Consider the following 71104-nt stretch of genomic DNA (forward strand, 5'->3'; position numbering starts at 1 on the left):
TTCTATTATAGTATTGTTGTTATATGAGAGATTAATGAAGAGATTTTTCTTTTCGTGAACATAATGCCTGTTTCATTAATTACACAGTTAGATTTTTTGTTGTCCTTGTTGATTGATAACTTTTTTCTATTAAAGCGAGTTAAACTCTTTCCAACGAATGCATCTTTTTTATTTAATTTAGTTAACACTTGTTTTATATTTCGGTATGAGTGGATATTTCTTTGTACAAACGCTTGAATAACTATTTTGTTCGACCTCTATATGTGTTTGCACTGCTTTTTAATTTTTATGAAGTAGTTCATTATATATTAATAATCATGAGTTGATAAAGGTTTTTTTGTGTGTGTTTGATTGAAGGTCAACGAAGATACGAAAGTGATTGTACTGGAAAATGATGAGTAGGAATTGAGTCATGAGGTTTGAATTCTACTTTATTGTTTTTGTTACCACTAGATAATGAGCGATTGTAGGCTATTTTTAATTGTTGGTGCTATTGAATCTTTGGTTTTTTCAATTGTTTAAAGTTGACAGATCATAGTGGGATTAGCGAAGAGGAAATCTCAAGTATAGGAATGCGTTTTGATTCGTTGCCTTTGGCACATAAATTTTATACAAATTATGCAAAGAAAGTTGGGTTCGTAACTAAAGTCAGGAACATGAATTTTGATAAGACGAGGAAGGAATCAAAGATACCATTAATCAATTAATTCATTGCAACCGAGAAGGTTATCGGGAGTCTCGAGTGAAGGCAATAACTCGGGCAAACAGAATAACAGCTATGAGATGCAGAGCAAGGATGTATGGCATGTTGGACAGGGAGAAGGAAAGTTGGATGGTGTCGATATTAGAATTGAGGTATCCCACCCCTGTTCTGCTAAGAAATCGGTCCACTATCATGAGTACAGAGAGTTGATTATGCATACTAAGTGCGTGATTATGGATAACGACAAGGCTGGCATAAGATCCAATAAGATGTATCTTACACTGGCTAACGAGGTTGGTAGGTCGTCGAACTTGAGTTTTTCAGAAAAAGATGTCAGGAATTACATCACAAGCAAACTCTGCTGTGCCGACGAGAATGCGAACTTTAAGGAGATGATGAATCATTTCGTGCGAATGAAAGAGATTAACCCAAACTTCTTTTATGCGATAGATGTTGACGATGCTAATATGTTTAGGGGTGCACTCAAGGTTGATGCAAGGTGTAGGGTTTTATATGAATATTATAGAGATGTGGTGTCGTTTGACACCAAGTACAAAAGAAACAGGTATGTGTACGTATGGGTTAATTGTGAAAGCCTTTATGTTTTGAATTTGTTTTACGTTCGTAATTATGGTTGGTGTTTTTGCAGGCATGGACTATTGTTTGCATCCTTGTCGGTATTAACCACCTTGAAAAGTATACTCTTCTTGGTTATGCTGTATTGGAAAACGAGTAGAACCCTATTTTTGAATGGATGTTCACGCAACAGGTGAAAAGCGTTGGAACTATGCCACGGGAGATTATCACGGACCAGTGCAAAGCCATGTATGGTGTTATTAGGAAGGTCCTACCAAATACTCGCCATCAATGGTGCATCTGGCACATACTGAAGAAGACACTTGTAAAGCTCGAGGGTTACGCTCGGTACAGAGAATTAACTGCTAAGATGAGTAACATTGTGTGAAATTCTCCTTTTGTGGACTAATTCCATGTTGATTGGGCTGAATTTATCAAAGATTTTGACCTAAGTCACAATAGATGGTTATCAGGTTCGTTACTATTAACTTACTTCAAGTTTATCTGTTGCTTATAGTTTATTGAGTTCTTGCATGTTTATTTATTTAGTTATGGAATATTTTCTTTTATATCTTAGTTGTTGTTTTGTTTTAGGAGTGTAGTCTATGCTTCTTTTTATCTTGTTAGTGGATGTTCTTTTAAAAAAGAAATGAATATTTCTGTCATTAGTAAACTGGATGTTTTTCTTATTTTTTTTCTCATATCTTGTTTTATTCTAGGATATTTGGATGTGGTTATTCTGTTGTGTCTAAATGAAACTCTTTTGTTGGATTATTTCTATGTAGACCTTTATGACAATCAATGAAAGTGGGTTCCAATATTCATCAACGGAGAATTTTGGGCTGGTATAAGGAGTACGGAAAGGAGTAAAAGTATGCACACATTTTACGGAAAATTTCTATATTGCAAGAGTGGTTTGGTTCAATTCGTCCATAAATACAACAATGTGCTTGGGAACAAGGAGCAGAAGGAGCTGAAAGATGATGCTGCAGACTCGAAAGGAGTCATCCCATGTGTATCGAGCACTACCATCGAGAGACAATTTCAACGGGAATACACTAGTAATATGTTCAAGGATATTCAACTGGAGTTAAGAAAAAAAAAACTGATTGTGTTGTTCGGTCAAATATATACCAGGGTGATTCTATTTTTGTGAAAGTGGACATGCAGAAGATAGTTTCTGAGAAGACTGTGTACCGTATATACGGAATTGATTTTGACCCTTTGACTCATGAGGTTTGGTGCAAGTGCAACATGTTTGAATCCATCAATATATTGTGTTACCACACCCTTGTTGTGTTTTCATACTATAGAGTTGACAGAGTACCGAGCTGCAATGTTCTTCTTCGATGAAATAAGAACGTACTACGCAAGAACACCTACATTAAGAGTAGCCATGATGTGGCTATGTCCGATGAAAGCCACAATTTGTTCAGGGGTCTGTGTGCAGAGTTCTATAACGTTTCTCAGGAATTCGTTACTTATGATGAGGAAGCAACCATATTGCAATTGGCTTTTTGGGACGCAAAGTCTAAGCTGACTAATTACCGCGCCATCATGCGTTCCAATAATGTTGCTGCGACTCAGAATAGCATGCCCACACCGAGCGCAGGTGGTGTTGGTGTACATGACATGCAGGGCCCTTCAAGAGTTGCAACTAAAGATCGACCGAAAAGTAAGATGCTTATAGCAGTTCTAGACAAGTCAATTAAGAAATCTATGTGAGAGAGGAAGAGAAATTCACATCCAATTTGTGCTATATTGAGGTATATTTGATCATTTGTTGAGATAGTATTGTTGATTCGTATATGTTGTTTTTGTTTTTTTGCGTTTCTTTTTTCATGTTGTTGACCTTCGGATAGATAATGATTACGATGCATCTGGAAAGAAAGGATTTGATGGTGCTACCGGTTGGAATGCATCGGATAGTGGTGGATTCATGTCGCTATTGAACTCTTTTGGGCATAGGTAATATTTCTTTCGTTGGGTTGTACATGTTTTTTGTATGGGTGGTTTTCCTTCTCTAGTTGGATACCATTTTTTTTTACTAACATGCGTTTGATGTGCCTTATGTTGTTGGTTTTGTTGTTTCACTTACGTGGGATAGCTGTTTGCTTTGTCACTTACATGGATTTCATTAAGAAACATTCATTTAGTATGAGAATGAAATATACTGGTGCCTAATAGAAGAAACATCCACGTATGTCTTGGCAAAAATAATCAAGTAACCACACAAATAAACCTGCCAAGTAGGATTTATGTTAAAAAATCATATAATTCTTAAAGAAATAGAGACATCAACAACTGTTTAACACAAAAAAAAACTAAGAAAATATATAAAGAAACTCCCATTTAGTATGAAGACAAAACATGCTGCTGCTTAACAGAACGAAAATCCACTTATATCTTGACAAAAACAATCAAGTACATACTCCAAGAAACCTGCCGAGGAATATTTAAGAAAAGAAAATCCATTCACTTCTTAAAGAAATAGAGACATCCATAACTACTTAACACAGAAAATCTCAGAAAATATATACAGAAACATCCATTTAGTATAAAAAAGAAACATGCTGATACCTAACAGAAGCAACATCCGTGTAGATATAGGCATAAACAAATCAATACCTACACAAAGAAACCTGTCGGGTAGGAAATACATAAAAGGCCATGCAATGCTCAAAGAAATAGAGACATCCACAACTGTTTAACACAAGAAAACTAGGAAAATATTTAAAGAAATTTCCATTTAGTATGAAGACAAAACAACTATTACCAACCCCAGCATCAAAATCAAATTATCTGGAGAAAACCTTTCTCAAATGTCAGTTATATTAACATCCATTCATAAGATGCATATGGCAAAACATGTTAAATATCGGAATCATGTTATTGATATTGACAGAGAGTTTCACAATTCAACATAAAGAAACACTCGCATAAGTGAGTACCTCAGAAAGGATATATGTCGCATTCTTTTCTAGTTTTTTGGCAGTCCATGCAGCGATCCATGGCTACGGCTCATGACAGTTATCCAACGCACCGTGTTTCAGCCGCTAAAAGTACAGTACCTAGACAGAAGATGGAGGCAAATTATGCTCTACAACGTAAATGATATGCTCAATTTACTAATACTCATTTAATGCAACCTACCAGCCTGACGAACATGCAGCTATCACAGGTTTTGTTCGTTTTAAGCTTATATTTCTCGACTGCCATGTCCAACCACTTTAAAGTATGTGACGGCCAATTGAATTTTCTTGGATCAGAAACATCAAAGACGAGGTAAATGTGTCATGGCGAAATTACCTGTTGTGTTGTTGGACACAAGAACAATTTTAGGACCACTAGTATGAAATGTCTTCTATACTCCATCTTGTCTGATTCCGTTTCCATAGCGTAGTTGTAAACAAAATCGTAGATTTCAGTGGTTGTTCGTCTCTGAAACTGCCTTTTGATGGCCACATGTGCTGGATTCCTATCGTCCAGAGATGGAAATCCATCACCTACAACATGCCCGTGTGTCAGTTGAGAAAAAATTGGATATAAACAACAATGTTTGAACGAATAGGCCCATGGCATGCTAATTAATATATAAGGAGGAACTCACCGGAAGAAGGAATGTCGAAAACTCACCCAATTAACTCAGCGTTGAGGCGGATGTTGCTAAGATATACTATCAAGGTTCTTGTTCTAAAATTGTAGGATTGAGCTAGATGAACTATAATGTCTTACTTCACCGCCCAATATGGAATATGTTTCAAGAATCCAAAGCCAATTGCCTTTATCTCCGCCAGCTTCGCATCTGCGTGGTTTTTGGTAAGATGACTCATCATATCATGAAAGTATCTAGGCGAGCATCGTGCCTCTAATAATTTCTGTCAATAACAAAAAGTAGTTGTAAGTAGCAAATAGGATCATGTGGAAGTAGACGTCGATAATGGTAAACAGCATATTACCTTTTTTCCTATCTCGCTTGGCTTTTCAGCAACACAAATGAGGTGATTTTATAAGCTGTAAATATCCATTTTCGGGTAATTATTCACACAAGAGAAACTTACGATGTAATTACATTGAATTTAGAGAACATCCAACAATTCACCAAAATTTAAACCCCTAGGCTGCGTTTGTTTTCAAGGACGGGACACTGAGACAGGGACACGAAGACACAAAATTGTATTTAACAGATGAAACATGGACAGAGATATTGTGTCCAGGGACACTGAATTAGTGTATTTTGTGTTCATCCTGAGAGGAAGGACACAGAGACACTAACAAGGGACACAACTTATTTTTTATTTTTTTCTTTCGTTATTCTTGTTAATTTTTTATAATTATATTTTTTATTATTATATTTTTCTTCTCAAATTTTTTGAATGAAAAAAAAAATTAGATTTTCATAATTTGTTCTAGTTTATCACCAAACTGGATACAAGAATACAAAATTTTGTGTCTCTGTTTTTTATATATTGTCCTTTTCTCAGAAACAAACACAACCCTATAGAACACACCTAGCTGAACATGTACATGCACAAAATCAGTAAAAGAACCATCGACATACATACTAAAACGAACATCTATTTAATACGATTAGAAAAATGTAAACAAAAAATTAGAAAAAAAAAGGCCTCGTTTCACCATGTTTAGATAACTGAATTTATTGTGATTTTGTAGTTAAATTTCAAACCATGCATATAGAATACAACCCATTTGATCATATACATGTAGAGTAAACTAAATAGCAACTATTCGCAAAAAATTTGAACACCGTCGGCATACATGTTAAAATGTACATCCATATTAGTTGATACATAAAATTCAACAATGCTTAAAATAAATTGCCTCTTGGACCATGATTAAAATGAAACTTAAATTCAATCAAAATTAAACTATATTTAATCTAATTTCAGCATCGAACTCCCAAACCACCTTTAAAAAAACAAAAAACTTGAGCAGCAGGTGCACGCAGAATCCACCAATTCAAGGGACAAACAATAATATAAAAAAAACAAATAGCATCTACTTTTTTTAAGCAGGTGCACGCAGAATCCAAACTTTCATTGCTATTAACAACAGAGTGGTTAATGGTTGGGTTGCATACATAGGAACTACAACGTCGTGGTATTCTTCGTGCAATATATGACCTGAAAGCTTCACTGGTAATTGAAGAAGGATCTCTGACACAAGGTCCATGTTTTCAGCAACAACGTCAAGGGAGTTATGCATGATGAAACTTAGCACAGGAAGAACTGTATCAAGAGCTACACTGAAGTCTGAAACATGAAGAACTCTGGTTATATCAATCTATACCCAAAAAAAAAAAAAAAAAAAAAAACTCTGGTTATATCAATTATTAAAGTTGACTAGACAAAAACCATCCAATGAAATTAAAACAAGTCAAAGAGGATAGAATAATAGACAACTTTCTATTTATTAGAGAATTAAATTTGTGAAAATTAGATTAATTATTGAACTAACAAAACTAAAAATTAAAAAATTTAAATGTTTATTGAAATTTAATTGTGGTTAAATTAGATATAATAAAATGATATATTTGTAACAAAATATATATTTTTCAAAAAATAATTTTTATGAAAATTAAATTTTTAACTGGTTTCTCAATAAAAAAATTGGACCAATTCAATTAGTTTACTAATATTTTCTTACCAATTTTTTTACCGATATTTTATAATTTATTTTCTTATGGACCAAAGAATTTTAATTGATCCAATTGGCTAGATACCAGCTTTATTTTCCCATGCGATGCCACCTTCCACAGCCTCAAGTCATTTGCAATTAGGCCCAAGATATAACTGGGACACTATCCCACTCACGGTACACAATGTCACAACAAACACATGGCTGGGCTTAGTGGTGGCCATGTAGGTCTCTGATGATGGCACCAGAGGCCCAGGGTAAGGTGACCCGTAACATGGGTTAGCGGTTTGTTTCACTGAGTTGAAGCGCCCGCGTTGATTCCTAAAACGATGCAAAGCACTGCAATATGCCAGTGATCTAGTGAGGAACAGAGAGGGAAGAAGCAAAAAATCACCAAAATCCCCCTGAATTGAGCTTCGTGTTGTTTAATTATTTTCTTCTATGCACTGAGAGTTGGGATCCTTGGAACGATTTAGTGAGAGGAATGGACCCTCTGGAAGCCCTTGTTGCCCAAATCCAAGGGTTGTCGAGCACCCCTGGAGACATCGCACGCCTCCACATCATTCTCAAGCAAGCTGATGACTCGCTCCGTGCTGAGTCGACTCGGTTGTCCCCCGTTCTCGGCCAACTCGCTCCCTCCGAGCACTCCCTTGGTTTTCTCTATGTCCTGTAATTACTCTCTCTCACAAGTTGTTCTTTCCGCTTTTGTTCGTTTTTCGCTCTGTAAAACCCTCAAATCACTTGATCAAATTCTTTAGGGTTTCTGAAATAATTGGGGGAGTAAAAAGGTTGCAACTTATTTGAATAGGAAACTATCGATGTTAAGTTGAAAGCCCTATTTATGGGAACCAAGGATATTGTTGCATTACATGACTTACTTATGTCTACTTAATTTTAGTGCGTATGTAAGTGAAATATGGTTCTTTTCTTTTTCTGATTTGGGTTACGCTTATGATATAATGTCAGAGATGCGTTCACATCTGGTCAGATTTCAAAGCAGCAAGCTGAGACATCAGTTCCTATCATTACTGGGTTTATTAATGCTTGCAATGCAGAGCAAATTCGGTTGGCGCCGGAAAAGTGTATTAACCTTTGTTACCCCAGTTTGAATTTGCATTTGAGCAATGCTGATGTTGTTTATTTATATATAATTGCTTGGTTTGGTAAAATGTTGTGTTGAAAATTTTGCAGTCGTATTGGTATGCAAGAGACTGAAAGACCAAGTAATGATGCTTGAAGCTCCCATTCGTGGCGCTGGTCCCTTGTTAACCGCTGCTAGAAAACTTCAGTTGTCCACCGAACACTTGACTCCTTTGCACTCGGACTTTCTTATGCTTTGTGTGTTGGCAAAATGCTATAAAACTGGCCTATCAATATTGGAGGATGACATTTTTGAAGTTGATCAGCCGAGAGACCTTTTCCTCTACTGTTACTATGGGTGTGTTCCTCTCGTCCCTTTGCTTTTTGAAAGGGGAAAACAAAAGGATTGTGAGGATTTGTCCATAACTATTTTAATTTACTTTATGGAATATATGCTTAAATGCCATTGACTTTGATAATATTTTATTGAAGTTGTTCTCATCTCAATTTACATCTGGGTAGTGTTTGAACTTTGAACATCTTCCTTATGCATAGTTCTTTTGCTTTTAATCTGAAAAGCATGGGGATGAGTAGTTAGCTTCAGTCCTCTCAACCCTGTCATTCACTAATATAAACAGTGTGAGAGAAATTAAATCCTTCTGTCCAATCTTTTCCACAACTTTTTGTAAGTTTCTCACTCATTATCTTTTTTTCTTAATAAACACACCTTCAAGGTGAACAACAGAAAGACTGTACCCTGTACTCAGCAATCAGCATCTGCATTGACAAATTGACATTAAGTATATGCTCAATTTGGTCCCTCAAAGTAACTAGCATGAATCACTTTGGTTCTTACCCCCTTTTCCATCTTGTCATTGGTTGTCCCATCCTGAATCATGTTGGTTAATTTTCTGTTTTCTCTTTTACTTGCATCTTCTCGAAGTTTGTATTGTGCTATAAATTCCCTACTATACAATTGCATGCTGGCACCTGGAAATTATGTTCTTATATGATGTTGATCATGTTTAAATTGAACTTCACATAGGTAATTTAAAATGATTTTTTGCAGCCTTGTTAGATTATGCTTCTTGTCATGAGTTTATAACATGAGGAATTTGTATACTGTGTCTAACACTTGACCTTTGGACAGAGGCATGATATGCATTGGACTGAAACGATTTCAAAAGGCATTGGACCTTCTGCATAATGTAAGTAATCTTTTATCTTTTATCACTGCAGCTTATATCTGTGATGGTTTGTTCTTTTAACAACCTTCCCAATTTTTTATAAAATAATAACAACAACAACAACAACAACCACCACCACCTTCCCAGTTTGTCTACTTGTAGTAATTTGTGTGTTATATTTCCAGGTAGTAACTGCTCCAATGTCTACATTGAATGCTATAGCTGTTGAAGCTTATAAAAAATATATATTGGTTTCTCTCATTCATCATGGACAGGTAAGCATTTATATTCTTGTTTTTATCGGTGACATCGCATAATGAAGGCATGAAATTACATTATAGCAGCACAAAAAAAATAAAGAAGGAAAAATCAAAGAAGTGCTCAGTTAGATCTTTCACATTTTTAAGAGATCACACTTGTAGTGTCAAGCTTTATCAGTTTTGTGATCAGGATAGTAACATTGCGAATAGGCTTTCCATTCTTATCAGTTTAGTCTTTATTAAGTGAGGTCTTATCATTGTAACTAATCACCTGAACTATCATTATGTGTAGTGGCAGCTATCTACAAGCCTTCCTAAATATGCCTCGTCAGTTGCTCAGAGAAGCCTAAAGAACTTCTGTCAGGTATAACTTAGTGAGGTCAGGAAGGATGCAAATCAGTTGACAAACTTTTGTCCTAATGTTATGTGAATGACTACTTGATTATATTTTAAGCATGTTTGTTGGAGAATACTGTTTATTCTACTAAGTTTTGTTTCCTCCTTTGAATACGGTGTTAGTGCATTGCTTGCTTTTAAAATATTTGGTTACCCCCCCCCCCCCCCCAAAAAAACCAACAAAAAAAAAAACCTAAGAATAGAGACATAACACAGAAGATAAAAATGGACAGCTTACATATTTGATGTTTGCTAAGAGTATTACATATTTTATATTTATATCTGTTTAACTAGATTTTTTTTATAATTTAAACTTTTCTGAAGGATAAGAGAATTTCCTTGTCTGGGTTTATTTATGTGATTTTCCATTATAATCATTGAAGAATTTTAGATACTCATTTCTGTGTGGCAAAATAGATTTGCTATTATATATCATAGTTACCCAAAATGCAATACATTTTGGTACGGGAACATGTACGTGGTGCGCCATAGGTAATATATGTTATGTGGGAAGTATACCCATCGCATCCAAGTACGCAAACAAATTGTGAATGGGTATGCGCATACTGGTATGCGGTACATCACCTAATGTTGAGTTCATGTAATTATGTTATATACTTCACGTTGCTGGATATATGTACATGCTTTTGAAGAATGTTGAGACGTATTTTTTGAATAATAATAATAATAACTTAATTTTTTCTTTTTTTTTGAGCAGCCTTATATCGAATTGGCAAGTAGTTATGGCACAGAGAAAATTGCAGAATTAGAGGCTTATGTCCAGACAAATACAGAGAAGTTTGAAAATGTGAGTGCTTTCACAATCGTATCCTTTACTTGAAGCATTTGCATTGAAACAGCAAGTCCTACACCATGTCGAACTAATAATTTTCATTTTTGGGTAGCTTTCTCCTTAACTGTCTCTGTGAACACTGATTATATCACGTCGTATTGGTTTCAGGACAACAATCTTGGGTTGGTTAAGCAGGTTGTATTGTCCATGTATAAGCGAAATATTCAAAGACTGACCCAGACATACTTGACCCTTTCTCTCCAAGATATTGCCAACACAGTTCAGTTAAATAGTCCCAAGGAAGCAGAGATGCACGTACTACAAATGGTGGTGCTCCTAAACTCTTCAGTTTTCGCCCATCTTGTAGCATTAAATTTCTGTTATTTATTATTCACACTCGTGAATTGCAGATTCAAGATGGTGAAATATATGCAACAATTAACCAGAGGGATGGAATGGTTAGATTCTTAGAGGATCCTGAACAGTATAAAACTTGTGAGATGATTGAGAATATTGATTCATCAATCCAGAGGTAAGCCCTTTTTTATGTAAAGTCAATAAAAAGTTCCTGTATATTTTTCATAAGATTAACTTGCCATTTGGATAGTAGAATTGGAATTGCAATAGAGTTTCAATTTCTATTCCAATTCATTGGAATTAGAATTGTTTAAATTTTTTATGTCATTGAAAATCTAGATGACTTGTAATTCTATGTTTAATGTTAGTTTTACTAGTATATCTTCAGATTCAAAATGAAATGAAGATTTTAAATTTTTATGTCATAATATGTTTTGACAAATAGGATAGATAGCATATAATATTCCAAAAAAAAACAAAGGGAGAATCATATACAAAGTAATGAGAAAAGAGACATTTAATGATTTAATGAGTCTTGGAATTGATATTAATCATATGGGTATAGATTAGGAATTATAAAGAGCTTGTTTCATTTACTTTTCAATGTCATATAATTATGTGTAACTAATTTTAATTCCATATTTTATTTCAAACATGAAAATTGAAATTGAGATGCTCATCTCAAATTCCAGTTCTCTATTCCGTGTTTCTATATTATATTTTAAATCTTTGCTTGAAGACTTAAAGTGAAAATATGCTACCCAAGCAGTATATTGTTATTGTTGATTTGATGGTGATCTGTCTCATTTGCCGTTCCTCATGTAATCAATTTTCTTAATTGCCCCACAGGATAATGGCATTATCAAGGAAACTAAGTGCAATGGATGAACAAATTTCATGCGACCAGTTATACTTATCTAAGGTTTGTGTGTTAATTAATTATTCTCATACTGTCATCAGAAATTATATGTAAGAATAGATAACAAAAAGCAGCTTCATCCACAGGTGGGAAGGGAGCGGCAGAGATACGACTTTGATGACTTTGATGTTCCAACAAAATTCAACATTTAAGGCTTTAAAGATGAAGACTATATATGGTGGGAATGATGCTAGTAGATTTGTTCAGTTGATCATTCTCCCTTTGGTGTTAATGGGGTTTTTGTTTATTTTGCCTCCAATTGGAAGAACAAAGTAGTTCATCTTTGAATTATCTTGGGGAATGTTAAATTGTACTTGCTGATGAACTTGTTGACTGTTATCTCTAGATTCTTTCCATTTTTGTGATATTTCCTTAGTGATATCATATTTACATAGTAAAATTCAATTTACGGGGCATATATTTTGCGGATTTCTCCAGTACTATTTGTCGCTAAAAATAAGTTTCCATTGTTATTTTTTAAATAATTAAATCTTGAACTAAATCGGGACTGATGAATATACAATGTTCCAATGTCTATTAAAACGAGTATGGATTCTGTATTGTGGAAAAAACGGGAGCTATTATATTAACCGTTAGGTCATCTGAACACTATATGCACAGAAAAACTGCTAAATGAAGAGGTGCTTGGGAGTGACTATGTGAAAACATTCTGACGGTTTTTCTTTGATGGTTCTGGAAGTATTGGCTAGATGGTTTCTAAGGGGTGCTAAGGAAAGGCTTTGGGACTGGTACGGGATGATGGCAATTGAGACAAGAAAATTTCTTTCAAAGTTTTGGGACCCTTGGAAGCTACCACTTGGGTGTAACTTGGTACGATTGAATCATAGAAGGTTGCAAATGGAATTTATGTCTTCTCTTTGTTTTTTTTTTTTTTCAATAATGAGACTAAAGACTCCACCATCCAAATCAAGGGAGAGAAGATTTTGGCTTAAAATCCTACAAAAACAACAGGTGAGACACATCATAAACTATGCAACATATAATCCACAACCCCTCACAAAAACACCAATCAAATAAAGCTAATAACACCCACAAATAAAGACTTTCCTTTGCAAAAGCTCAGCTCTTCACTTTTTATGTAAATGAAGGCCTTAGTTGTTGTCTCCTACTTACCTTTGGCTAGTCCTTCTCCCTCTCGATCTTGTTCTGATGGATATCTTATCCATCTTGTCAGTTTCGGCAAGCTCCTCCTTCTGAGATTTGTTATTGTTGCTTCATCATCACTACAAGTCATCTAACTCAACCTTTCAATTGAACTTGGGAAGCCAATTTAAATTTTAGTAATTGTTGATGTACATGCTAAGGAATATAGGATTCAGAGATCATTATGGAAGAAATATGAACCAAATGTAGCCAGAAAAGTCAGGCGTTACTATCTCAACATAATATCAAAAACTCAATGTGAAGGAGTAATATTTTTATTGAGGCCCTTATTCGAAAGCACAAAGTTTTAGATCATTATTCACTCTAATCCTGGCCTTCACTTGACACAGGCCGGATTGGCATACCACGTAGGAAATCTTATTGACAAATATGATAGTTATACCACAATAATATAGATTTCCAACATGAATGAATCTGAAATTCTGAATACAAAATCATTTTAACATGTGAATACATTTAAATAAAAGAAAAATACACTACTAACATTTCTACATTTTCTCAAAGCAAACAATAGCCGGTACATATACAAAGCACTTTCCTCAAGATGTGGTGGAAAAGATAACAAAGGAATACAGTCAACAATTTCTCGAGCAAACTTTTACTTCTACCTGATTGGTGCATCTAAAATGGAATCAGGGAACACGGAATATACTCATTCATTTCTCGGGCAACCCAGAGGAAGAAGAAAAAGAAACAAAAAACGCAAAAAATAATGTAACATAAAAATGTTAGTTAACTTCAGTGGTTCTATCCTTGCATAGCATATGCCACTCCTGTAGCACTGCTGCCTGAAGAGCATGATGCTCAGCTTCCTCAGCAGTTAACTTTGACAGCGTTGAAGGTCCCTTCTTTTTGTCATCATCCTCGCCATCTTTCTTTTCTTTCCTGTCATCATCTTCGCTCTCCTCATCATCAGATTTTGCAGTCTTTCGCGGTTGGGCCGCCTTCAACAATGCTAACCTTTCCATTGATATCCTAAGCCTCTCAGCAGCAGCAGCTTTCACTTCATCTTCAGGCAAATACTCCACGCCCCCATCTGTAAGATCATCCAACCAGCCCTGAAGATCTGATCCAATCTCCTTGGTGATAGATGAATCCGATGCTCGCACAACAAACTTGCACAGCATTGTTGTTGTCTCGTCACCCAAGTCGACATTTCTACTCACTTCACTGGCACCAAAAATCATCATGCCCAAGAAGCCACCGTGCCATGTTTTAGCAAAATAACACAACTATGCCAGCAAAAGAGAAACAGGATAAAAGTTGTCAGTAAAATTATACAATGAATGATGCAATGTCTAACAACTCAATGTACATAATCCCAATTGCACCCTTGCTTCATCCTATTTGTTGTTCTGTTACTTTGGGTATATATTTACGGTACCCATCGAAGTAGAAACACACTAGTAATACATGATACTAAGAGGACTATGTGATACTGAGGGATATTCAGGGAAGGCAAATAATGAACATGCTTTGAATATTCCAAATAGATGATGATGACAATGAGTGATGACAAATAAAAAATTCACACCTCAAACCCTGCTACTGTGCGGATAATATGAGAACAAACTTTGTGGAATGGCTTGGAAGATAAGGATTTCAGTCCACTTAAGAAGGGAGAAGTGCCATACTGCTGGGCAGCAGTTGCCTTAAAGCCACTTCCTTCGTATGTATATGTACCGGTGTATTCTACGATAGCTGGCAAACTGGGCCACAGTCGGAAAAACTCAACAGGCGATATTTGATGGGGCAAAAGCATCTCAGTCAATGGAATTTTATAAGGAAGACATCTCAAAATCACAGGTTCGCCTAATTCAGGTCTCAAACTTCTCTTTTGTCTCATGATTTGAGGATCCTCTTCGGCATAGTCACCTTCATAGTCACCAACAGCACCACTACCATAGAAAGGGTAATACAAAACTTGAACCCACAGGGCACATCTTTCAAAATGGGAAACACCAACTGTGACACTGCACAGTACTGGATCCTGAATTGGGAACAATAAAATGAGGACCACAGATTAAGAAACTATAGCAAATAGAATATTAAAGAAATAAAGAAAACAAAGCTTGTAAAATTCAATTGTTAGATGCATTTATGTAGATGAACATCAAACTTGATCTATAGCAAAATTTACATAATGTCCTTCAAACTTTCTATCCCCAAATAAATGGGCAATACAGCAATAGTTTTTTGTTCATGATCAACATGCGCTTCTATATATAAAACTATGAATTGTGAGAAAGGATAGAAGGAAAGAACAACTGAAGCAAATATAATAAATCATTTTTAAAGAGAGAAATGCTAAACAATTACTTCTAGGACAGTAGCATTTCAAATGTTTATTATATGTTTATTCTTCACATTATTTTTTAAAATTTTCAGGATTATTCCATTTTTCACTTTTTGTAGAACCCAAGAAATGACACTTTGCTTTTATCAATTAAAAAAAAGAATCCTCCTAGCTTTTGCAAAAAGAAACCAGTAAATAAAACAAAACTTCATTTCAGGTTTTGGTTTCTACAACAATTAATCAAATTATTTAAAAAATAAAGTTGCATATAATATAATATTTAACAGAAAAGAACTTAAAGGAAAGCTCAAACATTTGGTCCAATATAGGTGCTTGGCATCTCAATGATTAGACTACAAAACTCAAACTGCTTGAATTGTGCTAAGAAAACCTATCATACGACCAGATAGTAGCATCATTGTCACCCTTTTCCTTGTTCAGTGTCCTTCTTTAAGGGTTTTGCTAACCAATGCCATTAGCCATTGGGACACTATGTATGGTTTCTAATTATGGAGAAAGTGTTGAAGCTTTCAATGCATTAGAAACAAATTGTTTCTTGGGTTTGTTCTTCGTTAAAAATTTTCTACCATATTTACCATGGAAACCTTAAATAAACTGGTTAGCAAAACCTATTATTTGAATGTCATGCATGCCTCTGTACTGTACTCGATCACATAATTTTGTCCAATACATCCTTCCATGCTGTATTATCCAATCAATTTTATAACATACATCTTAATGTCTTTATGTGTCCTTTTTATTAATCATGACAGTCAGCTGCACTGCAGGTAACAATTTATCACCTGAAGTTTTTTAGACCAACATTTTTTTTTCTGGGCAAATCCAACTAAAGCCAGCGCCTCAAGTTTGGAAAACAATTGTGGCCGGCCATGTTCTCATAAGTCCAAAAATTCAGGCAATTCAGAAGTGTGGTTGGACTAGCACAAAGGTCGAAGGATGTAAATCCTTTTAACAATAAAAATAGTTCAATCTCATCTAGCCTTGCCATTTGACACTTCAGCCTAAATCCAATACAAGCATGAGATACTCAAAGTAGAGATGTACCTATCTAAGCTTGCCAGACATGTAACAAAAGATGGAAAAGCAGCCAAGATGCAAATGCAAACTAGAAAAATATCAAACTGGAGTGAATATGCAATTTAGAGGAGAAGCAACCTGTGAAACAAGATTACGCAACTGCCGCACTGCTTGAGAAGAACCATCCATATAATATAATGCACCTGACAATCCCACACGTACATCCACCCGATTTAATTCAAGCTCAGTTAAGTTTAAGACCTGAAGCATTTCCATTGAGATGACAATGAGAAACACTTGGGGATTAGATCTTTTAAGGAAAAAATGAGAGCCAAAACCAAAAAACATTATTCTTCAATATAATTTAGAGGTGAAAGAAATAAGCATTTCTAACATGAAATAACGAGGAAGTATAGTTTAATTTTTCAGGTACTGGATAATGGTAGGCATAATTAACATCAGTATTTCTACCACGAAACCATTAATCCAAATTTAGGAACCTAATGAGATGTGATACTTAACATATTTATTAAAAAAAATTTGTATTGTACTGTTCACCAGAATAGTATCCACACTGAAGTAACTTTCTCACCAATATATCAAAAGATTAGCATTCACAAAATAACACCAAAGATAAACTCCGAAACTTTGCTTATATCATAGTGATACAAAACAGTATGTAAAATCAAATGTGCCGTGTAAAGTGAATCTTCGTTAAATATATTTAATTAATATACTAGCTTCAGATCAATTGATAACAACTGTCAAACCACTAATCCTTTTTCACAGGGAAACAATATGACCACTACTATGTACTCTATGCAAGTACATCTTATGATATACAGAGTATCTAACATTATACCTTAGAATATTAAGGAGTATTAGAGTTGATCTTTAGGATTCGGTTTTGGGAAAATTATTCTAAAGGACCGTTAGGAAGATTTAATTATTAAAAAGGACTTTTAGTACTAAAATTATCAAGAAGGACCAAATCTGTTTATAATATTTAAGAAGACGAATCAAATTTTTTTATAAGGAGATAAATATATCTTTAATTATTTTTTTATTTATTTTTTATAATCTTTATGTTCATAAATTTTATTTCTCTTAAAATTTTAGTAATTTTTATTAGAGACCTACTACACATACAAGTCTTTTTGACATACAAGTTTATACAAGTTAATCCTAATTGAATAAAATTCACTTTTATAATGCAAGGAAGGAGAGGAAGAGTTTTGAATTATATAGAACTTATTAATACACATACATAAAAAATTCTTAAACAATACAATATAAATAACTTGTATGGACTTGTATGTGTAAATGACTTGTATGTAGAGAATAATCCTTTTTATTAATTATTTATTTATTTTTTATTTCTGTGATTTTTACCTAACGAGAAAAAAAGACAAAAGATCATAAAAGTAAAAAATAAATAAATAAATAAATAATAAAAATTACTAAAATTTTAGAAAAAATAAAAATTGTTAATATAAAAATTATAAAAAATAAATAAATAAATAGTTAAGAATCAATATTTTAATAATTAAATCTCCCTAACGATCTTTTAAAGTAATTTTTTTTAAATTAATTAACTAATTAATCCCAAGTGAATATTCATACATATTATATAATGTTGAGAATCAAACAGCATATATTAAAGATTATAAAAAATAAATAAATAAATAGTTAAAAACATATTTATCTCCTTACAAAAAGATTTAGTTTTTCTTTTTAAATATTATAAAAAAATGTGATCCTTCTTAATAATTTTGGTATTAAAAGTCCTTTTTAATAATTAAATCTTTCTAACGGTCCTTTAGAATAATTTTCCCATTGGTTGGTTTTCATATTTCCTTGTATTTCATGGTTTTTACATTTGCATAGAATTAGAATTCTAGTGCTATTAGAAATAGAGTTTAGTGTTTTCTATTCTGTCTCAATACAATGCATCAAAACAATTATATCATGTGAAGCGATTATTTTTTGCTTTTCTTAATTGAGAAAGAAAGAAATAGATTGAAGCCTTATTAACCTAAAGAAATAAAATGAGGCTTTATTAACCTTTAAATGCAGAGTAATCCTCCCATCACTTGAATCTGTTAAATGATAACCTTCAACATAGCAGGGATCACTGCTTCCAGTCAAAGTAATTGCAGTTGGAGGAACCTTCAGTAAAGTAGAATCAAACCCTTTCGTGAGGAAAAGGGTTAATTCACTGGGGTCAGGTCTCCACACCTCTAAAATAGCCTTGTGAACCAATCCTTCCAACTTTCTATCTTGAGCAGCAGATGCTTCATAAAACTGAACAGTCAACTTGTGGTGGCTAAATGGGTAGTCACCTCTAGCAGCTGTAACACCTGCCCACCTGGAAAAACAACAAGACAATCAAACTAAGTCATCACAGCCGCACAATGAATTAAAATTTATTATTTAACAAAGAACATAAAAAATCAAAATGGTCATTAAATTCCAATATATTCTGAAATAGGAAGAAACTGGCAAGAATCTTTTCTAAAACCAATACCAATTACAATTAGAAAATTCCATGATTTTAAAAAGTTGGACTGATGGATTACTCAAACACTACAGTAACAATGACTGCAGATACAAAGGTAAACTTGAACAAAAATTCACACCTAGAATCTGGATGACTTGAAGCATATTTGATTTTTTGCAATATAAAACGGCATTGATGCTTGCTGACAGAATCAGCTGAAGCATGGCTCCTATACTCTTCAAGTTCTTTGGTAAGTAACTGCCCAGCCCTAGGATGGCGTGATCCCAACCGCTGAGCAGATATTAGAACTGCTTGTACATCTTGAATTCTATTGGTTGCTTCAGCAGTTGAATCAACATTGAATAGAACTTTGTGAATATTTGATATAATGACATTAAGAGGATCATCTGGATCATCTGCTAGGAGTGGATCCAGTCCCTCTATATCTATGTGCTCTGTAATAGCCCAAATAAGACGGGCCAATATTCTTGGGGTAGTCACCTGTTACATTCAAAACGTTAACCATCCAACTGTGGAAACCAGATTTATGCATGACTATAAAAGAGATCATGAAATTTCACGTGTTTCAAGGGGCTCAAGTCAGGTATAGTTGAAAAAGGTGTGTATTTTCTCAGTATTACCAGTTCCGCTAGGGAACCAATTTTTTCTTTTTCCTGCCAACAATCAACCAACATTTCTTTCCCTCTTCAAAATTTTGTTTTTCTCTCTACAAGAAAAAATGTGGTCTCAGCTTGGATTATTTCTGCTCAAGAAAAATAACTGAAGCATCATATCATACTAAACAATCCTATTAGTCGATACAAAAAAACAAAAACATTCACAACATCGTGTAACAGCAAAGCATATTATTAAATAAAGCCACAGAGATTCATTATTAGTTACTTACTGAATTATATTTCACCTACAAGAGAGTTCATGCTCTGATGCAAAAATTACATTATGGAAGACATTTTAAACCAAACATTTTTTCTGATGAAATTCATGAGAAAACAGAGTAAGAACTTATTATCATCAACTAGCAAATTCAGCATCAAGTTCAGGGGTAAAAGGACAGATATAAAAGAGAGGGATGAAAAGCTTTAGGGGAATTACACAGAGGAAAAATGGTGATTTGTTATTATCATCAGTCTTCTGTAAAATATTCTAATACCTGTAATAATCATCATTTGGATGGTATAAGCTACATGCATGCAATTGTCAAAATAAGGAATCTTTATAGATTCCGGTGCTGCTGAAGTTAAGGTATAAAATTTTAAGTACCTCGCGCAAGTCCTTCACAAGTTCACGTTGCAAGTTTTGCAATCTAGTCTCATTCAAAATTTGGTCTTGAGAAGCTCCATCTTTGACTCTTTTTACACCACCCCTTGTGTCATAAATGCAACATAACCTAACAAGCAACTTCAAGTAGCAGTCAATGGCATAGGTTCGGCCATCACAATCCCATTTAACACAAGGCCGACAAACTTCCACCACTTCTAAAGCAGGTTCCGTCCAATTTAATGCACCATAGCCAGTTCCATATGCCAAAGCTCCAATAACCCTGTTCTCCATTCCCGTGTTATTTTGTTCAGGCAAAGGCAGGGACAGCTGAAAGCAACTTTCCACTAGTGATGCAACTAACTCCTCCCTAAATATGCTTTTACTTGTAATACTGTTAAGATCGTCACTGACTCTGGCATCCTCAAAAAGAGAAGCAATATCAGTTCCAGCCAGAGGTTTCTGCCCTCTTCGGACACTTTCCTTGGCAAATAGGTCAACACAAAGAGCTGTTCTACATATACATGCCAAAGCATGCATCCGATCTGATTCTGCCCTCAAGTTTCTCACCATCAAAAGTAGCCTCTTGAACAATGACACCTACCAGCAGCCATTTATAGGTAATAAGCATTGCTATGTGAAGCACAACAAACTGTGACATCAAACATAGCTATATTTATATTATATAGTATAATGCAAGACAATATCCAAAACAAAGCACATTTTAAACACTAAAAATCATAAGATTAATATCAGGAACCATAAGCCTAGTATAGCCACGACAATACTTATATCAATTGTGACCAATATCACATTAACTAGTAAAATCATGAGGCTATTCACAATTCATAGGTAAAAATCCGTTAAGCCAAATCACATTAGATAATTAAAAGGGGCATCACCTGCATGTGAAGATCAAGGAGATGAAGATTGGTAACAACTGCCCTAACAATACTCTCTCTAGCAGAGGCAAACTCCTGCCTGTCCCACAGCGTTAGGATTGCGATAATAGACTGCGAGGCCCATTCTGTCTTCCCTCCAGGTACGTCAGCCAGATACAGCATATTGATCCCAACCTCGTAAATCAAAGCAGGCTCCAATGACGAAACCAAGAATGGTGCCAAGTGTGTAACGACATCCGAAACACCCACCAATTTCTCAGCATTGGAATCAATCTGATCGCTGCTGCCACCACTAGCCCCTCTGGAGGCCTTTGACAGCTTCCGAATAACCTCGACGCTGCCAGAAGCCACAGCCTTAACCGAATACACAATGGGGAGCACTGTGGACCTGAAATTCTCCACCGGAAGGATCAAGGACCTCGCCATGAGCGCCCTTCGTTTCTTCCAGACAAAATCAACCATGGAGGACACCCAAGTAGACCTGATCGCGAGGGAATTCTCGCTGTCAACAAGCTTGTCGCCAGCGAGGCGACTCATCCGCTTGGAGCTGAATTCGGAGAAGAGGCGGCCGACAGAGTCAAAGGCGACCTTGGAAACGACGTCAGCCCGGTCGAGCATGTTGGCGCCGATCCGGGTCCACCAGGCGGACACCCTGTCGAGGAGTCCAACGTTGTTTTCGCAGAGGATAACGAGGTCGTCGCGGGCGAGGACGCAGCCGAGGGTCTCTGTGACGGAGAATCGGAGATTGTCGCTTGGGGAATCGAAGCATTCGGAGATCTCCTTATTGCAATCGGCGATGAGGCGAGCGAGGCGGTAGGAAGGGATGGCGGCGAGGATAGAGACGGCGGCGGCGGTGACGTCAGGATCAGGGAAGCGGAAGTCGGCACGGATGCCGGAGCAGACGGTTTCCCAGAGGTCGGGAGTGAGGCGAGTGGAGCGGATGAGGTCGAAGGCGAGCTTCTTGCAGACGGCGGAGGCAGGGGCGGCAACGATCTCCTCGACTGCGGTCTTTGCTATGACGGCGATGTCACGGCCGGCGGCGGACTGCTGGAGAGCCTGGAGGAGGGCTCCGGACTGGCGGAGGGCGTCGTTGGAGCGGAGGTCCGCCTGGATCTGCGCGAACAGGATGTCCATGGCCGCTGGACGGTTGAGAAATTGAGGGGCTCAGATCCAAAGATGAAATTGGGCAGTGTTGGAGTTTAGGGTTAGGGAGTGAAATGGAATATCATTTTCTCTGTGAGAATCGGGAGTAAGAAGGTTGTGAGATTCTCTGGAAGTAGAAGGTGAAAGGAGTTATGTAAAGGTTTGGTTGAGTTGGTAATAATAGTAATTGGTTAGTGTTGGAGTGTGAAGAGGCTCAAAAGAATTTGTTGAAGCTTGAATTCACCGTGTCGGACTGGAATTTGAACACAGAATCGGAGATGATCTCTGGGAAAGGGAGTGACCCGGGGTGGTGGACGTTGCAAACTGTATAGTTAAAGCTTGAAAGTGTGCTCACTGCTCAAAACTAACCATTTCTGTGTCCATTATTACTATTTTTTTTAGTTGGAGGGATAAATGTTTTTATAACAAATATTTAAAAAATATAGTCACCAAAAAAATATTTAAAAAACAAAAATGTTCTATGTTGAAGTGATTTCACTAACTAAATTTAATTAAGTGATTTATAGTCATGCGTCATTTATAACAGATTTTTAACGTTAATCTTTCTATTCGTTTCTCTTCAACGTAAATGTTTTTTTTTTCTTTGATTTCTCCATGTTTTCGTCTGATTATTATCTCTTTCTCTTTAAATTTTCATTTTCTTCTTTAATGTTTTTGTGTTTTTCTCGAATTTTATTCTCTTTCTCTTCAATTTTTTATCTGCATTTTTTTAAATCAAACCGTATAATTAAAATCGTTTTTGGTTTTACATGTTCTAAAATAATAAATAATTCAAATTTAAATCGGTTGAATAAGGGCGATTTGGATTGTTATTAATTTTATCTAGTTTTATTTTTCAACAATTTGAATTAAATGGAATGAAATGCAATCTAATGCAATTCAATAAAGTGATAATGAATAATTTCATTCTTCTTTGCTAAAATCAGTATTGTTTATAAATTTAAATTTGGATAAAATGCATGACTTTCTGAATTTATAGAATGCACAATTTTCGATTCATTTGTTATTATATAATGGTGTTGTTATAATCATATTTTGATTTATTTGCAGTACATGTGTCTTGTCGATGAACAATTTATTCCAAAGATTGGGATGACTTCCAAGACAAATTGAATAGAATTGAATGGAATCTAATACAATTAAATAAAGTGATCATGAATAATTTCGTTCTTCTTTACTAAAATCTGTGTTGTTTATGAATTTAAATTTGGATAGAATGCAAGAGTTTCTGGATTTATGTGATGCACAATTTTCAATTCACTTGTTATTATAGAGTGGTGTTGTTATAATCATATTTCATTTCATTTGAAGTCCAGGTGTGTTGTCGATGAATAATTTATCCCAAAAATTGGGATGACTTTTCAAGACACCTGATGAAAATGAGGGTTAATTCCTGATTTGTATTATGTTTTATTGAATAGTCATTTTTTAGTTTTTTAATTCAGTTTTTGCAATTGTATTGTGGTAGTTTAGTTGTTTATTAGAATAAATTTCGATTCATTTATATTTTTGCTATTGTTAAGGTTTAATAAATACATTCAATTTATTGAGTGTGAATCTAGATTCATTCAAATTAATGTGATCTTAATATAGTCTAGACATTTTCAATAAATAAATTAAAAAGAACTTTTTTAAAAAATTCGAATATATATATATATATATATATATATATATATATATCATAGTAAGAAAACTGTTCTTTCAAAGGTTGAGTGTTATAGAGATCTGATGGTTGCAATAATGTGAATTTATTATTAGTAGTAATTAAAGAGTTCTTAGAAGGTAATGATGATGATGATGCTTTTACAACCTGTGACATAGTCATAGGTCTTAATGATAATGGTTTTGCTGGTACAGGAGTAATAGGTAATTTTGTTTCTTTTATTTGGTAAAAGGTTGATCATAATCTTCACTGGAGGCTGGTTTTTGATCCATTCTTTCCCTGAAAAAATTCTCTAGTAAGAAAGTCAGGAAGTGAATTTAGTTCTCCTTTTATATGTTCAATAGTGAAATCGAAACATGATAGAATAGCTTGCCATCTTGCAAATATTTGTTTTGAAACCAGATTTTTGACATCATTTTCTAAAACATTTGGGGCTACTTTACAATCAGTTTTTATTAAAAATGTTTTGTTAAATAAATCTTCTTGAAATTTTGAAACACATAATACTATGGCAAGTATTTTTTTTTTTACTGTTGGGTAATTCTTTTGAGTTTGGTTCCAAATTCCTGAATGATATTTTACTATTTGTTCTTTTGAGCTATTAGGAGGTATTTGTTTAAGAATTCCTCCATGTCCTAATTCTGATGCATCCGTTTCTATAATTAATTTAGCCGATGGATCTAGTATACTTTTACAAGGTATTTCTTTTATTGCATTTTTTATCTTTATTATTATAGAAGTCATTTCTTTTGTCCATGGAGGTGGATTTTTCCTTAATCTCTTATAAAGAGGCTCGCATGTGACTCTTATTCCAGGTAGAAATTCTGCTACATAATTTAAACATCCCAAAAATCTTTGGAGTTATTTTTTGTTAGTTATTTCATTTGGAAATTTATTTGCAAATTCAATAGCTCTTTTAATAGGTACTATAGTTCCTTGATAAATTTCATATCCTAAAAACCTTACTCTAGTTGTGAAATTTTTCATTTTCTTTTCTGATAAAACTAATCCTTATTCTTTTATAATATCCATAAATTTTTCTAGATGATATATATGCTGCTTTATTCCTTTTGAGTATACTAATATGTCATCAAGATATACTATGGTAAATTCTATATGCAGGTAAAATATATTATTCATTATTTCTTGGAATTCGCTTGGAGCATTTTTTAATCCTTGAGGCATTACATTCTATTCATAATGTCTAAAGGGTACTATAAAAGCTGTTTTATATCTATCTTCCTCTTTTACTGCAATCTGATAATATCCTGATTTTAAATCAAATTTTGAAAAGATATTTGCTTTATTTAATCTTTTAATTAAATCACTTTTATTTAGTAAGGGATACCTAATCCATTTTAATACCTTGTTTAGAGGTTTATAATTGATAACTAACCTTAGAGCACCTCTTTCTATTTCAGATGCTTTCATCACATAGAAGCCTGTACAGCTCCAGGGTGATTTTGAAAGTCTTATTAGTCCCTTATCTAAATATTCTTGTATTTCTTTTTTACAATATTATAGATATTTTTTGTTCATATGTATTGATTTTGCCTTGGTTGGTATATTTTTTTCATTAAACCCATCTTCATATGGTAAAGATATTTCATGTAATTTTCTATGCTGAAAAGCTGTGGGGTTTAGACTACATAATTCTTTCTTAATTTTTTCTTCAATTGCTTTTATTTTATCTTGTATTTTTGGAGTTTGTAATTGTTCTTATATTCTTTTATGTGTAACTTCCTGATTTAAATAGTTAATTTGTCTTATCTTTCTTTCTATAATATTAATTTGGAGTGATAGGTCTTGTAAAATTTTCTCTTGACTCAAACAATTAATTTATTTTGCTTCTGCTTCCATACCACTAACTTGTATAGATAGGTGTTGTAACATATTGAGCTCATGTTGTTTTGGTCTAGTGAGAAATTCAAAATGAACAAGATGATTGGGGATTCGTGTACAAATTATTCCATCAATGTCAACATTAAAGGGTTATAATAATAAAGTAAAAGGATTTCCTAATATAACTTGATGATATATGTCTTGCCAAAAAGAATGTAGTAGCAAAGCATACTCTATTTTTACAAATTTTTGCTTTAGATAACTTATAGTCTATAGTCATTTTATCATTTTCTGCCATTAGGACTCTTTCTATAATTTTTTCATAATATTTTGTAGGTATTAATCCTTCTTGTATACAATTGACATCAGCTCCTGAATCTACCATAGCTATAAAATCAAATTTTTCTTTTCCCACTATTAAGGTTATCATAGTGAACCATTTTTGGCTTACTAATAAAGTTAGTATATTTATGTAATTTTCTGTACCCAGGTTAATATAATTCTCAGGAATTGTTATGTTACTAATCTCCTCTGTTTTTCTAACATTATTTTTCAAAGTTTGTTCTTGGATTTTTATTATATTTTTTCCTTCTATTTTTAGTAATCTATAGTCCATATTGATATTTTGTTGCTTTAATTCTAAAATTTCTCTTTTTAACTTTTTTATCTCCTCTTTGAGAGAATTAAGAGAAACTTCTTCTTGTGGGTTTTTAAAACGATTATAAATTTCTTTTATTTCTATCGGTCTTATTTCTTACTTACTTTCTTCTTCTTTTTTAACTAATTCAGCTAATTGCCTTATGAACTCATCTCTTAATAGAGTGTCTTCTAACTTGTCTATTATTTTGACCAGTGTAGAGGTTTGTTCTCTAATTAAAACATTTACAATTTTTTCACAATTTCTACAGTTACATAATCATATTCCTAAAAAATTATTCTGTTCCTCTTTTCCACTATTTCCTTATGAGCTTTCTTCTTCTGACATAAGGTCTAATTGTTGTATAAAATAATCTCCAGTTTCAGAAGAATCCTCATAAATTAATTCTTCTTCTGATTCTGAATTGATTAATATTGCTGTTAAAGCATGTTTAATCTCTTTATTTTCTATTTTATTTATCTTCTGTTCTGTCGTACACTTATTAGCATAATGTCCTTATTTTTTACATTTCCAACATGTTACTTGTTTTTTCTTATTAGAAGATTTAGGGTTTTCTTTAGGAGTTTTATGGAATTTTTTATAATATTTCTGTTCATAATAAAGGAGTTTGTCTATATTATATTTAGGTTTTTTATAAAATTTTTTTTTTTAATTTTATGCTGTTCACTAGGTGCTTTTTCAAGAGTTATTCCATATTGATAACAGAAAGTGCCAAGCTCTCTTTTTTCCGTGATACTTTCTTGTTTTATTTTCTACTGTATCTTGGTATCTGTGCATACTTCTATACCTGTTTACACTATTATATTATGCAATTGTCCAAAGGTTAATGAGTTATAGGGAATCTGGGTCCCAAACTGTGTTTGTAGTTTTTGTAATACTTTTTCAGAGAATAACTTTGGTAAAGCTGCTACGAATCTTTCTTTCCAGAAAGATGTATGTACATCATCTCTTATCATAACTTTTGACATAAAGACATCTTTATACCATCTATAATCAGACATGGTTGGACATCTTAAATTCATTAATTGAGTTCCTATCCTATCTTTAAAAGTACTTGGATCTCCTACAAAGTTCTTAATAATGGTATATATTAATGTGGATGTAGCATCTGGTGACTGATCTTCTTGTTTAATACTATTAATAATTAATTCTTTTTCTTGGATGTTGAGAAAATTATCCCACCAACTTTTTAATTGTCCTGTAAATCCTTGAGTTATCATAATTGCTGTTTCTTTATCGGAGGCTTTTTTCATTTTATAGGCAGTTGCAGCCATAGTCATATTACACATTTAATCTAAGATGGTTTGTTTACTTAATCCATCTATGTTCCATTCTACTAAGTCTGATCCTATGAAGCTATGTTGCACTAATTGTGTTCGCTCTTCAAGGCCTACATCTACTGGTGATGGTCTAGAATAATAATTTATTGTTTTAGGATAATCTCTTTTATGTGATATTTTATTTAGTTCTAATTCTTCTTCCTTTTGCAATGTATTAATTGTCAATTTTTCTAAACTAATACTTCTAAGTTTTTCTTTTAGTTCTTCAACTTTTGCTTCTACTTTAGATTTTAAACTAATATTATCTAAACTTTGTAACTTATATATAGGTTTTTCTATGGATTTTTCTACCTTAATGACTTTTTTCCATATTTTTCATTCTTCCTAATTGATTTTTCATTATATCTAACATGGTATTAGTAAAGTTTAATTGTTGATGTAATTTCTTAATATCTCTTTTTTCTATATTTTCTTCTGCATTGCTATCTTTATAGGATGTTGCTTCAACTTCTAGGTCTTTTTCAATTGGTATTTTGATAGTTTCTTTAGGAGGATATTCAGATTCTATTACTGATCCTGAGCTTGTTTTCCAAACAACAGTTGATTTTGTTAAAGGACATATTTTCTTATCGGGTTTAGAGTAATAATTAACATACCAATCAAAAAAGTATAAACTAATTCTATTTTCTTTCATAAAATCATAGAATAGTTCTCTTAGTCTAATAACTTCATTTTCTGAATGGTTGGTAAAATACCAATCTCTTAATAGTTTATTATAATCAGCATTAAAATCTTGTCTTATCCATTCTTTATCAATCTCAAATGGTTCTTCTTTAATAATTACTGATAAAACTTGTGATTCTATTGGATCAAATTCTGAAGGTAATTTGTATACAACAGTGGCTATATGTGGCCTTCTGTTGTCAATTCCTAAAATATTATTCATATTTCCTATTGATGAGTTATCTATAAAATTTCTATAACTAATAGTTTCAACATTATCAGAAATTCTTAATGATTGGGATCTATTTATCCTAATTCTAATATCTGGTCCTTCTCTTATTATTTCTCTTATTCTAGTATTTTGTATTTGTGGTTCTTCAATACCATCAGGTATTACCCATTCTTCAGACATTCTACTTTTTAATTCTTCATGTCTTAACCTTCTAAGGGTTTGTATATTAGATCTTTTTAGATTTGCATGCATAATTATTGTTTCTTCTTTTGAGGATTGTCTTAATACTTTAAAGTCATAATTAACCTTAGTAATTTTATAATATATTCTATAGATTATTTCGAATGGATCATATTTCTCATTTATAATTGTCTCATCAGATCTTACTTGCAGTTTTAAGGCTTGCCATGTGTATTCATTTTTTAAATTCATAGCATAATTTGGGTAACAATTAAATAAAACTGGTCCATCATGACAGTTACTTTCTAATATTCCTATTAATGAATCACTGAAATTTTAGAATCTGGTATCTCTTAAGGTTAATAATGTAGGCAAATTAATTCCTATTCTAAAATTAGGTTTTATGGCTACTTGTATTAATCCTATATGGATGAAGTTATATCCTTTACTGCTATGTTCTTTCAACTTATCCTCTTCTAAGATGGTAATAATCTTATTACTACTTGTACCTGGTTTGCAATATTCTAACTTATGAATTTCATAATTCATTCCTTCCCAGAAGTTTCTCTTTTTATATACTTTATCTTTATCTATTATAGGTATATTCCAATTATGAAAATTTTCTTCTAACTTAGCTATTTCTAATTCATTTTTAGTTCCAGAGGTGGATGCTTCATCATTATCTGTTCTTATTACTAAAGAATTATTTTTTCCTAGATTTAAACTACTCATCGTTCTCAACAAACTAGCTATTTTATGGTTAGAACTTTGTGAGTTACGGAACCACCCTCGTTAACCAACGGATTCACTGTCTAAGTTAGGACTTACAACTGGGACTACGATCTGGGCTGACCAACGTATTAACATTTCTCACTGCTACTTCAAAGTTTTGACTATAAAACTTTAGTTTACAGAATAAATTTGTAGTAAAATAAAAAAAAAATAATACTTTACTTTATAAATGTTATCAGATACCTTCAAAAAAAAAAAAAAATATATATATATATATATGTTAACACTTAAAAAGAGTCAAAGAAGTGTTTGCCTTTTTATAATTCTTTACAAAATACTATTTAAGAATGTCAACAAAAATTTATTACAATTTAAAAGATTGAACCTATTTATTTTTAATATCCCCAAATAATAATTTAAAGAAAAGACTTGAGAGAACACTAGATGGCTTTGAGATTTTTATGCTTTCAGATCCTTTAATAATTTTTTCTCTCAATCTATTTATCTAGTCCAAGAGAATAATTGAACCATATTCATGCCTAAAAGCATCAATTTATTCCTACAATTAAAAAAAATTTATTAATATGTATTAATTTAGAAGTAGAAGATCAACTATGTTTAATGATACTTACCTATAAAAAATAAAAAATTTAGTCAATAATTAATAGCAGTATCAAGTGAATCTCAATTAATTCATAAATGAATCAAAATTAGTTCAGATTTAAACAAGTAGTAGAAAAGACTCAATAATCAACAAAAACACATTGAATTTATTTTTGGATCAAAATGAACCTCAAATAAACTAATAAATGAAATGAAATTATTTAATGATGGCACCAGAGAAATTTAAGAAATAAAAAGTTTGGTTAATACTTAACAGCAGCATCAAGTGAATCTCAGTTAATTCACAAATGAACCGAAATTAGTTCAGATTTGAACAAGTAGTAAAAAAGACTCAATCATCAACAAAAACACATTGAATTCATTTCTGGATCCAAATTAGAGATGTCAATGGGGCAGGGCGAGGGCGAGCGATGCCTCCCTGCTCCTCATCCCCGCCCTCAGATTTGCTCCCTATCCCCGCCCCATTCTCCGCCGTGGGAGAATATTGCTCCCCATCTACATAATAGTTCTAACTAATTATTAATTTCCATATGAATAGAGCTGCAAGTATCTATCTTATACAAAAACTGCAAGATTTTATACAAATAGTCTAAATGACACGATGATGACTTCTTTCGAAATAACGCAATGGGGGGACGCAACGACGAGCCAAAGAAAAAAGCAATGGACGAGGTAGGAGACACGGCAACAGAGAAGATAATGGAGACGACGGTAGAGTTACGAAAAGAAACGCCGCAAATAGAAATTACGACGCGGTAAGGGTGATGGCATGGTGAGGTGTGACGGTGCGGTGAGAAGGGTGACGAGGGGATGGCTGCAGAGAGGTTGGATGGAGTATGGATAGCCTTAGGGATCTCTGAATTGAAGAAGGGTTATGCAAATAAAGATTAGGAGTTTTGGATTTCTATTTATATGTGTGTGTGAGAAATGGCTAAAAAACATATATGAGAAATAAACTATTAAGGATAATTCAAGGAATTAATAAATTTCGGGGAATAGCAAAGACGGGGCGGGGATCCCCGCTAGGGTCCCCGCACCTGCTTCCGGAAAATTTTGTCCCCCATCCCCATCCCCGCGGAGAAAATTTTCCACAATCAGATCCCCATTCGGGGCAGTCCCCGCAGGGATCCCCGCGTCTCGGAAAATTTTGCCATCCCTAATCCAAATGAACATCAAATAATCTAAGAAATGAACTGAAATTATTTAATAGTGGCACCAGAGAAAAATAAGGAATAAAATTTAGTTAATACTTAAATAGCATCAAGTGAACCTTAGTTAATTCAGAAATGAACCGAAAAGTTCAGATTTGAACAAGTAGTCAAAAAGACTCGATAATCAACAAAAATTTATTGAATCCACTTCTGCATCCAAATGAACTTCAAATAAACTAAGAAATGAACCAAAATTATTTAATGATGGCACCAGAAAAAATTAAGGAATAAAAAATTTGGTCAATACTTAACAGTAGCATCCAGTGAACCTCAGTTAATTCACAAATGAACCGAAATTAGTTCAGATTAGAACAAATAGTCAAAAAGACTCAATCATCAACAAAACACACATTGAATTCATTTCTGGATCCAAATAAACCTCAAATAAACTAAAAAATAAACCAAAATTATTTAATGATGGCACTAGAAAAAATTAAGAAATAAAATTTGGTCAATACTTAATAATAGCATCGAGTAAATATCAGTTAATTCACAAATGAATCGAAATTATTTCAGATTTGAACAAGTAGTAAAAAAGGCTCAATCATCAAACATTTTTGCATCCAATTGAACCTTAAATAAACTAAGAAATGAACCGAAATTCTTTACGATGCCCTAGTTACAGAGAAAAACAAGAAAAAATTGAATAAGAGAAACTCGATCTACTAAATGAACGAACTCGATCTACTAAACCCTAAATCGAACTAGTAGAAATGCAAGAAATACAAAGGAGAAAACTGAACATAATGAACAAGTAATTTTGTCAGTACCTTGAGAAATCTTTGTTGTTCTTTTTCTGTGTTTTTTGTTGATGATCTCAAACGCAGAACCAAATTTTTCTGTAGTTTTCACAGAGAATTTGAAAATTTTTTGAGAGATTTTGAGAGAGATTTTAAATTTCTTTGTTGTAATTTTGAGTAGGAGATGTGAACGATTTTTTATATTCGAGCGCGAAACGAGAGATAACGTTTGTTTGGGATTTTTGGGCATGTGTTACACACTCTTTTAATGAGTGTTTTTTGTTGGTGTTGAGCCTACTTGATTGAACTTGGATGGCAATAAAACTTGAATGTGTAGCAAATTTATTTTAAAAAATATAAATTTTTAAATAAATTATAAAAATTTGTAGAATAAAATATAAAATTTTTGACTTATTTATCTTTTGTTTTTTTATAATAAATATAGAAATTTTGGAAGAAAGTATAACAAAAATAACCCATAAAAAATTTTGAGTTTTTATGTTTATTGAAATATACTTTTATATTTTTAATAAAATTTCTCTATTTAGATATATAACAAAAAATTGCAATTGAGAATTTTTATGTTTTCTATAATGAAATATTTGTATTATTCATTATTGAAATTTTTATGTTTTTAATATTTTTTTATTCTAAAGATAACATTTACAACAAAAGTTTAAAATAATACAGAAATTTTTTTAAAAAGCATATTTAGATGAAGTTATAGAATTTTTGTGTTTTCAAACTTTGATAAATTTTAAAGGTAAATTTTTTCTAACAAATGCCGTAAAAAAGTATAAATTTTTAAGAGAAACATTATAATTATAGATGAAAATACAAAAAATTTGTATTTTTTGTTTTATTATTTTTTTTCTCTTTCTTTTGTCCTATTTTTATTTTTTTATTTTTTTCATAAGAGATATGAAGAAGGAGAAAAGAGAAAAAAGAAAAAAGAAATTACAGAAAAAGAACAAGAATTAGAAGGGGAAGAAAAGCGTAACAAGAATTAAGAATGTAATGTATACAAAGTTACAAACAACTATACATACATATAGGGTATTCTTGGTTTGGATCGGTTTTGAGTCAAAAATTTATCTTATTCGAACACTAATTTTGTTTGCGGTGCAGTTTGGATTAGATGACCTTTAAAAAAAATTCGATCTGATCCGATACAATTTTAAGCGATTTGGTTTGGATTGGATTGGATTTGCGGTTTTGTAAATTAAAAAAATTAAATACATATAATAAGTATTAACATCAAATTTTAAATAATGAACAATAACATAACAAGTCTCAACAATATTTTTAAAAACCAACATAACATAACAATAAAAATAAAAGTATAGGTTAGTTAAAATAAATAAATAAATAACATTTTGAAAATAAAATATTTATTAAATAATAATAATAATGAATAATATAAAAATGTATAACAAATTGAACATATTATAAGAATAATTATAAATATAATAATAAAATATTAATATTATAGTACATTATGCAGTTTGGATTGGATTGGATCGGTTATGAAAAGTAAATTCGATCTGATCCAACGGTTTGTAAAAAATAAAATCCAATCAAATCCAAATTAGTGCCGTTTTAATCGATTTTCGGTTTGGATTGGATTGAATAAACGATTTAATTTAGATCAGTTTGAATTTGAACACCTCTACATAAATACATACATACATACAGAGAAAGTGAAACCCTAACAGGTAACACACTTTCCCTTATTGAATTACACATGCTTTGACGCACTCATTCTCCCCCAACTGCGCGCACACTGCTGCCTCAGTCCACAGCGGACACTGCCTCGCCCCTCATTTCCTCCCTCCCTCCGACCACCGTCACTCCGTTTCTCGGCGTCAGCCTCTTTCTCCCACCGTCTCCTCGTCAGTGCGTCTCGATCCCTGTTTTAGAGTCGCTTTAGTTGTTCAACACATGTCGTGAATTAGCTTTGCGGATTTTAAATTGTTTACTGTTTTCTCGTTTCAATGAGATTAACTTGTTTACACTTCTGAATCTGCAATCACTTGTGTTGCTCTCTTTAATGATTTGGTTATTATATGAAGTGACATTGTGGTTCTGATGGTGAATCTTTCGCAATTGTTGTGTCCTCAATTAATTATGGTTTTATTGGTTTTGGGTGAACAATTGAACTATTATTAGTTTTACTTCTATAGTAATGCTGAGAAAGATTTTCATGGATAGACAGAGAGCTGAATTTCATGGTGTTGCTTGTACTTTTGTGTTTACCTGTCTTATTTATTTTGTATTTGGGTATTAGGGCAAGTTTTCAATCATGGCATCATCGATAACCCGTGAGTGGGTGGGACTGAAAACATTTGCGCCGGCAACTCAGACAAAATTGGTTGAACTGTTGGGAAGACTAGAGGAGAAGGTTCAACTTTTTGCTTTCTGATGTCCAATTCACATATGCAAAGCATATGCAAGCATCATATTTATTTATTATTTGGTATATGAATGCCTTGTTTTGAAATTAGTTTCTTGTTTTACTCTATATGTTGGCATAGAATGTGGACAAGTTAACAATACTTGTTATGGGGAAAAGTGGTGTTGGAAAATCATCGACCGTGAATTCAATTATAGGAGAAAGAGCTGTTACTATTAATCCCTTTCAGGTACATGTTTCTTTCCTCCTAAGGATAGATGAGTTAATTTTTAATTGCTGACATCAAATGGGGTGCTCTTTTCTTGGTTTGGAAGTCGGAAGGACTAAGACCTGCAATGGTGTCACGCACAAGGACAGGATTTACAATAAACATCATTGACACTCCTGGTCTCATAGAAGGGGGATATATCAATGATCAGGCCTTGGAGATTATCAAACAGTATGTTATTGTTTGAAGCATGTTTCTGGATCATATTTCTTATCCCTTCTTTTCCTTGGATTGATCTTTGGTGTTTGGACTTATGATGCTTGCTTGTGTAGTTTCCTTCTGAACAAGACCATAGACATTCTGCTTTATGTGGACCGTTTGGATACCTATAGAGTGGATAGCCTTGATAAGCTGGTTGTCAGAGCTATTACTGATAGTTTTGGCAAAGAAATATGGAAGAGGGCTTTGATAGTTCTTACACATGCTCAGCTTTCACCCCCCGATGGAATACCTTATGATGAATTCGTTTCAAAAAGATCGGAGGCACTTCTAAAAGTTGTTCGCCAGGGTGCTCGATTGAGGAAAGATGACCCAGTGGTAAATGTTGCACATTTTCAACCTTAAAATGCACCAATTGTTTGCTTTCCCATTGGAATTTGTGTAAAAAATGAGCCCATAATGGTTATGGCTGTTACCTTTGGGTAAGGATGGGCCCAAGGTCATGTTCTGACATACTAGGGCCATCCTTTCTCTCGATATAAATTGTGTTCTGAAAATTGGCTCGTTGGGTAAAGACTGTATGCTTAGGATCCATTGGAACTCTTTGAAAATCTATTTTGTAAGCTATTCAATGTGGGCCCAAGTCTATGTTCCATTTGGTCTATCTTGTATTATAGTGTGGAACTCCATCATGTCATCATGTGAATCTTTTTCCGTTTTTCAATTGATTGACTATGTTGCCTTTCTCTTATCCCCCCCCCCCCCCCAAATCCATGCTTAACCATTTGCTATAGTTTTAATTATATTGCATGCAGAATCTTTATATATCTGGATGTTTAACATATGAGTTTCTTGTCTCCTCTCATAGGTTTCTAGCATTCACGTTGTTTTGGTTGAGAACAGTGGGAGATGTAACAAGAATGAAAGCGATGAGAAGGTTGGCACTTGTCATGTTCCCTTTAATTAATTGATCATTGTACCTTTCCCCTGTTTTTGGCTGAGTAGCTGACCTGTGGTATTTTTTTATGATAGATTCTTCCAAATGGGACAGCTTGGATTCCTAATCTGGTCGAAAAAATCACAGAAGTTACAACAAGGAGCAACAAGTCTATTTTTGTTGACAAGAAGTTGATTGAAGGGCCAAACCCTAATCAGAGGGGAAAGATCTTTATTCCCATCTTATTTGCACTTCAGGTAAGCCTTAAACATTGAAAGATATTTATTGTAGCTTGTCTGCTCTAGATTTTTCTTTCAGTGCAAACCATATGCTTCCGATGGCCATATACAAGAAGGGAAAAGTTTCCGTTCCTTTTGTTGAATATCTATTTATTTCAAGAGTTTTATAAACCCAAACAGATCCTTACTTGTATATTTGTTCACCTGTACACAGTATTTCTTTGTGATTAAACCTATTGAACGCGCAATCAAGAATGACGTTGCAAATGAGGCCAAGCCGTTGTGGGCAATTAGGGAAGCTAAACGCAGGTTCTAATTGGCAATTTTCATGGGATGGCACGTTCTAACTTTGTAGAGCATAGCTGGTATCAGTTGTTCTATATATATTATCTAGCTGAAGTAGGCACCCTTGTAATGCTGTGAGGCTCAGAATATTTTGTACACTCAAGATTTTGTATTTTGGTTTGCATTTTACACCTACCCGTTTTTACTCTATTCATTCCAATTTATAATAGTATGAGTAGCATGATACCTTAAAGGCTTAAAAAAGATTATGGTTGTAGCATGATGACAGAGATAACACAACACGTCCACACAATTTTGAACAAAATGATTTTGGAATAAGGGAAGAGATTGGAATATACTGCAATATCTTTCAGTAACACACATCAATATCACTCTGCAGCTAAGAACTTTTATATTTTCCTTAGTTGTGTTGTGGCAGAGGAATGAATTCCTTTAGCCCTCCTTCATGGCACAATTCAGAGGAGGGGTGGAAATAGAATAGAAAGATTAAAAGATTCCTCAGGACAGTGGGTTCAAGATAGAAATGAAATCATGAGGCTAGTTGAGGATCATTTTTCTGAGTTATTCTTATTCACAAAATCAGAAAAAAGGGAACATTGAGAAATGTATTAAGAATATTATCTTTTTGGAAGGCAGAAGCCCCAGCTGCGTCTTTTGGGGAGAACAAAGTAAGAAGACATGTAATAGTAGCTGTTCTTTGTCTTGTTAGATAGTGTTGTCATTAGTTCTAGGCCTTCTAGTTTCTGAGTTTTTGATATATATGTTTGCTGAATTTCATCCATGTTTGCATTGTTTTACAGCAATAATCGAAAAAAGATCTTATAAACTACCCCACCAGTTTAACAAATGTCAAAAATAAAAGTATTTGATTCACTAACAATATAAAACTCTTTCACACATAAGTAAATAGTGAATAAAAATTAGTGCACAAGCAACCACTACTATTTTAGTGATACTACATCAAACAACTTCAACTACACGAGGGACTTGCTCACTATCAATGACTATTTCCGCTGAATTTCTTGCTTCTATGGCAACATTAACCCCTCTCATGCTCCTTGACTGTACTTTAGAATAGATCCCAACACAATGTGTTGTTATCCATCTCCTTATTCTCCATAACTGAGTCAATGCACCTCTCATGTATTTTACCAAGTTCTCAACATTCTTTAAAGTTAAACAAAGCATGATATACAATAGTGCCAAAATAGCAATACTGCCACAAATGCAAAATAGGCCAAGGAAAGGCTGATAACCTAATGGTGAACTTTCTTTTGCTTTTTTATCTGAAAGAGAGCAATGTGAATTGGACAGCATATCCTTTTCAAGTTGCTCTGTTTCTCCATTTTCTATAACACTTAGCAATGCCTCGGATATATCCCTAGCCAAAGAGGAGCCCCTTTGAAACACCTGATGTATCAACAACAAAATTGTATAAAACTTCGTCAGACCATTGTTTTTCGTCCCCCCTAGATATCTAGTACGTGTTGTTACTTGAACATAAAGTTTGGTAGAAATGAAAATAAAATGAGTGAATAATGTCTCAAATATAAACCATTCTATTTTGGTAATGACTTGATATGCAATTAAATCCCAAAGTGATTTCTGAGATCAACAGCATATGTACTAAGACAGTCTATGAGTTACACTAATTATATCTTTGAGATTGACAAAAGTGTACCATGTTAAGACCCTAACGGCGTGATGAGTCACTTGATGAAAATGGACGACTAACATGATACATTTTTGGACCTAACTAGTATAATTAGGGTCTAGGAGACTATTTTAATGCAGGTAGATAATCTCATAAAGCACTTTGGGGTTTAACTACTTGATATACTAATAGTAGAAATTTATGCATAATATTGAATTTTTTTTAGAGGGAAACATTTATGTTAGTTCCGTTTACTTATTCATTTTCACCTCTACCAAAACATTGTTGCTATGGAATATGAGATTAGGAACCCACAAAACCAAAGCCACCAAGCCTAAAGGTGCTCCCTGCTTGGACGAAGCCTTCACATGAGTACTTTGCGAGAAAGACTTTGGCATGAGGGGCGACAAAGAAAGCTGCTTCAATCTCATTATTCTTAAATGCTGCAGGGTAACCATTAATGGAATTTATTCTTCTAATGTTCTCAGGTTTGAATTTTAGTATGTCAATCAAATACCTCACAATAAATGAATTCTCATCACAACCAACTGGAGCATTTCTCTTCTGAAGGGTCTGAATATCAACCACTGATGGTTCGAGTTGCGATACAGTCATCATCGATGTTAGACTCGCTGTGAAGCTACTGGTTACAATTAGGATAACAAATAACCATGGTGCCAACACGGTTCGAGCCAATGGTCTTCTTATTGGTTCTCCTGCTTATCAGAAAATAAGCTACGATTAGTGTCAAATTCTTGTTTAGGAAATATTAATCTCTCTTCTAGTTTAGGTGAACACTACACATGAAGCCATGGATATTTCTACAAACATTCTAACAAATATGAATTGCTATATTAAATATTTTGCTTCACCAATTTTGAGGCTTTATGAAAAAATTTCTATGGTAAAATATCCAAAAGACTTCCATATTAGTTTTTTTTATTACTCACAATAAGGACAAGAAATAATCTATGGCGGATTTAAATTTTGTTTAAAGATTTGTGTCTAACTAATGGGTTGCTAACTAGATGCATATATAAGATGAGATTCAAATTCCTAACACTTGTTTAAGCGAACGAGTAAGCTAACCATTCAACCAACCCAGGTTGGTTAATACTATGGTATTAATGGACTAACTAAAACATATTACTATTAATACAAACCATATTTATAACAAAATTTCATGAAAATGGGTGTGACATTATCAATTTTGGAGTGATGTGATCCAAATGAACTTTCATGAGAGAGAACTTACTATGTGCAAGGAATATTACGGTGACTAAAAACCAAAGCATCGCCCCCAGACCTTGTAGTTCTTCATTTTCTTCGCGTTCAATCAACCAAATGACAAATCCAACCAAAACGTGCACTGCTGCCATCATCAACCACATCTCTTTTGTGAATGCATCCATAAACATCCATGTTTGTTTTGATTTATTTGGCTTCTCAACGACCACCATGTTAAGTCCAGAGTCAACATATGGTTGTGAGAACTCAACTAAATGATATCTATATGCCAATATTGATATATCTCCAACTGCAGCATCTAATGTCTACATTAGAAATAATAAAAGCAACCTTAAAAAAAATTTGAGAGCATAATATTTGTACGACTTAATTTTTTTGTTTCAACATGTGTTTTATGAGTAACTGATTTGGTGATTGATTTTTGTTATACACGTAACACAATTGTTTTTCAATATTATATATTTTTTTTGTTTTACAAAAATAGAGACCAAAAATTAAAGAAGAAAAAAGGACTAAAATCAAAACATGTAATTAGAAGGATCAAGAGTATATACAAGCTTAATTTTTACAAATGCATTAATAATGATATTACCTTATTGTTAACTTGATTAACCATTTCATCATAGGAGCCATTGAAGGGAACAAAATCATAGTGCAAGTGATATGGAAGATTCTTAATAGCTGCTTTGAAGACATTGATTGAAAAACCAGTTATGGAAGTTGCATGCTTGCTGTCACCATAGGTGACATTCACAAACTGAGCAAAAGCATCATTTGCAGGTACTCCTATTTTAAGTGGCATTTCCTCATTACTATTTGTCCATCCCCTTGGAACTGAGTGTAAATCTCCAGGCCAATAAATATTACTCAAAACAACTCCATCATAACCGTTAAATTTATTTACCTCCATTTTCTCATGTTCAACAAAGTTCTTGGAAAAACCATGTGTTGGAGACCAAAATGCCATTTCTCTATAGCTTTTTCCTATCACATTAATTATGGTGAAGGTTGAAGATTGATGTAAATTTTCATCAAGGAATTCTTTCATGTTGAACTTTCCTTGTGACTTGTTTGTAACCTTAGCATTAGCAATAGCAAAAGCTGCATCATAAGCTCGAAGTGCGAAAACACTTGGAGTATTGTTCTCTTCTTCTTCAGGGTACTCTAGTGCAAACCTTGTTCGAAATCTGAACCCGAACTTTGTATATGGTTTGGTACTTTCCAAAAAATGTGTTTTGAATCCAATAACACCTTGCATGGTAGAGATAACTGAAGAGTTAACCGAATCAAGAAGGGCAGCAACCTCGTTCGGGATGATCCATACATATCCTTTCTCCATCAAACCCATTTGTTTTGCTTTCTTGCAAAGCACGCTAGCCAACTCTAAAGAAGAGTGCACAATCAAGAAGACCCTGTTACTCTTCTTCTTGAGTTGGTTAAGCTCATTTTCGATTCTAGATTGCAAAGACAAGGAAGGCAATGCTAACTGGTTAACGATCTCAGATCCAACATGGCGAAGAGAATTGGAGAGGGAAATTAGTACCCCTGGATCATAAGAAAACCCACTATTAACTTCATATATTGTTGTCACTTTTTTCCACTTGAAGTGTCCTACAATGGCTGCAAGGCATTGCATCTGAATGTTGATATCATCTCCGAGTTGGATTAGTTGTGGCAATGGAGAAGAGGGTAACTCTGTGATGGGTGCAAACGAAGATAGAGATAATATAGGGGTGTTTTTTGTGGCGTTATTAATTTCAGTTGCCAAATATGCTTCGCTGTGTGTTATTGTTCCTATGATGGCTAGCAACTGCTTCTTCTGTGCAAGATCCATGGCTATATTTATCGAAACGAATTTGAATTCTGTAAAGTGAAAAAGTTGGTAAAGTAGTAAAGTGAAAGGTTAATCACTATCTTAATTTAAGAGTGATTAACCCCTCATTTTACCACGTTATCAACTTTTTCGCTTTAGAGAATCTTGATCCGAAACAAAACACAGTCAATCAGTAACGAGGTCGAGAAATGGAAGTGAATATTAAATGGCAACTACTTAAATGAAGATGCTAAAATCATCTTTTTATGAAGATTATTGTGTTAAAAGTGTACTTTGTTTGTTTAGCCACATTTAAAAAAAAAACACTTTTGTAACACATCAAAATCAAACCATACATTTCATCATCTAATAGTAAAAAAAAAAGCATCTTCATATAAAGACAATAGCAAAATCTTCATGGTAGTATCCACCATATTAAATAACCATGAACTTCAAAGTAATAGTGAAACAGAGAGGTTGTAGAAGAAACAAGGTATAACATGCTTTTACTATGAGAAAAGTACATTAATCCTAGAAGTCTAGAAGAACTTCTAATTGAGTATGGCCAAATTAATAAAAAAAGAAATTGTGTATTTACGTTCAAAAGATTTTTGTGATTACATGAGTAAAAATTGTGTTTGGGTAAAATAATTTCTGTATTTTTTTTTGCTGTGTTTTTCTTTAAAAAATTTATAGTTTATCTAACAAGAATTTCTGTATTTACATAAAAACAATTATGTATTTTTGTCGTATATTTTTCTTAAAAATTTTGTATATTTATCTTTAAAAATTTGTATTTTGCTTTTTTTCCCTTAAAAAGTTTATATGATTATCATAAAAAAGTTTGTTTTTGTCCTTACAAAATTTCTGTATTTATTATAAAAATTTTTATGTATAGCCTTTTTTACTACGTTTCTCTTAGATAATTTGTGTATTTACTTTTAAAAGATTTTCCTGTTTACGTCATAAAATATATGCGTTTAGCATTAAAAAAAAATATGTTTTGGTAAAAAAATTGTATTTTCTTCTATATTTCTCTTCAAAATTTGTGTTATCCTTAAAACATTTTGTATTTTGGTAAAAAAAAAAAAAATTTCGTTTCTCTTTAAAAAAATTATATGTTTATCTTGAAAAATTTTATTTTAGCGTACAAAATTATCTTTAGGTCAAACAAAATTATGTGTCTTCTTTTATTTTATATTTTTTAATGCGTATTTATGCCTTAAAAAATTTTTTCTGTTTAACCTCACAAAATTTCTGTTTGTTGCCAATAAGTTTCTTTTTTTATTCGATTATTTTTTTTTGTCATCTTTTTTTTTTATGTTTTTCTTTTTTATTATTCTTCTTTTTTAATAAAAATTTTATAGAAGTAAAAGAAAACACAAAGAAAACACATAAGAAGAAAGAGAATAAAAAGAAAGTGATTCAAAATAAAAAAAAAACGTAAGAAAAAGAAAAAGATGAAGAAAACGACCACATAAGAGAAGAAGAAAAGGAGAAATATGAAAAAAGGGAGTAGAAGACAAAGAAGGATAAAATTAAAAAAAAAAAGAAAAAAAAGTAGATATAAAAAATCGCAAATATTAAAAGCTAAATGTGTAAGTATAAAAAATTAAAAATGGAAAAACACATATAAAGGTGCTTAATTAATCTTAGTTACAAAATTAATTACCGATATTTTTGTAAATCAATTGTACTAGTTTAGAGCTAATATATATATATATATATATATAGATGTCAATATATCCAATTTTCCACAACTTATACAATTTTAATTTCAAATCTAAAAATTAAATACCTCTGAGTGTTTGGTTCAAACGTATATAAGGAAAAGAAAAATTCAGGGAAAGAAAATGAGTGGAAAATCAAGTTTTTCATTGTTTGGTTTATCAAAGAAAAAGAAAATGAAGAGGAAAAGAAAAAAAGGGAGTAGGGTCCACAAAATACTTTTCTCTTCGGTCAGAAGATGAAAATTAACAAAAAAGAGAAAATAATGATATAATTACAAATTTACCTTCTACTTAATAAAAAGATTAAAATATTTTATTTTATTTTATTTAAATCTGAAAACCATCTCTTGTGCACTACTCAATTTTACAGCACTATCAAATTTTATCTTTTTTTTTTAAATATAATTAAAGAAATTAATAATATAATTTATGAATAATTATTTACTTGTAAAATTATTTATTTGTATATATTTAGAAAATAATGATACATTTTTTGTTTATCATATTTAAAAAACAATAAAAGAGATATATAACTTTAAAAAAAATTGTTGTTATTAATAAAAATAATATGTTAAAATTTTAAAATACAATTTGAATTATTTTTTTCTATTAAAAAAATAACGTAAATATATTAATAATTTATAATTTATATATAATATAAGTAAGGATATTAATATAATTTTACTCTAATATAATTTTCTTTCTTCTTACTTTTCTTTTCATCCAAACAAAAGAAAATTTGCTTTCTATTTTCTTTTCATTCATTTTCTCTTCATCCAAACAACAAAAAAATCATCAACTTTTCTTTTTATTTTCTTTTCTCTCATTTTCTTTCTTTTCATTTTCTTTCCTCTTATTTTTCATCTTCTATCCAAACAATGTCTTAAATAAAAGACAATTACCCACATCAATATATTTTAATTTTTACATATTTAAGTATTAAGAGAACGGATTAGGATTCTCAATCATCAAGAAAACTATACTTTTGTAAATGGAATAGCATTAACTTTAACAAGTAAATATTATTTGTAAACCACCTATTTATTAGTTTTTACAAGATTATAAAATTGAAAAAAAAAAAATACATGCACAGTCCTCCAAATGTAAACAGCATTTGACACATGCACAACGTCCCTTCTACTCCTAATATTTTGGGGGTATTTATCATTGTTCATCTTTGAAGAGTCAAGAGCATATTGTCAAGGTAATTATTTTGGTGGAAATTCAGGTACAATTGACTTCACGTAAAGTTAATAACTGAAAGCTGTTAGATAAAAATGTAGTCAAATTATTTAACAGTTTTTAGCTATTAATTTCACGTGAAGTTGACTGCACTTAAATTTTCACCAATTATTTTTTGGATACTAAAGAAGGAAGCAAACATTACCGTTAACAACTGTTTGAGCCGAATTCCCGCGGGAATTTCCCACCTCCAACTGGAGTTTAGTTCTACTGAATCTGTTGAAATCTCTGATGGCAATTTTCATGGCTATCTTCTGCTGCTTACCCATTAGTGAATCCAGATCAAGCACTGCACCTATGCTCTTATTAGTGGTCCTTGGTCGTGGGGTAGTTAAGCAGTGTCCCCTTTTTGATGACCATGCTACTAGTAGTAGTAATAACTTCAAGGCAAGGAAGAGTGATATGGAAGAACAACTTCTTCCCATTAGAGGAATGTATGTCTACTGTCTAGCAATACCTAAAGATAATTATTATAGATGTAGTTGTGACCAAGATTTTGCATTGTGTATGTGTATTAATAAGCCAAACCTTTCTTTGTTTTGACTTGCTCAACCTTTTTTTTTTGGCTGATATATGAATGATATGTGACCTGAAAAGTTCACTCTGGATTTATTATTGTTGCCTCTGGAATTTACCATGCTTCATAGGATATGGTTATGATTGGTACTTTGAAATAAAATAAAATGAAAAATATTTAGGTAGTTTTACCACTTATCTATAGGCTTCGAGAGACACGTCACTTCCAGAATAGTATGCACATCAGTGTCGAACTCGTTTTTTTGTGAATATAAAGTCCTGTCTATACTTTAATACAAAGTTAGCAGATTTCTCTAGGCTTACAAACATACTTAGAACAGATCCAATAAAAAAAACCTTGAGATAATGAGACGGAAGAATGAGTTCCTATTTAAAGGAACCGCACATAATTCTTTTTTCATATTTTCATATTAACTTACAATTATGTCAATTATTTTTAAAAACTGTTACATTTTTCAAGCGTACTAGTTGCTATGTCTAAAAGCATGCATGGAGCATGCAGAGTCAATTGTGTGTGTGTGAGAGAGAGAGAGAGAGAGGTTTTTGTTGACCTCAACAGGGAATTTTCCAAGGGGCTTCCTGCTTTAGTATTGAAACCATTTTTTCTTGTTTAAGAAGAAACAAAATTATTACATCTAATTTGAATTCAATATGATTTATCATTTATGTGAATGTGCTTATGTGCATTTTGGGGAACCTTCTGAAGTTTCAACAGATATGCTGTTAGTGCATCTTGCAAGTTGCATAAAGATACAATATTGCAATATTGATATTGATGCCTGCATATGAGGCGTCTTCTACTCTTTGATATTTGACCCTGCAGCAACTTTCTTGGTAGCTTACATTTGCTTACAAAATTTGATATAAAATAAAAGTCAGCACAGCTCATTCAAACCTGACCTCACTTACTGAAACTTCCAGCAAAATGGATATATATATATATATATATATATATAACTGACTGTATTACTTATTGCGTAAAAAGTTTTTTTTTTTTTTTTTTTAGCTATAGGTATAAATATCAGATTTGGTTCCTGTAAAGTGTAATATAGAGAATAAAATATAATGCCTTATTTGTCGATACGAAAAATTAATCGTTATGCTAAAACTATTGATTTCCCTTTTTCATTTTTTTAATCAATGATTCAAATGCTGCCGTTTGCTAAGTATAAACCTAAAGTCCCCTGTCTGCATCATATTACGTTGAACCAAAACGAGGGTCCTACAAAGGGGGGAAAATGGAAGTAAAATAAGACAATTTCCAACCGAGGCCAAATTTGAGCACTGGTCCCTGTTAGAATATAGTGCTGGTCAGGAGAAACTTTTCGGTTGCTACTTATTTATTTATTCATTTTTTTTCCCCAAAATATTACATAAAAAAATAAAATGTGAAGAGATAAAATGGTTTGGATAGCTGGGGTTCTGAAAGGGCTCTGAAAGAGTAAAATTCGTTTCCACTTTAGTCTTTATAAACCCTTCCCTTTCAAGACCCCAACTTGCAAAAGCACTAAATTTTACTGTGCTTATGACAATCAGCCTTTCCTTTGCAAAATGGAAACCATAATAACATGCTATTTCTTGAGTAAATATCTGATGAGGTTCTCTGCATTAACTATTCCATAGGTAAACTTCGAAGGGGATAGAGATTTGTCGTTGGTTCCCGGCTGACAGATACCCGAAAGTTTACGACTAGTGACCTAAAAACTATTCCATAAGTGGGAAGTGGGAACCAATTCTATATATTTTACCAAAAAAGAAGTGGCAAAATCAAAGTTAACAAGTTATCCTATGTACACAAATTTTACTGAACCAATGCCCAAATAGAGCAGTGAAGCAATTGAAAATGGAAAGATAAATAATGTTTGAACCAAAAGATTAGGGGAAGTTTGACATTTCGAAACTCACTTATCTTAAACTTAATTTTGTTCTCCACATATCCCCAACGACCTGTCTTGGCTGCGGATTATCCGGTCCTCTGTCTCGTTGCCCTGATGTGAAGTACAACCATCCATCCCAAAAACCAGTTAATGTGGTTTTGATGCGGTAAGGAAGTTTTCCAATCACTGACCATGTCTGCGGCAGGTAACGCAAAACATAAAATTTCAAATGTCAGAAAGGAATATTAATCAACATCTCAAACAACCATGAATAAACATGTTCCAAAATGACATTCTGTCAGTAACATTAATCCATCTCAACAACCAGCAATATTCTAGCAGATTAAGAATGATTTTTACAGTGAACACAACGGTAACAAATTATTTTTCTTCTGAAGACCACAATAATTTTTAGCTGCCATTAATGGTGATTTTATAAGTTTGGTTTCGAAAGGAATTTGAAGGAAGGAAAGGGCTTCATGTATAAATATTAGTCTCTTTTACAATGTCCACTTAAAAAAGAAAAATCAAATATGTGAATAGAGGACAGAATTCCCATCCAATTTACTAAAAAGCAAAACAAAGAAAGAACACTGTCCAAGTAATGTTATGCTTGAGCTTTAACTTTTAATAATGAACAATGTTACAAACAGAAATTCTTGTATGCTCCTAGAGCATATTCAATGTGTGTTTCAGAAACATTCACAAATCACAACCACTCAATTTCATTTATAATATTTCAAATCCATAAAACCAAGGATGAGTGATTGTGGACACAAATGGAGCATGCAGTGCACCCCCAATAATTTCTTAACTCCAGTACCAAAAAAAAAAAATTTAAAACAGATAAAACAAAGAGAACAAAACTATTCAGCTCCAATACCAAGAGAAAAAGAGTGTCATGATCAACATTAACAAGACTGATAAATGTTTTGCAATGACATTGTTAAAATTTAAAATGGTTTTGTTAATCTTTTTAAGATCTAATATCTGAGATTTGATGAATCATATATGCATTACATTGACTGATTGACATTCTAACAAAATTGACTGGTGGCTTGTGTCAATGGTCGATTCATAAGATGATCATTCACAAAAATACCACAACCAATATATGCAAAGGGGGAGGGGAAGGGGCCTTCAAAAGATAAAGGGAAAAATGACAATGCATTTCTAATGCATGAGAGCATACCAGTGTATCTAAATGAAATTGGAAAACCTCCCCAACCAGGATCATCCTTTTGGTCACCGGGTGCTTTTCAGTTGTACCACCAGTGATGATAATTGAATTATTCACAATCACCCATGCACACTCTATGTGGGAGTCAGGCTTTGGCATAGGTTGCAAAACTTTCCATTTCATTTCGTCATCCAGCATATAAACATCGCCATAGACAACCTGAAACAAAATAAATCTTAAGGCCATAAGACACCATAGAGTCTATATATTATACATGATGAAGGAGTCGCAATCATGCAAAAGATTATTTAGAACACATTACTAGTATTTCAAGTGCCATATCTTCAAAAAAATAAGCCAATTATTACATGCAACAGAGTAATTCATGAATGCTGTTGGTAGCCAAAGAAAACATACTTCATGCCTGCGTGAACACTTGAATATAGGTGAGCCTGGTTTGGGCATAAAGTCACCTTCTTGTCCACCAATCACAAAAAGCTGATCATTTGCCACAATGCAAGCCCTGTACAAATAAGGCAGTGTTAGAACTAAGATGAAAGCCAACCAACCAGTTTAAAGAAAATGTATATGAGATTTAAAAAAGAAAATCATCTTTTCGCAAAAGATTCTTTGGGTTTCAACGACACAGGTTAGCTTTTTAAACATGAATTTTTTTTTTGAAAAAAATAAAACAAAAAAAATCAAGAAATTAAAGATTTTCACAAATTAAACAAGAACAGCGATAAAAGTATCTGGGCAATCTGCTAACCTATGAGGTCCACCACGAGGAATGGGAATTTCAGTTCGCCATTTTTTCTCCAATGCTTTACCATCCTTTACACCTAGGCTCCAATGCTCTAGTGCAGGCGTATGGCGATTCTCCTTGCCTCCGCCCATGACATGTAGTCTTCCCCTCCATAATTGAGTAGCAGGAGCATACCTAGAAATTCCTATGTTAGTATACTATAACTTTTCGTATGACAATTAAATAGTTTAACTTGTTAAAATTCCATCTACCAGAAAAGCTTGATCAATCATTAATGTAGTGGCAGATACCAATTTAACTAGAATTTTTAATTATCAAATAACAAGTCTAGGTTGCATCTCACTGATAAATTGGAAAAATGAATATTTACAGTGCAGTACACAGCACAGTTCACGCATAATTTAATGGTGTACACTGTACATAACATACCTTGGAAAAGGCAATGGTGGCAAACTGCTCCATTGCTTGGTTTTAGTGTCTAAGGCGAATACAAGATTAATAGACCCTCTGCACTGCGGACCATATTGTCCTGAGACCACATATATGTATCTCCCATCAGTTGCAACTCCTAAATGTGAATTAGCCATCTCTTTTGGTGACTCGATCCTATCTACCCATTTGTTACTGATGAAATCATAGACATCAACATGAGAATGCACCTGCAAGAAACATATAAGCACAGAAGATAAATTAAGATCGTTAATAGTCTCAATAAACTGTCAAACCACAACCAGACAATAAAAAACTATCATCTCACTAGCCACATTATATATATGGATCCAAGTACTGTGCTATAAAGTCTCACAATCATAAACAACATGATCTTTAGGATCAAATAGTAAACAATGACAAAAGAAATAAATAAGTTTATCATCACATTAGCTACATTATACATATGAATCCAACTATTGTGCTGTGTGAGGTCTCGTAAAACATAAACAAGATTATTCTTTTAGGGTCAGAGATGCAACATGTGCATCAGCATAGGATCATATCGAATGTATTAAGCATTTGCCAATGAGCCAGAGATCGGCGAAACACTCACGTAGTCGAGATTTCTGTATCCTTGAAGAACATAAAACATGTTCTTAATCTGTACAGCATATCCATCCAGCCGAGGCACCGGTGCCGATGGCATTGCCTCCCAATTCCAATTGGGAGCAGGAATATCTGCAAATGTTGCTGGGAAGAGATCTTGAGAGCCATTCTTTTTTGCAACTTCAGCGTGGCCACCCTATAAAAAGCCCCAACATTATATCCAAAATCAGCAATAAAGTAACAACCAAAGCAAACTCAACAAGATTATCAATCAGAACCCAACAAAATCAGAATTTAAAAGAAAAGTAAAGAATGAAATGAAATTTCCAAAACAATAAAAAAAATTAAAAATAAAAAGGACGAAAGCAAGTGCTAGAACAACGGTTGAGTTGCCTCCAAGGTCACGGGTTCATGGAATCAACCAAAAGCTGCCAACACTACAGATTTTCCCCCTAATAATTTTAATTATAATAATTAAAACCTTAAACATTCAAACATTCGACAAAATTGAGCTAGTACAGCAACTAATTTATGAAATTCACTCTAGCTCTTAAATCTCCGTTTTCTGTTAAGCTTTCTCCAATTAGGGAAAGAAAACGTAAAAAACAGAGGTGTGCATAATAGAAAGAAGGGGCATTGTTACCTTTTGAAGTGTGGCAAGGGCAGAATTATTCTGAAAGAGAATAACGGGAACTTGGTCGCGAACGACCCAATTGGACGTAGTTGCTACGTGGCCATGAGAGAAGGACTCCCAAATGAGATTAGCGACGAAGGCAAGACCGAGAATAGTGGAGAAGCAGAAGAAGAGAACGAGCTTGGTTGCAGAGAAGTGCTTTTGGTGAAACCTTGACATTGGTTTTGCGCGAAAGAGAAGGATTTGGAGTTGAGAGAGTGAGAAGAGCCATTTATTAATTTAGGGGGAAGAAATAAATTAAAGAAAAGGAGGTGTTGGAAGTTGGAAGTGAAGAAGGAATGAATGGGAGAAGCGAAGAGAATCCCTTTGAGGAAACAATGGTTCGGCGCCAATGGTTTTTGCCATTTTGGCGTTTGTTTGATACTTTAATTTCATCAATTCCCATGTGTCCTTCGCTCGGTGTGAGTCTGTGTTCCCATGTAAAACCAGGTGAATGATTCAGTAGTCTGTGTATCTTTTTTCACCGCATTTGGTGAAATCTAAATCAATGGCTAGATGTACAAAAGATATTTTGTCTAACGGTACAGCTTTTGTCTACTATTTTAATTCATTTGACGCGGAGGTCGGTATTTAAAAGATTCGGATATCGATAAAATTGTATTTAAAAGTTGTTATTAATAAAAATATTTTTAAACAAATAGTTTTGATAAAAATAATCCGTTGTCAATTAAATTACTTAAAATTATGATTAAATACGGGCGTATTAGTTAATAATTATTATAAGTATAAAAATTATTTATATTTTTTATTTTTACAATTTTAAAAATATTTTAATTTTAATTTTTTAAAAATCTTAATTTTTTTTATGAAAATTAAAATTAAAATATTTTTAAAATGGTAAAAACTAAAAATACGAGTAATTTTTATAATTATAATAATTATTAATTGATACGTTAATATTTAATCTTAAATACAAGCAGTGGCGGAACTTGAAACAAAATTTTGGAGGGCCAAATAGAAAATAATTGTCAAAATATTTTTTTATAGGGACCTCATTTAAGATAAGCTCGTCTAATCTCTGGTTTGGGTGATACTGCCAAATTTAAAGCCCTTTTTCAAGATCTCATTCCAAAAAGTTAAAGTTAAAATCATCAGATATAACTTTTTGAACTTTTGAAGGTTATATTTCACTTTCTTCGTGATTCATTAAAGTAGAAGAACTATCTACATGTGTTGATATTGTAAAAGTTATATGTTCTCCTTCTTAAATATTAGCCTTCCTCTTAAAAAATGTATCAATTCTTTGATTTTTCATTATTATTTTATATAAAAATTTGAATATATATCCTGTAAAATATATAAAGAAGAAGTTAGAAGGACAAATATTAAAATTTATAATATTTATTGAATTTTTTTATCAATTTATACAAATACAATAATATTAATACTTATTGAATATTCTATTATTTTTTATCATATAAAAAATTAAATTAAATAAATAGTAAAATATAAAATAATATTAAATTAAATAAATAAAAGATATCTAATTTTTTATATTTGAACCTAAAGATAGAGAGAGTGTTGTTTATTGAACTTATTAGATACTTTAAGTCATAGTAAAGTATTTAAGTCAATTGAACTATTTTTTATCTTTTAAAAAAGTACTACTAAATTTTTTATAAAAAGTTTGGGGGGACCATGGCCACCCCTTGTCTGAACTAAGCTCCACCACTGAATACAAGTAATTTAATTAATAATTAATTATTTTTGTCATAATTAATTTATTTTAAAATGTTTTTTATCAATAATATCTTTTAAATACTATTTTATCGACATCTAAATCTTTCAAGTGTACTAAATAAATATTTTCCTCTTTGACGCGGCATGTCTTTTTCTTCTTTTCGATACTTAATGCATATTCCTAATTGATCACATCTCAAATTTTTTTTTAAATGACTCATTTTTTGTGGGTTTACATGCAATACATTTAGCTTGTTGTTAGAGTTTGTGGAAGATTTGATTTACTCTTAATTTGTTTACTAGTATTTTTAAGAATTTTAAAATTTAAATTAAATTTGATATAATTCAATAAAATTAAATTTGATTTAAATTAGTCATCTTATCTTATTTTTTAGTTAGTTTTTTTGGGGTCTATTTAAACATCTTTTGGTAAGACAATTTACATAATTTTTGATGAATAAAATTTTCTTAGTGCTTTATGTACGTTTTTAGTGTGACTAAGTGAGGTGAGTGATTTGCTACGCTTGTTGCATGAAGAAGATTGAGTGATTCAATTTTTATTCCTATGATCTAGGTGACAAGTTCTTTAAAGGTCTAGTAAGAATCATTTCCGATGACCTAAGTTGATAAGAACAGGTATTTAAGAGGTCTAGTAGAAAAATATTTATTTATTTTTTATGTTTGCTGTATTTCTTTATGCCAATAAATTCCTCTTCTTAATCTCATTCTTTTCTTGTCCCCCTTCCATTATAATTTTATTACTTTAAATGTACTGTATTTTTTTATGCCAATAAATTTTTTTTTTGAATAAATTAAAATTTGAGAGATACATTTAAATTTGATCTTAAATTTTAAGAGGTCAAATTAAATATTAACTTAATAATAATAATAAAGTGAGAATAAAATACTGATTTTTTTTATTATTTTAGAATAAAATATAATTTTTATCTCTAATATTTTTAAAATTTTTTAAAATTACTTCTAACGTTTAATTTAATTTAATTTTATCCTTTAAAATTTGAAATAATTTCAATTTGACCCCTAACATCAAATTTTTATCCGTCAACAATTAGTCATGTTTTTTTTTTTTTTTTATTTTAACCTTCTCTCGTCTAAGCTTAACCAATTTCAATCCCTCCCACTCCTCACCTCCCTATCACCAATTTCAATCCCTCCCACTCCTCACCTCCCTATCACCAGCACCACCACAACCACCACGATTATCACATCCACCACTACCACATGTACTCTCCTGCACCTCCTCATTTCATCATTTTCACTTCAGCCTTCATCAACTTACCACTGTCGTCACAACCATTTTTCACTCACCACCAAACCCAATCCCATCATAGCAGTAACTATTAAATCTCCACTCTCACGCACAATAACAGCAAGTATTTTTTATTTTCAAAAAAATAAACAAGCTTGACAAGAGAAATAGAGAACATAAGGAGGAGAGAGATGAGACATAACAAGAGGCGAAATGGAAAAGGGTGTATGATGGTGAATCGAAGCCGGAGGCAGAAGGGAGGACTAGCGCGAGCCGAGGCAGAGGGGAGGGCGAACCAGGAAGGGAGGACAAGGGCAGCGAATCCGAGGCGGAGGTGGAGGGAAAGACAAGTGTGAGTCGAGACGGAAGGGAGAGCGAACCAGAGGCAAAGATGGAGAGGAGGATGAGGGAAACAAATTCGAGGCGGAGGGAAGGGCGAACTAGAGGCGTAGGTAGAGGGGAGGACAAACACGAACCGATCGAAACGAAAGAGAGGGCAAACCAGATATGGAGACATAGGAGAGGACGAGGGCGGTGAATCCAAGACAAAATGATGAGAGTGAGAGTTAGAGTGATGGAGATGGTGAGTATTTGGATTTTGGAATTAGGATTTTTTTTTAGGAAAAGTCTAGGGCAATTAATTTTATTGAATTTTGGCCAGCATGTAATCAGTAATTTTGGCCAGTATGTAATTAGCAGAGAAAGGTGAGTCATTAGATAAAATTTTACACCAATTTCACATCATTAAATCATCATTGATAGCTATTTGATGACTACCAATTAAAAATATTATTGATCCCTAACATTGCTCTTTTTTTTATTAGGGTTAAAATTGTAAAAAATTGATTAACCATTCACGGATAAAAATTTGACGGTAGCAATAAAATTGAACTATTTTAAACATTAAAAATAAAATTAAATCAAATTAAATGTTAAGAATAATTTTTAAAAAATTTAAAATCATTAAAGACAAAAAAACATATTTTATCTTTTTTTTTAAATCAAATTAAATGTGATAATTTTAAAACTTTTAAAAGTTTAGAAATAAAAAAAACATATTTAATTCCAAATAAATGACAAAACCAAACAAAAGAGGTCTTTAATAACTATAAATGTGACTAGCACTTACAATTCTAAAGTAACAAATTTTCTTTAGTTATAATTAATTTTTTTGTATTTATTTATAGGGTAAAGTATTAAAATTGCACCCGAATTTTTAAAATATTAATAAAAATAATTTTCACTTTTAATAATGATAAAAATATTTTAAAAATATTATAAAATACGATAAAAATAATTAAAATAATATTATTTTTTAATAATTGACAAATAATTTTTATATTTAATAAATCGCTGATGCATTTGTGTTATGAATGCAATTAAGGAATGAATTTATTGATATCCAGTGTGAATCAATATAGGTAAGTACAAGTAGAGTTCATGAATGACAAGTATAGACCGTATAGTATGTAAATTATAGGTATTGGTATGGGTATGATGTATATTGAAATAAGAAAAATGAAAAGAACATGGATATAACGCACCATCATGTAATCTCACCTACGTAAAAGAGTGAGAAGCATCACCAACACCATGAAGAATAGAGAAACGAAGGAGAAGTCAGAAAGAAAAGATTCAGTATTCACATGTCTTTCTATCTCCTAGCATTTCTTTGGCTTTTAGATCTGGGGACTCCAATAACAAATTTTATTATTGTTCTTCTTGCACAAATTGTGTTCCTTTTTTGTCACTTCACTTTTTACTTTTGCAAGGCTTTCACTCCCCTTTCTCGTGTGATCCAAAATTTTATAAAAATATTTAGATAATTATTTAAAAAGTGTATATAAAAATTGATTAAAATTAAAATTTTATTTTTTAATTTGTTAAAAATATTTTTGATCTTTCATAAAAATAATTGTAGAAAATTTTACTTAATGTAAAATTATTACATTATAAAAATAACACTGTCTTATTTTTATAACGGTATTTGCAAAAAGTTAAATTAAAATTAAAATTTTAAATTATTTTTTAAATTATATATATTTAATATTAAGTATTTTTATTATTTTTAAAATATTTTAAAGATATTTTTATTATTAATAAAAATAAAATAATTTTTATCAATATTTTAATATTTCAAATACAAATTTAATAATTTATTCTTATTTATATTGCATAAAAACTAATTAATACTAATAAAAAATAAAAATTTAGATACAATAAAATTTATATAAAATTAAAAATAATTAAATGACAATTTAACGATTTTTATATATTAACTTCACATCAAATTATGCCCATGAGTTTTCACCGATTAAAAAAGTCCCGTGTTGGTGGTAGGGCGTATCGGATGGAGGCCATTACGGTAAATGTGTGCCAGAGAAGTCACAGCACTTCATGGAAGCTTCTCGTCTGGAAACAAATTGCGGCACGAAATAATCGTGAACGTTGATGGCACATCCAACGGCTGATACTCTTTATCAGCAGGATCCGTCCGATCTTCAAATCTCAAAAGGATCAACGGTCCAAGCAAATTGCAAAGTAAGGAGGCGGCTGTTATATATTTACTAAAAACAAGGTCAGACTCAAGTCTCTCTCCCCCTTTCGCCCTTCGACTTGGCATTTTGCTTTCTTCTCTTCACTCTTCGCTCAATCCCCAAGCTCGCTCTCTGAAACGGCGTCGTTGTGTTCTTCTTCGCTTGCTGCTCCTCCTACAGTCTTACGCTACGAAGTCGTTTGGTACTCCTCCCACTGTCGTTTTCATCAAAACGCGTCGGCGTTTCGTTCGTCTGTCTCCGTTTACTGCAAAACAATAGGGTTTCGTCTCTAGGCCTGTGATCTCTCTATCTTGTATCGAATTGCTGCTTCGCTGAGCACGCTGCTACTTCTGGCTTGTGTTTTTCGGTTACTCAACGGTAATTGCTTATGCGTGTTTGGAATTTCCATTCGAATTCGACTTCTTGTGGTATAAAAAGTTGCCGAATTGGTGTGAAACTGCACCATTTGCATAAAGGGATTTGAGTTTCTTTATGTTTCTCTAAAGAATTTCTTTGCAGTTTCGTTAATTTCTCGGTGCAACAATTCATTCCCCTTTCTAACCTCTATCTCTAGTAGTAGGCTAATTTTGAAAATTGTCATGTTGAATTATGGTTTTTATGTAATTGACATCTCTGAACAGTTATCCTGAACTGCACCTAGCGGTTAGAAGCGAACCGATAAATTGTTATTGGGAACGGATTTTGCTTGTGTTACGATGGCAAAGAGTAGGTTTTCTGGAGGATATTATGGGAACACTGTTGGGACAGCCGGCGAATCCGAGGGATCTGGTAGCTCTGGAAGAATAGACACTGAAATTACTGTTTCAGAGGACTCTTGTGTTCCTACAAGGAAATGTATTAGTTTGAATTCGAGCCGGCGCGATGTGTTTGGGGTTCCAATGCAAGTTGTTCCATTGTCGAAGTTGTCGCACTTTCAAAGAAAAGACCTGGTACTCAAGCTGAGATCAGAGCTTGAGCAGATTCGAGCACTTCAAAAGAAGGTTGAACTACAAGCAGCTAGTGGTGTTGCACTGTCATCCTCCAGTGATATTCTAAGCTGTAGCAATGGGAATAAGCATAATGCATCCCGGATTGAGAACTCGAGGAAACCGTCGATTCCTAGTTCCATACCGGTGAATAAATTGAACGCATCAGCTGATAAACCTCGAAGCTGGAACCGGGGATCTACAGGCAAGTTTCAGTCTGCCGCAAAGAATTCTTCACCCAGCACTGCAAATATTTTGTTGATGAAAGATTGTGAGTCGCTGTTGAAACGGTTGATGAGCCACCAATTTTCTTGGGTTTTCAACTCACCTGTAGATGTGGTGAAGTTGAATCTTCCTGATTATTTCACAATTATCAAGCATCCTATGGATTTGGGAACAATAAAAAAAAAGATAGCTGCTGGATCATATAAGGGTCCCTTGGAATTTGCTGGAGATGTGAGGCTTACATTTTCGAATGCAATGACTTATAATCCCCCTGGGAATGATGTCCATTTCATGGCTGATGCCCTCAACAAATATTTTGAAGTGAGATGGAAAACAATTGAGAAGAAAATTCCAAAAATGGATGCTCTGCCACTGCCTGCAAAGTCAGACACTTTTGAAGATGTGAAAAGTGCAAAGCCAATGCCTCCTTCAAAAAGGAGGAAAATTGCATCAGTGCCCTCTCAACCTGAAGTTTTGCCACCTCCTAAGCGGGTTATGTCGGATCAAGAGAAGCACAAGCTAGGTAGAGAATTGGAGTCTTTGCTGGGAGAAATACCTGTCCATATTATTGAATTCTTAAAAGAACAGAGTTCAAATGGTAGAGAATGTGGAGAGGATGAAATTGAGATTGATATTGATGATCTCAGTGATGACACACTGTTCACACTACGCAAGCTATTGGACGACTATTTGCAGGAGAAGCAGAAGAACAATGCAAAGGTGGAAGCGTGTGAAATAGAGGTATATCAATTTCTTAACCCTTTCATAATTTGAGTTAATCAAGTTTTATCTTAACGGTGGAATCATCCATGTAACCTACATTATACCCTTTGGGTGTGGATGCCTGTGTACTGAGCTGCCTTTTTTATACTAAGTTACTGAACAACCCCCCCCCCCCCTCCCCCCCTCCCCCCGTGCGCTCTCCTTTCTCTCTCCCAATAATGGATGACAACTGTATTTATGATTTTTATTTCTGGTTATCTATGTTTTCTGTTGCAGCTGTTGAATGATTCTGGACCAAGCAATTCTTCTTTGCAAGCATTTAAAGGTTATACTCTGTGTGTTTGTGTCTCTATGCACATGCACGTGTTTGTGTACTCAATTTGATTTTCTATTTGAATTTGTGCCACTTGTAGCTAATGATCCAGCTGATGAAGAAGTGGACATTGGTGGAAATGAGCCTCCTGTCTCTAGCTGTCCTCCTTTGGACATTGAAAAGGATACAACTCATACTGTGGACAAACGGTTAAGTCCTGGTAGCTCCAGTGGTAAGTGGGGTTTGAATTTTTACATGATGCATTGTATACGGAAATAATGTGCGACTATGTGATACATTTGGTACATGATAGGGGAGTATTACAGTCATATATTATATGCTTGTTCTGTTGTTTTATCACAGCTATAAACTGAATTTTCAGAAAAGCAACCAATGCATTCAAAGTTAGACCTATGCGAATCTTGAAGTAAAAAATGCTAGTTTTGTTTCCAGATGAGGGAAAATAGTTTTTATTTGTTCAGATGATGTTACTGCACCTAAAGCTTACTTGTTTGATTTAGATTTTGAGTACGTCAAACGCTTTTGTATCCTTATCGCCTTATAGCTTAGGCAATGAAGTTGAATATTAACTTGGGACATTTGGCTACATTTTACTGCAAGCTAACTGATGATTCATTGCAACATGCTTGAAGAAACTTTCAGTAGCTTTCGATTCTGCATTTTAGAATCTCAAGGCCACTATTACCTCATTGCTGTTTATTATCTCTCTCTCTCTCTCTCTCTCTCTCTCTCTCTCTGGCCATACTCAAACACCATTTGGACAACTTCCCTTTCAGCTAAATGCTTTGGAATTCTCTCTTTTGAATTGCCCATATTTTTTACATCAACTGGCGACTATAATATCTGATGTGGGCATTGTGCAGATATGGACTCTGGTAGTTCTTCTGGTAGTGAATCCGGTGATGGGAAAGCAAGTCCAGTAAATGTTGCAAAGGTCTGGTTTGTTATTAAGTGGAAGATTTTATTTAGTTATCTGTAATTGCTGGTGCTGTTCCTAATCTGTTCTATGATTTCTTTGGCTACATGCTGTAATCTAATTTTTGGTTTGGGTTCTTCTACAGGAACCAGAAAATGTGGGTTCTGGGGATCAATTGGAAGAAAAGCTTAAGGCTACTGATGACCTTGAAATAAATCGTGAGTTCTTGGTTTGTCTTTTTCATACTAATTAAAGGTGAAAAACATGATTCACAGTTTGGAAAAAAGAATGCATTTCTTTATGCTAAAATTAAACTCTCCAAGCCTAGATGCTATTTTGATAACTGCACTAAGGTGCACAATATAAAGCAGAAGTTATTAGAGTTCAATATTGCCTAGACAAGGCCTTGATATCACTTATAATTGTTGGGAAATCCTTTCATCTTGAGCTAGTTTATGAGGTTGAGTTAGGTCTACTCAATTCTAATGAGAGCATTATCCAACTAGGATTATGTTAGGATCCAACTGCAAGTTATCTGATTCAACCCAGAATGGAAGTATGGGATTCCGATGGGGGGTTTATAAGCCCTTCAACTCCCAATCACAATAGATAGTATTTAGATGTGGTTCTCTTAGGGTTCTTTTCAATTCCTACTAGAGACTTCCACCATATCCTTTAAATAAAGTTGATGTGGGTTGTAATGCCAGAACTGAGACGCCCAGGACTAATGAAGGGACTAGTGAACATCCAGCCTGTTTGGGCAGGGGTGGGATGTTATAACCTTTTCAATAATTTGACATGCAAATAGGGTAGGAAGGGACTTGCCAATGGAGCATCAAGGAAGGACCAACTTTTGGCAAGGAAAGTAAGGATGTGTCCTGGCCTCAAACACGCGCGCGCGTGCGCGCGCACACACACAAATTCTCTCTTGCAAAAATGGGTCCTAATTGATACATATTTTTCTTTAATTTTTTTTTCCATTTTATGCAAAAATTCATTCCTAAAAACTCTAAATAGATAAAATTCTCAATCGTCGAAGCCTGAAAATTCAAATTAAAATTGAATTTCTAAGTTCTAATTTTTTCCCATATAAAAATAAACTTCAAACCTTCAAAATCCATATGTTAAGTTCCTCCAAATTTTTTTGTTCCTTTTCCTCACAATCCAAACCCACAAGACATGTTCATTTTCATTTCCCACAACTTTTAACTCTTTGGTGGGTGCACCATCACATTCACCTTCTCTCTCCCCCCATTATGGCTATATTGGGTTACACACAAATTTAGGAAAGAAATTTTATGCAGATGAGTTTTCAAAGAGTAAGTTTTCATGTGAGAAAATATTACCAGAACAGTGTACTTCTAATCTTATTTGGTATTTGTTAAATTATAAAAAAAATCACAAATTTAGTTTTTTTTAAAGCATTTCAAAAACATTACACGACTTAGTGAGTCAAATCTTGTAAAAGATGAAGTAATTTAATCACGGAAAAAGAGCACAAGAGAGAGTATTGTTCCACTGGGATTGTAGTTGAAAGTTATCAAAGTCACCAAGTTCTGCTAATCAAACAACAGGTAGGATTAGCTGTTGTGCTCATCAAAACAGGTGGAACTTGTTTAACTTTTGATTTTAATCTTTAAAAAAGGAGACACCAAGATCCTGAAGGAATTCAAATTACGAGAAATGCTAGAGTTCACTTCCATCTAACTATCGCAGAAGGTTTTCCTTGAATTCCATTTCAGAATTATTTCACAGTGACCATACAATAGGTCAAGTTGGGCTGCCTATGGTATTAAAGAACAAGGTTCTGAAAACCGGACCGATCATCGAATCGTTCTGGTTACTGGTTTATTGGTTCAATCAGTTGAATCGTGATCCAACCAGAAAAACTGTTTTATAATAAAATAATAAATAAATTATAAATAAATACTCTAAAACATAATTATAGTCTAATATAAACTTTAAAATATCTTCAAAATTTAAAGCAATACATGAAATGTCATCAACCAAAGTCTTAAGATCATTAGAAAAAGTACAAACTTAAATCCAAATATGAAATATGAATTGCCAACATAAAAGTGTCATCAATCATCAAAATCCGCAAAAATTTGTTGCAGATTTGCGGTGTTGGGATCATCTTCACCTTCATTTCCACCCTCTTTAGCAGAAGAATCAAAAGATGCAGCATAAAGACCACTACTACCACTGTCACTTTGATATAAATGAGCATCAATATCACCTAATAAAACACACATATCATCATACGGAACTTTAGGACACTTTCTAACATCTCCGGTTATCTTTGCCAAGTGTTTTTTCATTCTGTGAATTCTGCCTCCTCCAAAAATTGTAGACAAAATAAACATTGATATTGTGGCTTTTCATTCATTACTTGGTTGATTAGCAACCAAATTATTATCCACGGAAATATTATTATCAGCAAATGCTTCTTGGTTGATATTATTATTCATAACTGAAATCAATAAACAATCAACACAGTCACAATCTAAATACAATTAAATCACAAAACAATATAGTAAAACACGAGCTAATCACTAATCACTAATCTGACTGATTATTGGTTCTTAAACAAATGCTCGTGTTTTACTATATTATTGGTTCTTAATCACACTGTTCTCTCTGTCCTGCACTCATAAACAAATGCTCCCTTGGTGTTTGGTGATGGACTATCATGGTGACCCTAACCTAAATACCCTTGTTCGGAAAAAAACATTGCTGATTTCATGGGACCTATCCTGAGCCAAAATGGTATTCGGATCTCTAGATCAAGAGCTTAGACTACTAAAGAATTTGTCAATTCCAAACAATGCTAAAAGTTTAACTTGTTCCATAAATTGTTCCTTTCATCTGAATTGTCAAACATGAATGAAACACAGCAGTATCCACATAAAATAACTTCAAGGAAGTCCATTTTTTTTCTTCCCTCTTCTATATATTCAAATGAGAGGATGATATATAGTGAATCCACCTATTGAGATTTTAGACATCAATTGGGAATACATTTTTATTATTACTAATGATAAAGCTTACATTATCTTTTATTAATCATTGGGCCCTTACCTGTTATTCCCTGCAGAATCTGTTAGTGGCTTGGATCAACTTGAGGATAACTCTCAGCATAAGCCAAGTTCTCTTGATTCTGACTACCGTCAAGATGGTAAGTTTGCGTGGTTTACTGAAGATACATCTTTTAGTGATATGCACTATATGAACACAGAATCTTATTTATGTTGCAGGAGACAGTGGTCCTACCGAGAGACAGGTTTCTCCTGATAAACTTTATCGAGCTGCCATATTGAAGAAGCGATTTGCTGATACTATCTTGAAAGCACGAGAAAAGACGCTCACACAAGTAAGTACATTTTATATTTGAACTAACCTGGAACAATATTCTCTATTAACGTGTCCTTCTGATCCTTACTTATATCTAAATTCAATTTAATTTAATTTGATTAAATTTGGCTGAGCTCAGGATGAGAAAGGGGATCCAGAGAAGTTGCGCCAGGTTAGAGAAAAACTTGAAATGGAACAACGAAAAGGTAATTTGCATCTTAATACATGTGCCACATAAGAGTGCTGATCACATACTTGCTATCCAACTTATGAATTTTAACTAACCTGTATGAGGTTGACTCGTTCTTGAGCAGAAAAGGCAAGGCTACAAGCCGAAGCAAAGGCTGCTGAAGATGCTCGAAAGCGGGCTGAAGCAGAAGCAGCTGCGGAAACCAAACGAAAGAGGGAACTCGAAAGAGAAGCCGCAAGACAAGCATTACTGCAGGTAAATAGGCATACTCTGGCTTGCCGAAATGCATCCATTGCCCATTTGCTCAGATTTTATTGGGTTATATACTGGCATCTGTGCAGATGGAAAAGACAGTTGAAATCAATGAGAATTCTCGGTTTCTCGAAGATTTGGAAATGCTTAGAGCTGTGCCTGCTGAGCAGTTGCCGAGCTCTGTTGATGAGACAAGTCCTGATCACTCTCAGGATGGCCTGGGGAGTTTCAAGTTTGCCGGGAACAATCCCTTGGAACAGCTTGGATTATATATGAAAGTGGATGATGAGGAAGAGGAAGGAGAGCCACCCTGTGTTTCAAACCCTGTGAATGATGTAGAAGAGGGAGAGATTGATTAAGTTACTCGTATTTTGTATGATGAACCGGGGAGAAAAGTATAATTATCTTCGTCCCTTTAAATTTCCCGACTCCACTTCTTTTAATGTTTTTTATTGTTGAAAATATTAAAAAAAAAAAAAGAATAAAACGTTATATAGTTCCCAAAATGCACTAAACCCATCACAGATGGGAGGGAGCATATTTGCTTGCCGCACAATCCAGCTTCTAGAATAGAAACATTATTTAGGGTGTTTGAGTGACTTCCATTTAGGTTAAGTGATATTTATATGTGGTTTTTTCTTGATATGTTACTTCATGTATATAATAGTTCATTATTATATGTTGTACAATGCTCACTACCATATTTTTGTAAAATGCAGAAATATTGAATGTGATGGATTTTAGCGTGGTTAGTGTAGATCTATATTATATTAAGTTTAATTTGATAAAATTTTTATTTTTAAAAAGTAACTTATAAAAAATTTAACTTTTAAAAGATAATTTTTTAAAAATTGTAGTATTTGTATTTGATAAATTAAATTAAAAATAATTTTTAATAAGTATAAGCATCAATGAATATATTTAATAAAATAATTTTTAAAATTTAAAAATACTATAATAGATATTGTTACGGTGGGTAACCGGAGATTAATGGATTGGACTGATAAGGTTGGCCCAAACGTCTGGAGGAGAGGACTTTTGACTTGATTCGCGTCTGAGAGCTACTGTCCGACTTGTGTATGTGAATGTGAAAGAATGGGGAGTAGTACCTGCAAAGACATTCCGATACCAAAGTTAGCAAAGGGTTTTAGCAGGTTTAGAAAGTATTGGAACTTAGAGATACTTGAGGGGTGTCAGTGTATTTATAGTGGTAAACCAATAACCAACGTTGAAGTAGTTCCACCTTTTAAGGTGGATAACCACCTTTTAAGGTGGATAACCGTCCCTTTATCTTAGGGAAGTTGAGATATAGCTCCTGGAAGTGGGTTGAGAAATTTTAGGGGCAATTACTTATTTGAATAAGCATTATCTGCCAGCTATCCTTCGATCCCGACTTTTTTGGAGCGAGTCTGTGTTGGATCCGACTTCTTGTGAGAAGGTCGGTGGCAAGTGAAGGCTAATCTTTGGATTGGACTTTTTAGGTTTATTAGGACCTGGGCCTTAGTGTTGGGCCAGGGTATGAACAGTGCCCTACTCGAGTCCAATCACTTTCACTTATGAGTTGGATTCGAGTAGGTGAGCTCAGTCTTGTAGTCGACGTGATTGAAAACCGACGTGATTTGAAACCAACGTAATTTAAAACCGACGTGTTTTGAATTTTTCAACAGTCGCGTCTAATCAAATGCCGCGTCTGTTTCGGGTTTCGCATTTACACGTGGGAGCAGTTACTTTGGTAACGGCGCATTTCTTTAATGATTGCATCGCTTTTTACCAAGTTGCCCCTGGTGTGTTTATAAATGCTTTTCCCTCTCTTTTCTTTGTTTTCTTTCGCCTTCTAAAAACTTCCTGCAATCCTTACTCTTTTCAAAGAAAGAAGCTTTTTGGCCTTCCTTCTCGGAGTGCTTTACTGCTGCTACGCTTGTTCTCTTTCGCTTTCGCAAACGAAGGTTAGTTCTTTCCTTTTTCTCTTCTACCATTTTGTGCTTTTACTTTATGCATTAGAGGAGTTTTTGCGTGTTGTTATTGAGTACTTGGTCTTAGTCATTTTTGCTTTCACGCCCTTGAGAGAGGCTGCTCCGTTTTTTAGAGGTTTTGTGCATGATCCTTTTCCATTTTCCTTTGTAGGTTTTTGTCGCTTTTTCTCCCATTTCTTTTTACTGGAAAGGATGACTTCTCACGTTTCTTAGTGGGTAGGCATTACTGTTCTTGGGGAGGAACCCTTAGTAGATACAGACTACATCACCGATCTCCGCACCCACCATAGGATTTGTGTTCTTGATGAGGATGAACCAAAGTATGAGTTGATTGTCCCGGGTCCTGAAGACCAGGTTTATTTTGGGAAGGCTGCCGATGCTGACCCCCATTTCTTTTTTATGTATGAGAGGCTCTTTACCCGTCTAGGAGTTTTTCTACCTTTCTCTGATTTTAAGATAGAGGTTTTGAACCATTGCCGAGTTGCTCCCAGCCAACTTCACCCCAACTCTTGGGGTTTCATGAAAATTTATCAACTTGTCAGTCGAGAGCTAGACTTTCCACTCTCCACAAAAATCTTTTTCTATCTTTTTCATTTGACCAAGCCTTTTAGTGGTCAAAATAACAAGCAGCAGTGGGTGTCTTTTCGGACCATTCAAGGTCGGAAAGTTTTCTCTATCTTTGATGAGTCTTTTTATGATTTTAAAAACTTTTTCTTCAAAATTCAAGCCGTAGAGGGTCACCATCCTTTTTTTCTGGACGAAACCTCTTCTCCCCACTTTCCTCTTTACTGGTTAGAGGCCTCTCCTGTGGAGAAGTATGGTCTGGAGAATTTGGATGAGGTAGAAGAGGCTGTTGTAGGATTTTTTCGAGATGCTTGGGGGAGGGCCCCTAATTTGGATACAAAGAAGTTTCTTCTAGGCTCTCCGAGTTTTATACGGACCCAACTAGGTAGTCTTTCTTTGTTGTAGACTAGTTTCCGATTTGTTCGTGATATTCTTCCGACCTATAGTCTTCCGACTTGTAGTCTAGTTCTTTTGTTTTCCTCTTTTCAGAGATGGTGAAGAAAGGTTCCAGCGCCTCCTACCAGAAGGTCCAAGACGCAAAGAGAAGGTCGCAGGCACGGGTTGATGCTGCGAGGGCTGCCGGCACTCCTCCTCCCTCCTCCTCCTCCTCCTCCTCCTCCTCCTCCTCCTCCTCCTCCTCGTGATTTGGGGACCTCTTCTCGCCCAATTATGGTAACTTCTACTTCTGCCTCTTCTCTTCCTCCTCCCATCCTTCCTGCCCAAGCTTCCTCTGAACCTGAGAGGAAGAAGCGCAAGACTTCGAGGTCAGGCGCTTCTTCTAGGGATTTTGATGGTCCTAAATTTGTTCGGAATCACATCTTTCCCCATACTCATATTAATATGGATGACGCTTCCGTTCGAAACCATCTTAATATCCTGGTTCAGGGGAGTGTTCGGGCTGCTAGGGTATGTACAAAATTTCTTGATATTTTTGAAAATACTCCCCTTAGCTCTTTGGGTTCTACCCAAAAAGTTGAAGAGCTGGAGGGGAGGATTTTCCTTTATCAAGAGGAAGAGAAGAGGTTCCAAGAGGAAGTTGCTGGTTTGAAGGAGGAGAGGTCCCGACTTCAAGAGAGGAAGAAGAAGTTGATGGCTCAGTGTGCCATGACGGAGGGCCTGAAAGAAAAGGCGGAGCAGAATTATATCAGGATCTTTACTGACAACATTGACCTTCAGCGGGAGTTGGAGAAAGGTCGGGAGGCTTATTAGGATCTGGAGGACTCCGTAGCGGAGAGCTCGGAGGAGGCCTGGAGGATCTTTAAGGAACAGGTCGGTGTTATTGCTCCTGGCCTGGATCTTTCTCCTCTTGATCCTGATAAGATCGTTGTGAATGGGGCTATTGTTTCTCCTCCCCGACCTGAGACGGATTCTGAGCTGAAGACCCGTGGCCAAAGGATTGTAGAATCTCGTCCTCGAGAGGGATCTCAGCCGACGTCTTCAGACATTCCGACTCCTGCTGCTGAAGAGACTGCTCCGTCTTCTCCTGCTGCTGTCCCGACCTCTCTACCTTCTGGTGATGCCGATCCTTCTTTTACTTGATCTGAGCTATTTGGGGCCCGGCTTGTGGGCCCCTCTTGAACAATTTTTATCTTTGTTTCTTGTGGTGGTTGTTCCTGACTTTCCTTGGCCTTTTATGGCTGTTAACAAAAAATTTAATTTTTGCTTTAAAAATAACACTTTTTTGGATAAGGGTTTTTCTTAAGATATTTGATTTGTGCATGCTTTTCGTAGTTTCTTTGGATTTCTCGTAAGTAACCTCTTTGATCTTTTTATTTGGAAAAAACCTTTTTATCTTGGCAGGCTGTGTTTGGTCTAAGTGTGGTTTTCAGAGACTTGGGACAGCTTCTACCTTTGATTTCTGATGGTTTTTCTTATCTATTTTTGCATTCCTTGTACCCAATTTTTGTTTATTGAGTTTTCTGTATCTTAGGTTATTTTTGCGATGCATTTTGATTTTCTCGGTTCCTCCGACTAGGTAGTCGTTTTAGGTTTTGGGATTCTGAGTTATTGCGATCGACTGTGTAACCTCTTTACACCGACTTGTACCTCGTCGTTTCATCCTACCGGCCACATAGGTCGGGCATGGGATTTTCATGTTTTATCGAGCTTAAGTCGGCACGTTTCATAGGAAAATAATTATTGGAATTTATAAAGAGATGTAAAAAAAGATCTTTATTTATTGACAAAGATACTTTTTGTTACTAAGGGGTTAAAAATTGTTGCCCCTTAGCCTCTACTTTGATGCCTCGTTAAAACCCCTTTCAGGAAAATCCTTCTTTTTGGGAAAAAACTATGGTTTTGAAAATCGAACTGGATCGGCTGGTTCAACTGGATTAACTGGGAACCGGTCACCTAGCCGGTCCGGATAAGGTCAGAAACCGTTTGGCAAAAAACTGGTGAAAAAATTGGTCAAACCGGCGGTTAACTGGTGAACCGGTAGAACCATCCAGTTTTTTTCAGGATTTTCGGTTCGGTATATAAGCTCTAACGCGTCATTCCCACGCCACCCCCACCTCTTTATCTCATCTCTGAGAATCAGAAACCTTACCCTAACCTAACCCCAGCCACCAGCCCGCCATCACAATCCCCCATGGCCGAACTCTTCTTCTCCAGTAGATGGTGCTTTTGCCGCCGGCGGGAATCGTGGGTGCCGTTACACTCTTCTCATCGCCAATCCCTTCTCATCTTTTCTCTTCTCGTCACTGTCGCACAAAGGAAGCGTTGACCCGTGGCATAACCGTCGCGAAGGTTTCCCGGTCGATCGTCATCTCTTCAAGCGCGCGCTCTCTCTCTCACTCACTCTCTCTGTGTCTGAGCTTCGAGCTCTTTGTCGCTCTCTGTTCGAGTTCACTTCCCTTGTTCCGTTGTCATCAGCCCGTCACTTCCCATCCCATTCCTCCCTCGCCGTCACTTTTCTTCCTCCTTCGCCGCCGGTAAGCGCTGCTGCTTTACTTAATATTGCTTGGTTTGTACATTTGTTAATAATACCGATTCTGGGTTTTGGGTTCTTTGATTTCTGATTCTGAGTTTGATAATTTTGCTTAATCTGAGTTACTGATTTTCTGAAATAATGATTGATTGAATGATTTGATTAAATATTTTCTTTGCTAGGTTAATTTGTTTGAGTTACTTTTGTTGAAGGTTAATTTATTTTTGCTGGGTGTTGAAGATGGAACAGAAACAACAGCCAGAAGACATTATTTATTCAATTTGTTGAATGGTGATGTAATTCTGAATTCAATTTAATTTGGATTCTGACTTTGGAATTCGATTCAAATTAGTTTTTGCTACTGATATGTTTTCAGATTAGTTTGGATTCATAAGTTATAACTATACTGTTAACTATGTTCCCTTCCCTTTTTCTGTGTAGTGTATTTTCCACTTTTCCCTCCCTAGCACAATAGCATAAAAACTAGAGTAAATGAATGGAACACAAGCACAATAATGCAAACACAAATGTGACGAGGGTGATGCGAACAAGTGATCGTGAAGAGTCTTATAACCTGGGTTTGATCTAGCAACATAGTATTTTACTATTTGTCGATAATTCATTGTTGAGCTGGGATAATAGGTCAATTCAGTTCATGATAAGTAGAAGTATTTGGCTCGGCTAGTCCTTAAATGCTTGCTTCTGAGTGAAGCACAGAATTGTTGGAACCCTGTCTCTTTTTATTATATGCTTCTGTTCAGTTTTCATGTCACATTCAACCTTCTAGGGTTGAAGGTGAAAAGCCTTATGGTAGACTAACAGTCTTCTTGTGAAGCATGAGTCAAAAACAGTGTCAATGTGCTTCTATATATCTGAATCAGTGTATTTCAAAGTCCTGCATATGGTAAACCGGTTATGTATCAACAAACTATGCTTGTTTGTACTAATATACCTTTGTTTTGAATAGTATCATTCAATCTATTTATACTTTACAGCCACAATTTAAGTGTTGCTAGATGATATGTACACAAGCCATGCCAATTTAAATTCTTTTGGGTTTCTTAGTATCACTATATTTCTCTTCCTTAATGATCTATGAAGTTGTTTAGTTATAAACTTTGATGTTTGAAGTTGTTTGTGAACCTCTAATATTAAGTTATGGATAATTTATTATATGAAATTTTAAATTTTATTAAGTTAGAAATTATTGAATTTATATATTTAAAATTATTTTTAGGTTTTTTAATAATTTTATTTAATATTTAATTAAACCGGTTGAACTCCGATTGAATTCCGGTCGAACCAGTGAACCATTGAACCAGTGACCTCACCGGTTTATTGACCAGTCCGGTTCTCGCAACCTTGGAAAAAACCATGAAGTCGGGAAAAAGAGTACACCAAGGAGTGAAGTTTGCTTTTAACTATAGTACCTTTTCATATTACAAGCATGCCACGACCTAGGTAGCTCGGTACCGTTCAAGTCGGTTACCTTGTAGTATCCCTTTCCTAAGACTTCACTTATCTTATATGGTCCTTTCCAATTAGCAGCGAACTTTCCTTCCCCCGACTTGTTGACTCCGATGTCATTTCTGATTAAGACCAAGTCGTCTGGGGCGAAGCTTCTTCGAATGACTTTTTTGTTGTATCTATTTGTCATCCTTTGCTTCGGCGCTGCTTCTCTTATCTGGGCTTATTCTCGGACTTTGGGGAATAGCTCGAGTTCTTCCTTGTGCCCCTGTACGTTGCCAACCTCGTCGTAGAAGCTCATCCTTGGACTTTGCTCATTGATTTCAATTGGTATCATGGCTTCTATGCCATACACAAGTCGGAAAGGTGTTTCCCCTATGGCGGACTGAGGTGTAGTCCGATACGCCCATAGTACTTGGGGGAGTTCCTTAGCCCATGCTCCTTTTGCATCTTGCAACCTTTTCTTCAACCCAGCCAGTATGACTTTGTTAGCTGCCTCAGCTTGCCCATTTGCTTGTGGATGTTCTACTGAGGTGAACCGATGCTTGATCTTCATACTGGCTACCAGATTTCTGAAGGTGGAGTCTGTGAATTGAGTTCCATTATCAGTGGTAATGGAGTGGGGGATTCCATACCTTGTGATAATGTTTTTGTAGAGGAATTTCTGACTTCTTTGGGCGGTGATGGTTGCCAATGGTTCTGCTTCAATCCATTTCGTGAAGTAGTCTACTCCCACTATTAGGTACTTTACTTGTCCAGGCGCCTGGGGAAAGGGTCCTAATAGGTCCAATCCCCACTTTGTAAAAGGCCATGGAGAAGTTATGCTAATGAGCTCCTCGGGGGGAGCAACGTGGAAGTTTGCATGCATTTGGCATGGTTGACACCTCTTTACGAACTAGGTTGCATCTTTCTGCAAGGTCGGCCAGTAGAATCCGGCTCGGATGACTTTCCTAGCCAAAGACCTTGCTCCGAGATGATTTCCGCAGACACTATTGTGGACTTCCTCCAATACCTCTGCCGTCCATGAAGTCGGGATGCACTTCAATAGTGGTGTAGATATTCCTCTTTTATAAAGGATATTTTTTACCAGAGTGTAGCTTTGTGCTTCCCTCCGGATTTTCTTGGCCTATTTTTCTTCTTTGGGTAGGATTTTAAATTTCAGGTATTCGATTAATGGGTTCATCCATCCGAGGTCCAATTCGGAGACTTCAAGGATGTCTTGTTTGCCCTTTGTTTTTGTAATTGAGGGTTCTTGGAGAGTTACTTGGATTAGGCTTCTATTATTCCCTCCGAGCTTGGAACTTGCTACTTGGAGAGGGCGTCTGCTTTGCTGTTGAGATCCCAAGTTATGTGTTTGACCTCGATTTTTACAAAATGCCTAAGTTACTCCAAGATTTTGTCTAAGTACCTCTTCATATTGAGGTCT

At 34.0% G+C, this 71104-nt stretch overlaps 6 protein-coding genes across 7 annotated transcripts; 3 read left to right on the forward strand and 3 right to left on the reverse strand.

Moving 5' to 3' along the window:
* The first annotated feature begins 7057 nt into the window (after window positions 1–7057).
* Window positions 7058–12345, forward strand: COP13 (Proteasome component (PCI) domain protein). Its single transcript, XM_016306781.3, has 11 exons — window positions 7058–7606; window positions 7904–8019; window positions 8129–8375; window positions 9168–9225; window positions 9390–9479; window positions 9757–9828; window positions 10579–10668; window positions 10822–10980; window positions 11064–11185; window positions 11860–11932; window positions 12016–12345. The coding sequence occupies exons 1-11, from the start codon at window positions 7422–7424 to the stop codon at window positions 12079–12081; spliced, it is 1278 nt and encodes a 425-aa protein (XP_016162267.1). The 5' UTR covers window positions 7058–7421; the 3' UTR covers window positions 12082–12345.
* Window positions 12346–13490: 1145 nt separating this feature from the next.
* TPLATE (ARM repeat superfamily protein) lies at window positions 13491–22664 on the reverse strand. The gene is made up of 7 exons (XM_016306782.3): window positions 21129–22664; window positions 20230–20826; window positions 19088–19449; window positions 18513–18816; window positions 16587–16709; window positions 14649–15104; window positions 13491–14346 (listed from the first exon to the last, which is right to left on the reverse strand). The coding sequence occupies exons 1-7, from the start codon at window positions 22260–22262 to the stop codon at window positions 13843–13845; spliced, it is 3480 nt and encodes a 1159-aa protein (XP_016162268.1). The 5' UTR covers window positions 22263–22664; the 3' UTR covers window positions 13491–13842.
* An 11183-nt stretch (window positions 22665–33847) lies between these two features.
* On the forward strand, window positions 33848–36688 carry LOC148562862 (translocase of chloroplast 34-like). Of its 2 annotated transcripts, none has more exons than XM_088492150.1 (8): window positions 33848–34073; window positions 34465–34578; window positions 34712–34819; window positions 34905–35029; window positions 35131–35395; window positions 35886–35954; window positions 36050–36211; window positions 36408–36688. In XM_088492150.1, exons 2-8 carry the CDS (start codon window positions 34480–34482, stop codon window positions 36507–36509), a joined length of 930 nt encoding a protein of 309 aa, XP_088348276.1. In that variant the 5' UTR covers window positions 33848–34073; window positions 34465–34479; the 3' UTR covers window positions 36510–36688. The 2 variants fall into 2 exon arrangements, with proteins under 2 accessions (XP_088348276.1, XP_088348277.1); XM_088492151.1 differs by having other exon boundaries at window positions 33877–34069.
* Window positions 36689–37424: 736 nt separating this feature from the next.
* LOC107605043 (glutamate receptor 2.8-like) lies at window positions 37425–44739 on the reverse strand. The gene is made up of 5 exons (XM_016306783.3): window positions 44332–44739; window positions 39994–41237; window positions 39409–39706; window positions 38469–38869; window positions 37425–37909 (listed from the first exon to the last, which is right to left on the reverse strand). The coding sequence occupies exons 1-5, from the start codon at window positions 44609–44611 to the stop codon at window positions 37460–37462; spliced, it is 2673 nt and encodes an 890-aa protein (XP_016162269.1). The 5' UTR covers window positions 44612–44739; the 3' UTR covers window positions 37425–37459.
* A 1527-nt stretch (window positions 44740–46266) lies between these two features.
* Window positions 46267–50798, reverse strand: LOC107605044 (kelch repeat-containing protein At3g27220). Its single transcript, XM_016306784.3, has 7 exons — window positions 50228–50798; window positions 49592–49780; window positions 48976–49205; window positions 48550–48720; window positions 48198–48303; window positions 47793–47999; window positions 46267–46796 (listed from the first exon to the last, which is right to left on the reverse strand). The coding sequence occupies exons 1-7, from the start codon at window positions 50435–50437 to the stop codon at window positions 46629–46631; spliced, it is 1281 nt and encodes a 426-aa protein (XP_016162270.1). The 5' UTR covers window positions 50438–50798; the 3' UTR covers window positions 46267–46628.
* Window positions 50799–55815: 5017 nt separating this feature from the next.
* On the forward strand, window positions 55816–63483 carry LOC107605045 (transcription factor GTE8). The gene is made up of 11 exons (XM_016306786.3): window positions 55816–56143; window positions 56407–57717; window positions 57976–58024; window positions 58113–58244; window positions 58897–58967; window positions 59095–59167; window positions 62047–62127; window positions 62207–62322; window positions 62443–62509; window positions 62618–62748; window positions 62835–63483. Exons 2-11 carry the CDS (start codon window positions 56482–56484, stop codon window positions 63102–63104), a joined length of 2226 nt encoding a protein of 741 aa, XP_016162272.1. The 5' UTR covers window positions 55816–56143; window positions 56407–56481; the 3' UTR covers window positions 63105–63483.
* Window positions 63484–71104: the final 7621 nt, after the last annotated feature.

Source organism: Arachis ipaensis, chromosome B6, assembly GCF_059453495.1.
Source record: "Arachis ipaensis isolate K30076 ecotype BB chromosome B6, ASM5945349v1, whole genome shotgun sequence".
In the NCBI taxonomy this organism is placed as follows: domain Eukaryota; kingdom Viridiplantae; phylum Streptophyta; class Magnoliopsida; order Fabales; family Fabaceae; genus Arachis; species Arachis ipaensis.

Excerpts from the sequence above, each read along its gene's own strand:
- COP13 (XM_016306781.3), top strand. The coding sequence starts at position 7,422 with ATGGACCCTCTGGAAGCCCTTGTTGCCCAAATCCAAGGGTTGTCGAGC. Across the intron at positions 9,480-9,756 it reads CTCTCATTCATCATGGACAG|TGGCAGCTATCTACAAGCCT; the intron begins GTAAGCATTTAT and ends CATTATGTGTAG. Across the intron at positions 10,981-11,063 it reads AGATGCACGTACTACAAATG|ATTCAAGATGGTGAAATATA; the intron begins GTGGTGCTCCTA and ends CGTGAATTGCAG.
- TPLATE (XM_016306782.3), bottom strand. The coding sequence starts at position 22,262 with ATGGACATCCTGTTCGCGCAGATCCAGGCGGACCTCCGCTCCAACGAC. Across the intron at positions 18,817-19,087 it reads TCAAGTCATCCAGATTCTAG|GTGGGCAGGTGTTACAGCTG; the intron begins GTGTGAATTTTT and ends TTGTTTTTCCAG. Across the intron at positions 14,347-14,648 it reads GCACAGTAGCAGGGTTTGAG|TTGTGTTATTTTGCTAAAAC; the intron begins GTGTGAATTTTT and ends TTGCTGGCATAG.
- LOC148562862 (XM_088492150.1), top strand. The coding sequence starts at position 34,480 with ATGGCATCATCGATAACCCGTGAGTGGGTGGGACTGAAAACATTTGCG. Across the intron at positions 35,955-36,049 it reads AGAATGAAAGCGATGAGAAG|ATTCTTCCAAATGGGACAGC; the intron begins GTTGGCACTTGT and ends TTTTTATGATAG. Across the intron at positions 36,212-36,407 it reads CCATCTTATTTGCACTTCAG|TATTTCTTTGTGATTAAACC; the intron begins GTAAGCCTTAAA and ends ACCTGTACACAG.
- LOC107605043 (XM_016306783.3), bottom strand. The coding sequence starts at position 44,611 with ATGGGAAGAAGTTGTTCTTCCATATCACTCTTCCTTGCCTTGAAGTTA. Across the intron at positions 41,238-44,331 it reads GGCTCAAACAGTTGTTAACG|CCATGGATCTTGCACAGAAG; the intron begins GTAATGTTTGCT and ends CGATAAATATAG. Across the intron at positions 39,707-39,993 it reads TTAATCAAGTTAACAATAAG|ACATTAGATGCTGCAGTTGG; the intron begins GTAATATCATTA and ends TTTCTAATGTAG.
- LOC107605044 (XM_016306784.3), bottom strand. The coding sequence starts at position 50,437 with ATGTCAAGGTTTCACCAAAAGCACTTCTCTGCAACCAAGCTCGTTCTC. Across the intron at positions 48,721-48,975 it reads CCACCATTGCCTTTTCCAAG|GTATGCTCCTGCTACTCAAT; the intron begins GTATGTTATGTA and ends AGGAATTTCTAG. Across the intron at positions 48,000-48,197 it reads AGTGTTCACGCAGGCATGAA|GTTGTCTATGGCGATGTTTA; the intron begins GTATGTTTTCTT and ends ATTTTGTTTCAG.
- LOC107605045 (XM_016306786.3), top strand. The coding sequence starts at position 56,482 with ATGGCAAAGAGTAGGTTTTCTGGAGGATATTATGGGAACACTGTTGGG. Across the intron at positions 58,025-58,112 it reads TTCTTTGCAAGCATTTAAAG|CTAATGATCCAGCTGATGAA; the intron begins GTTATACTCTGT and ends TGCCACTTGTAG. Across the intron at positions 58,968-59,094 it reads GTCCAGTAAATGTTGCAAAG|GAACCAGAAAATGTGGGTTC; the intron begins GTCTGGTTTGTT and ends GTTCTTCTACAG.